The 72,089-nt window shown below is 46.0% G+C and overlaps 12 non-coding genes across 12 annotated transcripts; 5 read left to right on the forward strand and 7 right to left on the reverse strand.

Annotated features, from left to right (window-relative positions):
• Window positions 1-9,260: 9,260 nt before the first annotated feature.
• Window positions 9,261-9,334, reverse strand: trnan-guu. The gene has a single exon. It is a non-coding gene; the product is annotated as a tRNA-Asn (tRNA).
• A 1,090-nt stretch (window positions 9,335-10,424) lies between these two features.
• Window positions 10,425-10,514, forward strand: trnap-ugg. Its single transcript is given in 2 exon segments — window positions 10,425-10,460; window positions 10,479-10,514. It is a non-coding gene; the product is annotated as a tRNA-Pro (tRNA).
• Window positions 10,515-11,422: 908 nt separating this feature from the next.
• On the reverse strand, window positions 11,423-11,495 carry trnav-cac. The gene has a single exon. It is a non-coding gene; the product is annotated as a tRNA-Val (tRNA).
• A 1,238-nt stretch (window positions 11,496-12,733) lies between these two features.
• Window positions 12,734-12,823, forward strand: trnap-ugg. Its single transcript is given in 2 exon segments — window positions 12,734-12,769; window positions 12,788-12,823. It is a non-coding gene; the product is annotated as a tRNA-Pro (tRNA).
• An 8,044-nt stretch (window positions 12,824-20,867) lies between these two features.
• Window positions 20,868-20,941, reverse strand: trnan-guu. The gene has a single exon. It is a non-coding gene; the product is annotated as a tRNA-Asn (tRNA).
• Window positions 20,942-23,169: 2,228 nt separating this feature from the next.
• trnav-uac lies at window positions 23,170-23,242 on the reverse strand. Its single transcript has one exon. It is a non-coding gene; the product is annotated as a tRNA-Val (tRNA).
• A 2,335-nt stretch (window positions 23,243-25,577) lies between these two features.
• On the forward strand, window positions 25,578-25,650 carry trnav-uac. The gene has a single exon. It is a non-coding gene; the product is annotated as a tRNA-Val (tRNA).
• Window positions 25,651-25,744: 94 nt separating this feature from the next.
• On the forward strand, window positions 25,745-25,817 carry trnar-ccg. Its single transcript has one exon. It is a non-coding gene; the product is annotated as a tRNA-Arg (tRNA).
• A 329-nt stretch (window positions 25,818-26,146) lies between these two features.
• On the forward strand, window positions 26,147-26,219 carry trnav-aac. The gene has a single exon. It is a non-coding gene; the product is annotated as a tRNA-Val (tRNA).
• Window positions 26,220-33,009: 6,790 nt separating this feature from the next.
• trnak-uuu lies at window positions 33,010-33,083 on the reverse strand. The gene has a single exon. It is a non-coding gene; the product is annotated as a tRNA-Lys (tRNA).
• A 2,138-nt stretch (window positions 33,084-35,221) lies between these two features.
• Window positions 35,222-35,294, reverse strand: trnav-uac. Its single transcript has one exon. It is a non-coding gene; the product is annotated as a tRNA-Val (tRNA).
• A 714-nt stretch (window positions 35,295-36,008) lies between these two features.
• On the reverse strand, window positions 36,009-36,081 carry trnaa-ugc. The gene has a single exon. It is a non-coding gene; the product is annotated as a tRNA-Ala (tRNA).
• Between the last annotated feature and the right edge of the window lie 36,008 nt (window positions 36,082-72,089).

The following is a 72,089-nucleotide window of genomic DNA, read 5'->3' on the forward strand; positions in this document are numbered from 1 at the left end:
AGTCTATGTTCAAATGGTCACTGTCTGTTTCCAGCGTTCGTTCCCAGGTATTAAATAGATTCTGTAATTTGTTGCAGGAACAAATGGCAAAGATGAAGTGTTCCAGGATCCCCCTGAATTAACAGTTCTGGAAGGACGGGCAATAACACTGGGCTGCAGCTACTCGACAATTGGTGCTCCAACTCTGTTCTGGTACATCCAGTCTCCCGGAGAAGCTCCGAAATATGTATTCAAGATATATAGCTCAGGAGCTACGTCTCAAGATTTGCCAGCCAGGTTCTCGGCTATTTTAAACAAAGAAAACAAAACGGTTCCTTTAAATATCGCCGCGGCGCTTCTCTCCGACACAGCCGTGTATTTCTGTGCCTTGCAGCCCACACTGATGCAGAGAAATAGTGGAGCCTGTACAAAAACCCCAGCGTGAGAGTTCCAGTTATTGTCAGCAGTTGCGCTCGCACTGAAAACATTAACCAAAACTGAACCTGCGAGGGTCATTATTAAGATTTGAGAACAAAAAACAACACCCAACAATAACGTAAGCAGCAGCTGAGGAATGTTATTAGTTAGTTTTTTAACTTGCAGCTATACTGTAAATTAATTTCACAAACCAATTTATGGTGCGTTCACCCACTTTCTGCCTTTTTGTGATCTTGTCCTGTCTTTCGGAATCAATGTGAAATCCATTCTCCATTCACGCTCTCTTTCTGGGTCTCTTCGACCACAGCCGGCACATAGTGCCTATTTGGCTAGAGTATTTTGCTGGTAACAAGCCAAAAGCTCAGAATTACCTCAATGTTTATTTACAAATGTTTATTTGAATGTTTTCTGACACAATTCACAGCCTAATTCTTCCGCCTGACAATAACCAGATGACCGGGGCCATTCCTACCCCGTGCCTAACGGTGAAACCTGTATTCTTATAAAAATACTGACTAGATCTCTGTTATGGTTGTTTAGATTCACTGACAGCCTGTTCCCCAAGTCCAGATGCTAAAGCACCATTGGGCCACGGTGGAACAGCGGTTAGCTCTGCAAAAAGCAGCTGAGACGGACCTACAGTTTGTAACACAGTCGCTGGAAAACGTCCCTTAGTCGCCAGATAAGTGAAATCTGTTTCTGATCTGCGTTTAATAACAAGGATTCTTTTTCTGCTGAAGTCTACATTAGACACCGTGTTCTCTCCAGGGCCGTTTCTGATAATGGCCATGCTGCTTGGTAAGACTATGTTCAAAGGGACATTGTTTATTCCATGTGTTAGTATCCATCCCAGACTCTGACACAGCCTGTGTTCTTTTGCCGCAACAAGTAACACAGACTCACTACTCCTGGGTCGCCTACTACTGTTGGAACATCAATATTCAGGGTAGGCTCCGAAATAATTGCTGTGGTGATATAACTCGGATCATGGAGATAAGTCTCAGGGTTTCCGAGACCGGCTTTCTGTTCAGGTGGACAAGGATAAAGACATCAATGCAAATGTGTCTTACATAAACATGTCAGTTTTGTTCACTGCGAGCACGGAAATAGACTTTCGCAGTTAGAGGCATCAAAAACATTCAGCCGAGAAGAAAGGAGGTCTTTGTACGACGTCTTGTCTTGTATCAGACACTGTGCCTCACTGAACAGTAATAAACCGCTCCGTCTCCACATTCAGGGCGCTTATGTTCAGGTAACCAGACTTTGTAGACTAATCATCAGTCGCCAGATATCGTCCTGAGATTTTATCTTTCTTCAGTACTGCTACAGTACTTTGTAAATTATGCAAATTGGAGGATGTGCCTGTTTCTGCCGATACCACTGCATGGTGTTTATACCCTGATCTGTATACTCGCAAATTAACTGCGCCGAACGCTCTTCTAACACAGTTAATGTCACTGGAGACTGAGTCAATGCACATAATCCGCCTGTGAAAGTCGATGAACAAAAGAGCCCGAGATTAAATAGAGTCAAGCGAAACGTGTGTCTATCGAGACGTAAGTGTGTAAACTCTCATTTGCCAAGCTACACATAACATGTATATATCTTATCGTTAACGATATTAATGTTGAGTGCAAACTCTTTGCAATCAATATGCTAAACTGTCACGATGAACCTAATCGTATACTGACCGTCCCAGAGCGTCGCCAGTATTATTAGAAACATGTCTGATTAAATTTCTCAGTGAATGGGAATGAAATGAGTCAGAGAATGAGAAAGAGAGAGGGATCCCAGGCTCTGTTCAACACTGTTCCAGCCACAGGGGGTCAGGCCTATTGTGACATCACTCAGGATACCATCATGTTTGGACTTTAACCAGGTTGTTGTCAGACTTCTTACTGCTCGCCCAGGGCGACGCCAGCATCTCCACGTCCCTATTGGCTTTGGCATTGATCTGTCGTGACTTTCTAATCAGCATACTGCTGCCTGCCTCCCTCTGCTGACGGATTCTCTTCAATCCAATGTATAACTACTGAGTGGGTTTATTGAAATACACATCAAAACAGAAATGTTAAATATTGTCTCTCAAAAACCTAAATAGATGACGAAACGCAATCTTCATTTTTCTGCACAAAGAATCAGCTGTCCCACCCACTGAGTTAAAGCGCACGCAAAAGCTCTGAATTCATAGCCAGCCAGGAGTGGAACCTGGAATATGTTGTCAGAAGCGATATCCATTGTGCCACTGGGCCACAGCGATGCGCGCCATTGGCTATTCCTCGTTGATTGAGACCAATTACGAGATTGAGGTAATATTCAGCAAAACACAAACTTGGAAGCACGAGGTGTTTCTGCCTGGTTTTGAAAAGGGGACCTTTCGCGTGTGAGGCGAATGTGATAAGCACTACACTACAGAAACAGCTGGCAGGCAATGGACGTGTACAATGTACAACGTCACTGTGTTGCTGCAGATTGTAATAGTGAGGCTGAGAGGCCACGTCACTTATTCCAAGACGACAGCTGTTTCTTTAAAAAAAACAGATGTTTCAACATATAAAACCATGAGGTGTAGAAATTATATCGAAATTAACATAAGTTATATTTTGCTTAATGTCGGTCTTAAATTTGTGCTCTTTGGTCTCGAGGTCTGGTTCTCGTTTAGGGATTTTTAATCAATGCCTATGGGAGTGGTCGTGGGTTTAAATCCCACCTATTGCTAGCCCTCTATCGAGGCCCAATGCAGCACTCCACCACCCCCAACCCCACCCCCACCCCCCACCCACAATCGTCTGAATCTCCAATTCCAGTTCTCCAGCTTTGACAAAGAGTCCACTTGACTGGAAACGACAGCTGCCATTTCGCTGCCCAGAGGCTGTCAGACCTGCCGAGATTATCCAGTATTTTCTGTTTTTGTTTCCGTTTGAAGCATCCGCAGTAAGTTGCATTTGTCATACATTTAGACATGTTTGAGATGGTGATTAAATATGTTCATTTGTAAATCGCTGAAATTCTGTTGTGGATGAACTAGCTGCTAATATCCGAGCTGTGCCAAGATAAGAAAATTCTTCACCTCTCATTGCCTGCCGAAAATTCAGTGCTTGGGCCTTAATGTTCAATTCAGTTTAGTGGCTCATGTGAGACGAAATCTCATAGTCCTGGAACACACGAGGTTCCGGCAACATTCAGGAAACAGAATTATTTTGTGCCCAATAATTGTGCAAACTTTTCTCACACGAAATGCTAAATGTTGGATGTTATTGTCCGGTTTTGAACCGGGGACTTTTCGCGTGTGAGGCGAATGTGATAACCACTACAGAAACCGCTGGCAATTAATGGACGTGCGGAATGTACAACCTCACTGTGTTGCTGCAGATTCTGATGGTCTGTTTGAGAGGCCAGGTCCCTTGTTGCAAGCGACTGCTGTTTCTGAAATTAACAGATGTCTCAACATATAAAGCCGTGAGATGTAGAAATTATATCGAAATTAACATAAGTTATATTTTGCTTAATGTCGGTCTTAAATTTGTGCTCTTTGGTCTCGAGGTCTAGTTCTCGTTGAGGGATTTTCAATCAATGCCTATGGGAGTGGTCGTGGGTTTAAATCCAACACAGGCTCTTTACTCCAGGTCAGAGATTATGAATTGTTTGCGATGCTGACGGCGGGGTTGATTTACATTGGCCCTCTCAGAAAAAGATTTCTCAGGACTCGGAATGTTTACGTCGTTTCTCTCCCCATAGATGATGCTCGAGAGAGAGAGAGAGAGAGACAGTGTCTGAGCTGGAGTGTGTTTGGATAAAATTGATGCTCCAGATCTGTGTTAACCACAGGGACGTGACCCATCTAATCCACAGCCAAAGTGGAGAATTAAACTGACTGGAGAGCTGGGTCTTAACGCTGACCTCCCGGACCTCGGCGTCGTTGAATGTTCCAAAGAAGCTCAACAGACACTCGAGGAACAGCAGCGCATCTTTCCACTGGGCTCAATACAGCTTTCACACTCAGAGTGTGTTCAGCAGTTTCACACTGTAAATGCTGCACCCATTTTGTGTGTCCTTACATCGCAGATTTGGGTTTCAATCTTGTTTCCACTTGTTCTTTGTGTCCCTGCGGTAGTTGTTCATCAATCTGCCATCGATAGCTCCTCCAGACATACCTTTTGTTTCTTTGTTTCTTCCATTCCGCTAACAGAGAGCTGGCACAGACCCGGCGGACGGAATGGCCTCATACTGTGGTGTCATTATTCTCTGGTTTGATGCTAACCTAACTCTGTGGCCAGGTCCCAAGGCCTCTTCTCGTTTAATCTCTCCTGACTTGCCCCCTATTAGAGCCCTTTCCTGTTGTTCTGTTTCCTCCCTCTGAGAGTTCAATTGGTTAAGACGTACTACATTTCTAACCTGTCCCGGTTTTAATGAAAGGTGACGGTGAAAGACGAACATTGTTGTCCTGTCGACAAATGTCGCCTGACTACCTGAGATGGTGCAGTACTTTTGGCGTTCTCCGCAGATGTTAGATTGATTTTGGATGGCAATGACAGTATGCTTTGGCTCTTTTCGCGGGACGCGTTGGTCTAGGGGTATGATTCTTGCTTTGGGTGTCTCGCTGTCGGAATTTGCGAGAGGTTCAGCAGGCCGTATCCTTCAATGGTGCGGCGATCCCAATACTGCAGCCGGCTCACGGTACTTGTTATCACAACATTATCACATCTTGCTTTATTGCAGCAGAGAAATGCATTCCTCTGATTGCCAGTGACACGCCAGTGAAAGACAAGGCCAGTAAAATTGGGCAGCCAATACCTGGACATAAATATGTACGTAGAAATCCTGGAAGTTTGTCACTCGCGGAATTATTATAGTGCCAGGAATGTTAAAGCACTCAGAATCACAGATGCACAGAACCAAGCAATTCAGATGAGGCCTTCCGGTCAATCGAGTCTGCACCAACATGTGAAAAATACAGGACTAACTACAGGACCTCATTTGTCAGCACGTGTTCCATAGCCTTGAATGTGAAGACGTGGAATGTGTTCAGCCAGGTACTATTTAATGGATGTGAAGCACACTGCCTCTCCCACCCTCCCACGTAGGTTACTCCAGACAGTCACCATCCTCTGAATAAATAAGATTTCCCTCAAATCCCCATAACCTCCTGCCCCTCACCTTGAACTTGTGTCCCCCCGTAACTGATCCTTCAACTAAGGGGAACTGCTCTCTATCCACCCTGCCATGCCCCTCATAATCCTGTACACCCAAAACTATGCAACGTCTCTTCATAACATAAATGGCGAAGTATGTCCCTGATCTGCGTGGGAATCGAACAGAAGACATGTCGTGTCAACAGAAATTTCAGGTATTTTCGATCGAAAAATTGATTTCTATTAAAGTCTAAACCTGGCACCATGTGCTTCCCATGTCCCAACTGATAGTAATTCTCATGTTGCTCGGTGGTTATTATACATTAAGCGTACATTGTCGTAATAATAATCTTCACTAGTGTCATAAGTAGGCTTACATTCACACTGCAATGAAGTTACTGTGAAAATTCCCGAGTCACCACACTCCGGCCCCTGTTCAGGTACACAGAGGGAGAATTCAGAATGTCCAATTCACCTAACAGCACGTCTTTTCGGGACTTGAGTGAGGAAACCGGAGCACCCGGATGAAACCCACGTAGACACGGGGAGGACGTGCAGACTCCGCACAGATAGAGAACCAAGCCGGGAATCGAACGCGGGTCCTATGAGCATGAGGCAGCAGAGCAACCCACTGAGCCACAGTGCCGCCCATTAAGTACCTTGTACATTTTGTACCCCAGCACGTATTGATCCATTCTGCTTTGCGTTAAAAGAACAGGTAACGAGGAGTCTTAGTCCATGGACTTTCTGCAAGAGCAGGCCATGATTTTCGTCCATCTCCTCAGTTGAGTGCCACCCTCTGCCGGTAGGTAGATATTCTGGTTTTAAAGTTACAATACAATTTGCGGTATGATAGACCATAATAAGACCATAAGACTATTAGACATAGGAGCAGAATTAGGTCACTTGGCCCATCGAGTCCGCTCTGCCATTCAATCATGGCTGATATTTTCAACCATAGCTCTCAAGATTTCCCAAACTATTCCTCTCTTGATCGACACAAGGACAGAGACATATCCGGTAAATAGACATGATTGCTTGCCTGAGCTTGGGATCAATTCCTTCTCGGAAAGGAGCTCAACAGATCATTCAGTACATGGAAGAAGAGGGAATTAAACAAAATTCAACAAAATACAAGAAAATACATGGGACTACGTAATAGGGCAACACAAGATATACAATGTAACTGCATATGCATTGGCATCGGTTGAAGCACACAGGGTGTAGTGTTAATGAGGTCAGTCAATAAGAGGGTCATTTAGGAGTCTGGTGACAGTCGGGAAGAAGCTGTTTTTGAGTCTGTTCGTGCGTGTTCTCAAACTTCTGTATCTCCTGCCCGATGGAAGTTGGAAAAGTGAGCAAGGCGGGTGGGAGGGATCCTTGATTATGCTGCCCTCTTTCCCCCGCAGCGGGAGGTGTAGATGAAGTCCATGGATGGGAGGCAGGTTCGTGTGATGGACTGGGCGATATTCACAACTCTCTGAAGTTCCTTGCGGTCCTGGGCCGAGCAGTTGCCATACCAGGCTGTGATGCAGCCCGATAGGATGCTTTCTGTAGTGCACGTGTAAAAGTTGGTAAGGGTTAATGTGGACATGCCGAATTTTCTTAGTTTCCTGAGGAAGTGTAGGCGCTGTTGTGCTTTCTTGGTGATAGCGTCGACGTGAGTGGACCAGGACAGAGTTTTGGTGATGTGCACCCCTAGGAATTTGAAACTGCTAACCATCTCCACCTCGTCCACGTTGATGCTGACAGGGGTGTGTACAGTACTTTGCTTCCTGAAGTCGATGACCAGCTCTTTAGTTTTGCTGGCATTGAGGGAGAGATTGTTGTCGTTCCACCACTCCACTAGGTTCTCTATCTCCCTCCTGTATTCGGACTCGTCGTTATTCAAGATCCGGCCCACTCTGGTCGTATAGTCAGCCAACTTGTAGATGGAGTTGCAACCAAGTTTTGCCACGCAGTCGTATGTGTACAGGGAGTAGAGTAGGGGGCTAAGTACCCAGCCTTGCGGGGCACCGGTATTGAGGACTATTGTGGAGGAGGTGTTGGTGTTCATTCTCACTGATTGTGGTCTGTTGGTCAGAAAGTCAGGGATCCAGTTGCAGAGTGGAGAGCCAAGTCCTAGGTTTTGGAGCTTTGATATGAGCTTGGCTGGGATTATGGTGTTGAAGTCGGAGCTGTAGTCAATAAATAAATGAATGAAAAATGAAAATCCCTTATTGTCACGAGTAGGCTTCAATGAAGTTACTGTGAAAAGCCCCGAGTCACGACATTCCGGCACCTGGTACAGGAATCGAACCGTGCTGTTGGCCTGCTTGGTCTGCTTTAAAAGCCAGCGATTTAGCCTGGTGAGTTTCACCAGCCCTTGGAGTCTGATGTAGGAGTCCTTGTTTTCGAGATGCACTAGAGATGAGTGTAGGGCCAGGGAAATGGCGTCTGATGTGGACCGGTTGCGACGGTATGCGAATTGAAGTGGGTCAAGGCGTTCTAGGAGTATGGAGGTGATGCGCTTCATGATCAGCCTCTCGAAGCACTTCATTACAACTGACGTCAGGGCCGCCGGAGGGTAGTCATTGAGGCATGTTGCCTCGTTCTTCTTTGGTATCGGTATGATGGTGGTCTTCTTGAAGCAGGTGGGGACCTCGGTGTGGAGTAGGGATAGGTTAAAGATGTCTGTGAATACCTCTGCCAGCTGGTATGCGCAGGCTCTGAGTGCATGACCAGGGATCCCGTCCGGGCCCATCGCCTTCCGTGGGTTCACTTTCAGGAAGGCCGATCTGACTTCGGAAACTTGATGGTGGGTATAGGTGAATTAAGAGCTGCTGGGATACTCGACAGCGGATTGTTGGTTACCTGCTCAAACCGAGCATAGAATGTATTAAGTTCGTCGGGAAGGGATGCGCTGCTGCCAGAGATACAGCAAGAAGTCTTACAACACCAGGTTAAAGTCCAACAGGTTTGTTTCAAACACGAGCTTTCGGAGCGCAGCTCCTTCCTCAGGTGAATCACAAAACAGAACCATTTAACCTGGTGTTGTAAGACTTCTTACTGTGCTCACCGCAGTCCAACACCGGCATCTCCACACCATGGCCAGAGATACTGCTCGACCCGGTCCGGTTATGTAGATCTTTGGGCTTTTTTTCTGAGGGATTCTTCTCCAGAGACCGCTGAGATAGGCCCATTGAAGATTTTAAGACAGATGTGGTTGGATTCTCAACTGAAAAGGTAATCAAAGGTTATCCGGGTCGGTGAAATGTGAATCTGAGGTCATGTTCGCATCTGTCACGAACTTATTGAATGTTGGAGAAGGCTCAAGGGGATGAATAGCCAACTCCTGCTCAACATTCGTCTGTTGGCAGGTCCGTGAGGAGGTGTCACAATCTCCTGAGTTATCGAGGGAGACACAGCATCGTTGAGCTATTCCCCAGCTCGGCGCCATGAAGGATATTACAGCGATAGAGGCAACTCCATGCCGGAGCCGGTGCACGGTACGTGTTATCAGAACAGGAAAATCTTTTATTGTCACGAGTCCGCTTCAAATGAAATTACTCTGAAAATCCCCTAGTCGTCACATTCCGGCGCCTGTTCGGGGAAGCTGTTACGGGAATCGAACCGTGCTGCTGGCCTACTTGGTCTGCTTTCAAAGCCAGCGAGTTAGCCCTGTCCTAAACAGCCCCTAAAAACATATCATCCAGGAGTGGAACAACAATTCGTCTCTGGGTGGGATCGAACCACCAACCTTTCGGTTAACAGCCGAACGCGCTAACCGATTGCGCCACGGAGACGACAACAGGATCACAACTCTGTGCATTTCAACAGTGACGGCCAATCCTCTGATTGCCAGGGTCCGAATGAGAATGCTGGTAATATTGGTCCCCTGAGGCAGTGCGGAAAATATCTGGAAGGAGCGGACACATGGTCCCGCGGGCATGGACATTTGTGAGACGTGGAATCATCACAGGCCCGTGGATTTTACAGAACTCACTTGGACAGCACCACACTTTCTTTGAAACACGTCCCTTATCTGGGAACCTCCATAACAGAAAGCAGGAAGTGTCAACATAGATTTGATGTATTTTCGATCAGAAAGTCGATGTTCCGCTGAAGACTACTAGGGGCTCAGACTCATTGGCATAAGGTCGACCTAAATTAACGGTCCTGGAAGATTTTATTATCCCCACATCTGAGAACTTTCATTACTGCTGCTCGGAAGTGGATATTCCAAGCTTAAATTTACTGTGCATCGCGACATGCTGATTAATCTCGCGAATCCGAAACGGCTCCTCTATTGACCTATACAAGGACAGAGACGGCAATGCAATTGTGGAGAAATAGACCTGAGTATTTTTCTGAATCCTGATCAAACCATCCTCCGGTACAAGGGCAGGAACGCAAATTTACTGGAATTGAAAATACTCTCTGAGGCTTTCGTACGTGGTGGTAGCTGCTTTGTGACACTGTGCTCATTGCACAGTAATAGACCGCCCCGTCCTCCACACTGAGCGCGTTTATATTGAGGTAACCATTCTTTTTAGACTTGTTGGCAGCCGCCAGATATCGTCCTGAGATCTCCTCTTTCTTCATCGTCAATATGTTAATGATGACCATTCTCGGCGGCTGTGCCGGCTTTTGCTGATACCATAGCATGTGGTACATCGTCCGGTCTGTATATTCGCAATCTACCTGCACTGAACCCCCTTCTGATTTCTAACCTGTCCCGGTTTTAATGAAAGGTGACGGTGAAAGTCGAATTTTGTTGTCATGCCGACAAATGCCGCCTGACTCCCTGAGATGTTGCAGTACTTTTGGCGTTCTCCGCAGATGTTAGATTGATTTTCGATGGCAATGACAGTATACTTTAGTTTTTTTTAGTGCGGCTCGTTGGTCTAGGGGTATGATTCTCGCTTTGGGTGTGTCGCGGTCGGAATTTGCGAGAGGCCCCGGGTTCAAATCCCGGATGAGCCCTTCGATGAGGTTTTCTGTTGGTCAAATTGATTAATTCTGGTGGACTCAGACAGCTCTCTGTCCCTTTCTTTTTATCAGTTCAACAACTTCAGACTGTAAACTCTCACTTCCCCTCCACCACCTGTTTATTTCCTTCAACTTATCATCCCTTCCGTTGATATGTTTTACCCTCAGCATTGCCCCCCTCCCCCCAGCCCATACCATCCTACTTCAGCAATCTGATCCCTGTTTGTAATTGTTCTCTGACGCACTGCTTACCTTTGTTCTGCCATTAACACATTCTGACCGCTTGATGCGCCATCAGCCCCTTTCATAGCCTTGATTAGCCTCATTTACATTCCCTTTTTCTTTCTGTCCGACATTTTCGTCATTTCCCACCTATTGCTAGCCCTCTATCGAGGCCCAATACAGCACTCCACCACCCCCACCCCCACCCACAATCGTCTGAATCTCCAGTTCCAGTTCTCCAGCTTTGACAAAGAGTCCACTTGACTGGAAACGACAGCTGCCATTTCGCTCCCCAGAGGCTTTCAGACCTGCTGAGATTGTCCAGTATTTTCTGTTTTTGTTTCCGTTTGAAGCATCCGCAGTAAGTTGCATTTGTCATACATTTAGACATGTTTGAGATGGTGATTAAATATGTTCATTTGGAAATCGCTGAAACTCTGTTGTGGATGAACTAGCTGCTAATATCCGAGGTGTGCCAAGATATGAAAATTCTTCACCTCTCATTGCCTGCCGAAAATTCATTCCTTCGGCCTTAATGTTCAAATTCAGTGCAGTGGCTCATGTGAGACGAAATTTCATAGTCCTGGAACACACGAGATTCCGGCAACATTCAGGAAATAGAATTGTTTTGTGCCCAATAATTGTGCAAACTTTTCTCACACGAAATGCTAAATGTTCGATGTTTCTGCCCGGTTTCGAACCGGGTACTTTTCGCGTGTGAGGCGAATGTGATAACCACTACACTACAGAAACCGCTGGTAATCAACGGACGTGCGGAATATACAACCTTACTGTGTTGCTGCAGATTCTGATGGTCTGTTTGAGAGGCCAGGTCAGTTGTTGCAAGCGACTGCTGTGTCTGAAATTAACAGATGTCTCAACATATAAAGCCGTGAGATGTAGAAATTATATCGAAATTAACATAAATTATATTTTGCTGAATGTCGGTCTTAAATTTGTGCTCTTTGGTCTCGAGATCTGGTTCTCGTTTAAGGATTTTCAATCAATGCCTATGGGAGTGGTCGTGGGTTTAAATCCAGGACAGGCTCTTTACTCCAGGTCAGAGATTACGAATTGTTTGCGAGGCTGACGGCGGGGTTGATTTACATTGGCCCACTCTGAAAAAGATTTCTCAGGACTCGGAATGTTTACGTCGTTTCTCTCCCCACAGATTATGCGAGAGAGAGAGAGAGAGAGACAGTGTCTGAGCTGGAGTGCGTTTGGATAAAATTGATGCTCCAGATCTGTGTTAACCACAGGAACGTGACCCATCTAATCCACAGAGCCAAAGTGGAGAATTGAACTGACTGGGGAGCTGGATCTTAACGCTGACGTCCCGGACCTCGGCGTCGTGAAATGTTCCAAAGAAGCTCAACAGCCACTCGAGGAACAGCAGCGCATCTTTCCACTGGGCTCAATACAGCTTTCACACTCAGTGTGTGTTCAGTAGTTTCACACTGTAAATGCTGCACCCATTTTGTGTTTCCTTCCATCGCAGATTTGGGATACAATCTTGTTTCCACTTGTTCTTTGTGTCCGGGCGGTAGTTGTTGATCAATATGCCATCTATAGCTCCTCCAGACATATCTTTTGTTTCTTTGTTTCTTCCATTGCGCTAACAGAGAGCTGGCACAGACACGGCGGCCGGAATGGCCTCATACTGTGGTGTCATTATTCTCTGATTCGATGCCAACCTAACTCTGTGGCCAGGGACCCAAGGCCTCTTCTTATTTAATCTCTCCTGACTTGCCCCCCATTAGAGCCCTTTCCTGTTGTTCTGTTTCCTCCCTCCGGTAATTCACTTGGTTAAGACGTACCACATTTCTAACCTGTCCCGGTTTTAATGAAAGGTGATGGTGAAAGACGAACTTTGTTGTCCTGTCGACAAATGCCGCCTGACTCCCTGAGATGTTGCAGTATTTTTGGCGTTCTCCGCAGATGTTAGATTGATTTTCGATGGCAATGACAGTATGCTTTGACTCTTTTTGCGGGGCTCGTTGGTCTAGGGGTATGATTCTCGCTTTGGGTGTGTCGCTGTCGGAATTTGCGAGAGGTCCCGGGTTCAAATCCCGGACGAGCCCTTCGGTGAGTTTTTCCCGTTGGTCAAACAGCATGTTTTCTTCATTTCTTTGCGGCGTCGACGGCGGGATTCATTCACATTGGGTTTGCTTTGAGAAGCTGAGCTCAAACTGCATGGCACCAATACGTTCCCGAGAAGTTTGTCTATGTGTGGGCATTCGCATTTCTATTGACTAATTCTGGTGGACTCAGACAGCTCTTTGTCCCTTTCATTTTATCAGTTCAACAACTTCAGACTGTGAACTCTCACTTCCCCCTTCACCACATGTTTTTTCCATCAACTTATCATCCCTTCCATTGATATGTTTTACCCTCAGCATCGCCCACCTCCCACCAGCCCATACCATCCTACTTCAGCAATCTGATCCCTGTTTGTAATTGTTCTCTGACACACTGCTTACCTTTGTTCTGCCATTAACACATTCTGACCGCTTGATGCGCCATCAGCACCTTTCATAGCCTTGATTAGCCTCATTTACATTCCCTTTTTCTTTCTGCCCGAGACACATTCGTCATTTCCCACCTATTGCTAGCCCTCTATCGAGGCCCAATACAGCACTCCACCACCCCCACCCCCTACCCACAATCGTCTGAATCTCCAATTCCAGTTCTCCAGCTTTGACAAAGAGTCCACTTGACTGGAAACGACAGCTGCCATTTCGCTCCCCGGAGGCTGTCAGACCTGCTGAGATTATCCAGTATCTTCTGTTTTTGTTTCCGTTTGAAGCATCCGCAGTAAGTTGCATTTGTCATACATTTAGACATGTTTGAGATGGTGATTAAATATGTTCATTTGTAAATCGCTGAAACTCTGTTGAAGATGAACTCGCTGCTAATATCCGAGGTGTGCCAAGATATGAAAATTCTTCACCTCTCATTGCCTGCCGAAAATTCAGTGCTTGGGCCTTAATGTTCAATTCAGTGTCGTGGCTCGTGTGAGACGAAATTTCATCGTCCTGGAACACACGAGATTCCGGCAACATTCAGGAAACAGAATTATTTTGTGCCCAATAATTGGGCAAACTTTTCTCACACGAAATGCTCGATGTTACGGCCCGGTTTCGAACCGGGTACCTTTCGCGTGTAGGGCGAATGTGATAACCACTACACTACAGAAACCGCTGGCAATCGATGGACGTGCGGAATATACAACCTCACTGTGTTGCTGCAGATTCTGATGGTCTGTTTGAGAGGCCAAATCCCTTGTTCCAAACGACAGCTGTTTCTTAAATTAACAGATGTCTCAACAGAAAAGCCGTGAGATGTAGAAATTATATCGAAATTAACATAAGATATATTTTGCTGAATGTCGGTCTTAAATTTGTGCTCTTTGGTCTCGAGGTCTGGTTCTCGTTTAAGGATTTTCAATCAATGCCTATGGGAGTGGTCGTGGGTTTAAATCCAGGACAGGCTCTTTACTCCAGGTCAGAGATTACGAATTGTTTGCGATGCTGACGGCGGGGTTGATTTACATTGGCCCACTCTGAAAAAGATTTCTCAGGACTCGGAATGTTTACGTCGTTTCTCTCCCCACAGATGATGCTCGAGAGAGAGAGAGAGAGACAGTGTCTGAGCTGGAGTGCGTTTGGATAAAATTGATGCTCCAGATCTGTGTTAACCACAGGGACGTGACCCATCTAATCCACAGAGCCAAAGTGGAGAATTGAACTGACTGGGGAGCTGGATCTTAACGCTGACCTCCCGGACCTCGGCGTCGTGAAATGTTCCAAAGAAGCTCAACAGCCACTCGAGGAACAGCAGCGCATCTTTCCACTGTGCTCAATACAGCTTTCACACTCAGTGTGTTCAGTAGTTTCACACTGTAAATGGTGCACCCATTTTGTGTGTCCTTCCATCGCAGATTTGGGTTTCAATCTTGTTTCCACTTGTTCTTTGTGTCCGGGCGGTAGTTGTTGATCAATATGCCATCGATAGCTCCTCCAGACATATCTTTTGTTTCTTTGTTTCTTCCATTGCGCTAACAGAGAGCTGGCACAGACACGGCGGCCGGAATGGCCTCATACTGTGGTGTCATTATTCTCTGATTTGATGCCATCCTAACTCTGTGGCCAGGGTCCCAAGGCCTCTTCTCATTTATTCTCTCCTGACTTGCCCCCCATTAGAGCCCTTTCTTGTTGTTCTGTTTCCTCCCTCCGGTAATTCACTTGGTTAAGACGTACCACGTTTCTAACCTGTCCCGGCTTAATGAAAGGTGATGGTGAAAGACGAACATTGCTGTCCTGTCGACAAATGCCGCCTTAGTCCCTGAGATGTTGCAGTACTTTTGGCGTTCTCCGCAGATGTTAGATTGATTTTCGATGGCAATGACAGTATGCTTTGACTCTTTTTGCGTGGCTCGTTGGTCTAGGGGTATGATTCTCGCTTTGGGTGTGTCGCTGTTGGAATTTGCGAGAGGTACCGGGTTCAAATCCCGGACGAGTCCTTCGATGAGGTTTTCCGTTGGTCGAGCCACATGTTTGCTTCATTTCTTAGCGGCGTAGTCGGCGGGATTCATTCACATTGGGTTTTCTTGGAGAAGCTGAGCTCAAACTGCATGGAACCAATACGTTCCCGAGAAGTTTGTCTATGTGTGGGCATTCACATTTCTATTGACTAATTCTGGTGGACTCAGACAGCTCTTTGTCCCTTTCATTTTATCAGTTCAACAACCTCAGACTGTGAACTCTCACTTCCCCCTCCACCACATGTTTTTTCCATCAACTTATCATCCCTTCCATTGATATGTTTTACCCTCAACATTGCCCACCTCCCCCCAGCCCATACCATCCTATGTGTGGGCATTCACATTTCTATTGACTAATTCTGGTGCACTCAGACAGCTCTTTGTCCCTTTCATTTTATCAGTTCAACAACTTCAGACTGTGAACTCTCACTTCCCCCTCCACCACATGTTTTTCCATCAACTTATCATCCCTTCCATTGATATGTTTTACCCTCAGCATTGCCCCCTATCCCCAGCCCATACCATCCTACTTGATCAATCTGATCCCTGTTTGTAATTGTTCTCTGACACACTGCTTACCTTTGTTCTGCCATTAACACATTCTGACCGCTTGATGCGCCATCAGCACCTTTCATAGCCTTGATTAGCCTCATTTACATTCCCTTTTTCTTTCTGCCCGAGACATTTTCGTCATTTCCCACCTATTGCTAGCCCTCTATCGAGGCCCAACGCAGCACTCCACCACCCCCACCCCCCACCCACAATCGTCTGAATCTCCAATTCCAGTTCTCCAGCTTTGACAAAGAGTCCACTTGACTGGAAACGACAGCTGCCATTTCGCTCCCCAGAATCTGTCAGACCTGCTGAGATTATCCAGTATTTTCTTTTTTGTTTCCGTTTGAAGCATTCGCGGTAAATTGCATTTGTCATACATTTAGAAGTGTTTGAGATGGTGATTAAATATGTTCATTTGTAAATCGCTGAAACTCTGTTGTGGATGAACTAGCTGCTAATATCCGAGGTGTGCCAAGATATGAAAATTCTTCACCTCTCATTGCCTGCCGAAAATTCAGTGCTTGGGCCTTAATGTTCAATTCTGTGTCGTGGCTCGTGTGAGACGAAATTTCATAGTCCTGGAACACACGAGATTCCGGCAACATTCAGGAAATAGAATTGTTTTGTGCCCAATAATTGTGCAAACTTTTCTCACACGAAATGCTAAATGTTCGATGTCCTGTCGACTTCAGACTGTGAACTCTCACTTCCCCCTTCACCACATGTTTTTTCCATCAACTTATCATCCCTTCCATTGATATGTTTTACCCTCAGCATCGCCCACCTCCCACCAGCCCATACCATCCTACTTCAGCAATCTGATCCCTGTTTGTAATTGTTCTCTGACGCACTGCTTACCTTTGTTCTTCCCTTAACACATTCTGACCGCTTGATGCGCCATCAGCACCTTTCATAGCCTTGATTAGCCTCATTTACATTCCCTTTTTCTTTCTGTCTGAGACAATTTAGTCATTCTCCACCGATGGCTGGCCCTCTATCGAGGACCAATGTGGCACGCCACCCCCGCCCCAGCCACAATAGTCTGAATCTGACCCTATTTCCAGTTCTCCGGCTTTGACAAAGCGTCATCAAGACTCGGAACGACAGCTGCCATTTCGCTCCCCAGAGGCTGACAGACCTGCTGAGATTGTCCAGTATTTTCTGTTTTTGTTTCCGATTGAAGCATCCGCAGTAAGTTGCATTTGTCGTTCATTTAGACATGTTTGAGATGGCGAATAAATATGTTCATCTGCATTTGTAAATCCCTGAAATTCTGTTGTGGATGAACTAGCTGCTAATATCCGAGCTGTGCGAAAATAAGAAATGTATTTTCTTCTCATTGCCGGTCGAAATGTCAGCGCTTGTGACTTAGTTTTCAATTTATTTTAGTGGCTCATGTGAGGCGAAGTCTCATATTCCTGGAACACACATGTTTCCGGCAATATTCAGAACCAGAATTATTTTGTGCAAACTTTTCTCATACGAAATGTTGGATGTTTCTGTCCGGTTTCGGGCCGGAGACCTGTCGCTTTTGAGGCGATGTGATAACCACTACACTACAGAAACCGCTGGCAATCTTTCATAGAAATTACAGTGCAGAAGGAGGCCATTCGGCCCATCGAGTCTGCACCGGCTCTTGCAAAGAGCACCCTACTCAAGGTTAACACCTCCACCCTGTCCCCATAAGCCTACCATCACTGAGGGAAATTTTGGACACTAAGGGAAATTTTGGACACTAAGGGAAATTTAACATGTCCAATCCACCTAACTTGCACATCTTTGGACTGTGGGAGGAAACCAGAGCACCCGGAGGAAACCCACGCACACACGGGGAGGATGTGCAGATTCCGCACAGACAGTGATCCAAGCCGGAATCGATCCGTGTCCTCAGTGCAGTGAGGCCCAACCATTGCGCCACCGTGCCGCCCTGAGTTTAAACAGAGTTGATACACATTTGCTTGTATCTGCGGCACTTTTTGCGACCTCTGATGCAGGCACCATAGACATTCCATTTTGTTAATTACACGTAGCCTATGGGTATTAATATGCTAATCTTGTTTAATTAACACTATAACTACTTACTGTGCCAAAGCGCCGCCAGTATTATCACAACCATGTCTGACTGAATCTCTCCCAGTGAACTGGACTGGACTGAGTCAGGGATTGTGTAGGAGAGAGAGAACTTAGTGCAGTGCAGGGAGAGGGTCTATTGTGACATCACTCGCCTCCCATCCTATCGGCTTGGCCGACACCATCAGGTGAGTTTCTGACGCCCGCGCTTGAATTTGGCGCCCTCTGCTGCCGGATTCGGTTTACTCCGTGTTAGAATTCGGCTGTTGAGTGGATTCAGTGTTGGCTGCAATGCATATCAGGGCGAGACACCTAGACAGAAATCTAAATTTCAGCTGTTTATACACTATCTTTGTCACTATAGGTGTTTCTAATCAAAAAATGATGCTTAATCTGTGCAAATCATCCCTGGAGTTCTCGGTTCACACCATGGATGCGACGAAGTCGAAAGAATGCCAAGACTTTGGTGGACATGCGGAGGTTAGAACTCAGAATAATAGCAGGGCTCAACAGACTAGTTTTCTTTATTTTGGTTCTGACGAAGAAGGTACAAAAGGGGAACATCGCTTTTTTCAGAGACCAGATTGTCTAGAATTATTTTCATTAGCTGATGGGTAAATGCCCTATGAAGAGGATAGGTGAATGATATTTCATGCAGCAAGTGTTTGCGAGACAATGAAACGTCATAGAGAACTTAAAATGGATCAGCACCGAGGCACGGGCGGGATTCCAACACGCGATATTTGGTTTACAAGACCAACGCCTTTCCTCTTGGCCACCGCACCTTACGAAAGCAAATGATGTTGATTGCACTGTGAGTTGTTATCATTTGGAGTCTGGCGCAACAATTGATGAGAGAAGAAGAATCAATAGAACATTTCAAAAGGTATTGTCAGAACTTGAGAATGGAAAACCCCGCGGGATTTATATGCAGGGTGAAAAGAGCAATAGAAAAAATTCTTTCAAATAGGCGCAGGTAGCGTCAGTTCAATCTGCCCCCACCCCTCCGACACGATATTGTTCTCAGTGAGTTGAGCAGGTGCAGGATGGTCACGGGATGCTGGGTGCTCAACTGTGGCTATTTCCGCTCCATCACTTGTGACTGCAGCTGATAACCGCCGCACAATTTTTCAGCTTTGAGTCTGCGGTGTCCCGGTCACAGCTTCCGTTTGATGGCCTCGCTCCAACACCATTGGGATATTCTAGACATTGCTGCCGCTGCTCGATTCCTGTCATTGGTTGGATCAGCAATGCAGTGGGACCTGAATCTGGATTGCTGCTCTGACAGATAACTCTATCTCCCTCCTGTATTCGGACTCGTCGTTATTCAAGATCCGGCCCACTCTGGTCGTATAGTCAGCCAACTTGTAGATGGAGTTGCAACCAAGTTTTGCCACACAGTCGTATGTGTACAGGGAGTAGAGTAGGGGGCTAAGTACCCAGCCTTGCGGGGCACCTGTATTGAGAACTATTGTGGAGGAGGTGCTGGTGTTCATTCTTACTGATTGTGGTCTGTTGGTCAGAAAGTCAAGGATCCAGTTGCAGAGTGGAGAGCCAAGTCCTAGGTTTTGGAGCTTTGATATGAGCTTGGCTGGGATTATGGTGTTGAAGGCGGAGCTGTAGTCAATACATAGGAGTCTGATGTAGGAGTCCTTGTTTTCGAGATGCTCTAGGGACGAGTGCAGGGCCAGGGAAATGCCATCTGATGTGGACCGGTTGCGACGGTATGCGAATTGAAGTGGGTCAAGGTGTTCCAGGAGTATGGAGGTGATGCGCTTCATGATCAGCCTCTCGAAGCACTTCATTACAATTGACGTCAGGGCCGCCGGAGGTTAGTCATTGAGGCATGTTGCCTCGTTCTTCTTTGGTACCGGTATGATGGTGGTCTTCTTGAAGTAGGTGGGCACCTCGGAGTTGAATAGGGATAGGTTAAAGATGTCTGTGAATACCTCTGCCAGCTGGTCCGCGCAGGCTCTGAGTGCACGACCAGGGATCCCGCCCGGGCCCGTCGCCTTCCGTGGGTTCACTTTCAGGAAGGCCGATCTGACTTTGGAAACTGTGATGGTGGGTATGGGTGAATTAAGGGCTGCTGGGGCACTCGACAGCGGATTGTTGGTTACCTGCTCAAACCGAGCATAGAATGCATTAAGTTCATCGGGAAGGGGTGCGGTGCTGCCAGAGATACAGCAAGACGTCTTACAACACCAGTTTAAAGTCCAACAGGTTTGTTTCAAACATGAGCTTTCGGAGCGCAGCTCCTTCCTCAGGTGAATCACAAAACAGAATCATTTAACCTGGTGTTGTAAGACTTCTTACTGTGTTCACTCCAGTGCAACGCCGGCCTCTCCACATCATGGCCAGAGATACTGCTCGACCCGGCCCGGTTACGTAGATCTTTGGGCTTTTTTTCTGAGGGATTTTTCTCCGCTGAGATAGGCCCAAAGAAGATTTTAAGACAGATGTGGTTGGATTCTCAACTGAACAGGTAATCAAAGGTTATCCGGGGTAAGTGAAATGTGATTCTGAGGTCATGTTCGCACCTGTCACAAACTTATTGAATGTTGGAGAAGGCTCAAGGGGATGAATAGCCAACTCCTGCTCAACATTCGTCTGTTAGCAGGTCCGTGAGGAGGTGTCACAATCTCCTGAGTTATCGAGGGAGACACAGCATCGTTGAGCTATTCCCCAGCTCGGCGCCATGAAGGATATTACAGCGATAGAGGCAACTCCATGCCGCAGCCAGTGCACGGTACGTGTTATCAGAACAGGAAAATCGCTTATTGTCACGAGTCGGCTTCAAATGAAGTTCCTGTGAAAATCCCATAGTCGTCACATTCCGTTCGGGGAGGCTGTTACGGGAATCGAGCTGGCCTGCTTGGTCTGCTTTCAAAGCCAGCGATTTAGCCCTGTCCTAAACAGCCCCTAAAAACATATCATCCAGGAGTGGAACAACAACTCGTCTCTGGGTGGGATCGAACCACCAACCTTTCGATTAACAGCCGAACGCGCTAACCGATTGCGCCACGGAGACGCCAACAGGATCACAACTCTGTGCATTTCAACAGTGACGGCCAATCCTCTGATTGCCAGGGTCCGAATGAGAATGCTGGTAATATTGGTCCCCTGAGGCAGTGCGGAAAATATCTGGAAGGAGCGTACACATGGTCCCGCGGGCATGGACATTTGTGAGACGTGGAATCATCACAGGCCCGTGGATTTTACAGAACTCACTTGGACAGCACCACACTTTCGTTGAAATACGTCCCTTATCTGGGAACCTCCATAACAGAAAGCAGGAAGTGTCAACATAGATTTGATGTATTTTCGATCAGAAAGTCGATGTTCCGCTGAAGACTACTAGGGGCTCAGACTCATTGGCATAAGGTCGACCTAAGTTAACGGTCTCGGAAGATTTTATTATCCCCACATCTGAGAACTTTTGTTACTGCTGCTCGGAAGTGGATATTCCAAGCTTAAATTTACTGTGCATCGCGACATGCTGATAAATCTCACGAATCCGAAACGGCTCCTCTATTGGCCTATACAAGGACAGAGACGGCAATGCAATTGTGGAGAAATAGACCTGAGTATTTTTCTGAATCCAGATCAAACCATCCTCCGGTACAAGGGCAGGAACGCAAATTTGCTGGAATTTAAAATACTCTCTGAGGCTTTCGTCCGTGGTTGTAGCTGCTTTGTGACACTGTGCTCATTGCACAGTAATAGACCGCTCCATCCTCCACACTGAGCGCGTTTATATTGAGGTAACCATTCTTTTTAGACTTGTTGGCAGCCGCCAGATATCGTCCTGAGATCTCCTCTTTCTTCATCGTCAATATGTTCATGATGACCAATCTCGGCGGCTGTGCCGGATTTTGCTGATACCATAGCATGTGGTACACCGTCCGGTCTGTATATTCGCAATCTGACTGCACTGAACCCCCTTCTGATTTCTAACCTGTCCCGGTTTTAATGAAAGGTGATGGTGAAAGACGAACTTTGTTGTCCTGTCGACAAATGCCGCCTGACTACCTGAGATGTTACAGTACTTTTGGCGTTCTCCGCAGATGTTAGATTGATTTTCGATGGCAATGACAGTATGCTTTGGCTCTTTTCGTGGGGCTCGTTGGTCTAGGGGTATGATTCTCGCTTTGGGTGTATCGCTATCGGAATTTGCGAGAGGTCCCGGGTTCGAATCCCACACAAGCCCTTCGATGAAGTTTTCCGTTGGTCAAACCGCATGTTTTCTTCATGTCTTTGCGGCGGAGACAGCGGGATTCATTCACATTGTGTTTGCTTTGAGAAGCTCAGCTCAAACTGCATGGAACCAATCCGTTCCCGAGAAGCTTGTCTATGTGTGGGCATTCACATTTCTATTGACTAATTCTGGTGGACTCAGACAGCTCTTTGTCCCTTTCATTTTATCAGTTCAACAACTTCAGACTGTGAACTCTCACTTCCCCCTCCAGCACATGTTTTTTCCATCAACTTATCATTCCTTACATTGATATGTTTTACCCTCAGCATTGCCCACCTCCCCCCAGCCCATACCATCCTACTTCAGCAATCTGATCCCTGTTTGTAATTGTTCTCTGACACACTGCTTACTTTTGTTCTGCCATTAACACATTCTGACCGCTTGATGCGCCATCAGCACCTTTCATAGCCTTGATTAGCCTCATTTACATTCCCTTTTTCTTTCTGCCCGAGACATTTTCGTCATTCCCACCTATTGCTGCCCTCTATCGAGGCCCAATACAGCACTCCACCACCCCCACCCCCCCACCCACAATCGTCTGAATCTCCAGTTCCAGTTCTCCAGCTTTGACAAAGAGTCCAGTTGACTAGAAACGACAGCTGCCATTTCGCTCCCCAGAGGCTGTCAGACCTGCTGAGATTATCCAGTATTTTCTGTTTTTGTTTCCGTTTGAAGCATCCGCAGTAAGTTGCATTTGTCACACATTTAGTCATGTTTGAGATGGTGATTAAATATGTTCATTTGTAAATCGCTGAAATTCTGTTGTGGATGAACTCGCTGCTAATATCCGAGCTGTGCGAAGATATGAAAATTCTTCACCTCTCATTGCCTGCCGAAAATTCATTCCTTAGGCCTTAATGTTCAATTCAGTGTCGTGGCTCATGTGAGACGAAACTTCATAGTCCTGGAACACACGAGATTCCGGCAACATTCAGGAAACAGAATTATTTTGTGCCCAATAATTGTGCAAACTTTTCTCACACGAAATGCTAAATGTCCGATGTTTCTGCCCGGTTTCGAACAGGGGACTTTTCGCGTGTAAGGCGAATGTGATAACCACTACACTACAGAAACCGCTGGCAAACAATGGACGTGCGGAATGTACAACCTCACTGTGTTGCTGCAGATTCTGATGGTCTGTTTGAGAGGCCAGGTCCCTTGTTGCAAGCGACTGCTGTTTCTGAAATTAACAGATGTCTCAACATATAAAGCCGTGAGATGTAGAAAGTATATCGAAATTAACATAAGTTATATTTTGCTGAATGTCGGTCTCAAATTTGTGCTCTTTGGTCTCGAGATCTGGTTCTCGTGTAAGGATTTTCAAGCAATGCCTATGGGAGTGGTCGTGGGTTTAAATCCAGGACAGGCTCTTTACTCCAGGTCAGGGATTACGAATTGTTTGCGATGCTGACGGCAGGGTTGATTTACATTGGCCCACTCTGAAAAAGATTTCTCAGGACTCGGAATGCTAACGTCGTTTCTCTCCCCACAGATGATGCTCGAGAGAGAGAGACAGTGTCTGAGCTGGAGTGCGTTTGGATAAAATTGATGCTCCAGATCTGTGTTAACCACAGGGACGTGACCCATCTAATCCACAGAGACAAAGTGGAGAATTGAACTGATTGGGGAGCTGGATCTTAACGCTGACCTCCCGGACCTCGGCGTCGTGAAATGTTCCAAAGAAGCTCAACAGCCACTCGAGGAACAGCAGCGGGATTCGTTCACATTGTGTTTTCTTTGAGAAGCTGAGCTCAAACTGGATTCCACCACAGAATCTATTTGGTTTACAGATGCAGATGAACATATTTAATCACCATTTCAAACATGTCTAAATGTACGATAAAAGCAACTTACTGCGGATGCGTCAATAGGAAACAAAAACAGAAAACACAGGACAGTCTCATCAGGTCTGACAGCCTCTGTGGAGAGAGATGGCAAGTGTCGTTTCGCGTCTGGGTGACTCTTTGTCGAAGCTGGACAACTGGATCTTTGGTCAGGTGTAGACTGGCGGAGTGTGTGGGGGAAGCGGAGGGGGGGGTGGGGGTGGTGGTGGGGAGGGGGGGTGGGGGTGGTGGTGGGGGGGTGGGGAGGGGGGGGTGGTGGGGGGGTGGGTAGGGGGGGTGGGGAGGGGGGGATGGGGGGGGGGGTGGGGGGGGGGGGGTGGGGGGGGGGTGGGGGGGGTGGGGGGGGAGGGGTGCGGGGGGGGGGTAGGGGGTAGGGGAGCGTGAAGCATTGGGCCTCGACAGACGGCCAGCGATGGGTGGAGAATAACAAAATGTGTTGGGTCGAAAGAAAAAGGGAATGTAAATGTTTCTAATCAAAGTTAAGAACTGTGCTGCCAGAGGCGATTAGAAGATTAGAATGTGTTAATGGCAGATGACAATGAGGAACAAGGGGCGGATTTCCCAAGAGGGATGCGATTGGCTAGGGGAATGGGGAGGGGGAGACAATGGGAGAGGAAGACGTATCAATGGAAGCAATGAAAATAAGTTGATGGAAATAAACGTGGTGAAGTGGGAAGAGTGATTTCACGGTGCGAAATTGTTGAGCGTACTGTAAAATCCGCAAGGCTGTACCGTGCCTATTCGGAGGTTGGGGTGCTGTTCCTCGGCGTTGTGCTGAGCTACATGGGAACATTGCAGCAGGCCAAGATCGGACATGTGGACATGAGAGCAGGACAGTGAGTTCAAATACCAAGCGACAGCAGAGTCTGCCACCAGCTTGTCGATGGAGCGAAGTTGTTTTGCAAAGTGGTCACCCAGTCGGCATTTAGTCTCTCCAATGGAGAGTAGATGGCATTGGGATCAGCAAATGCAACAGGCCAGATTGAAGGATGTCTGAAAGTAATGTGTACTCAAAAGGACAGACACAATCGATACTGTAACTGACTTAGAGGAGATGCCAGAGACGTAACTGAAGCAGCTTTGGGGAAGAAAAAACGGTCTTCCTGATGGAGAAACAGGAAAAGCCAGTGTGGGAATCCAGACTCAATGTTGATTTGCAATTACCCCTCCTTTCTTATACATGAACGGTATTTAGGCTGCAGCATTTTACACACCAAAACACAATGAGGTCAAATATAAGAAACACATAATTGTCAAATCTTAAACTCAACTCAAGCATTGAATAACGAAACAAATATTGTGTAAATTCGGTTGCTTTTTTCTGTTGGATTTCAGAATGCTGCATTAATAATAGAAGAGAGCATTTCGCCGTTAGAGATTTGCTGAACAAATTCTTCAGTTCAATATAGGTTCTTCTACTGGCTTGTAAGTTTAGACATCTGTTTTAAAGAAATAGACGTGTTCTTGTAAGAAGTGACATGGCCTCTCAGCCGAACCATGCGAAGCTGCAACAAGGCAGTTGAGTTGAAGGTGACACAGGTCCGTTGGAATCTGCGCTGCCAGCTGTTTCTGTAGTGTAGTGGTTATCACATTCGCTTTACACGCGAATGGTCCCCGGTTCAAAACCGGGCAGAAACATCTGGTGTTTCCAGTTTAGTCTGTTGCTAAATATAACCTCAATCCCGTAACTGGTCTTCATCATCGAGGAATAGCAAAAGCCTATAATTGCTGTGGGCCAGTGGCGCAATGGATAACGCGTCTGACTCCGAATCAGGAGATTCCAGGTTCGACCCCTGGCTGGCTCGCAGTTCCTAGTTTTGGCGTCCCCTTTAGTTCAGTGGGTTGGACAGCTGTTTCCCGATGCAGAGCAAATTGAGCAGGGTATCATCAATTCTCGTTTCAGCTGTGGTTACTTATGAAAGCCCTGCCCTCTCAAATTAACTTCAAGCAAAACATAACTTACCTCCAGTTCAGCAAAGTTCAATATCTGATCCTTTGATAAGTTGAGACATCAGTTTTAAAGAAACGGCTTCTTCCAATAAGTTACGTGGCCTCTCAGAGGAACCGTTAGAAGCTGCAACTGTACATTGAGGTTCAACATTGCACAGGGCCACTGATTGCGATGCTCCCAGCAGTTTCTGTAGTGTAGAGGTTATCATATTCGCCTAACACGCGAAAGGTCCCCGTTTCGAAACCGGGCAGAAACATTGCGTGCTTCTCATTTTGTGTGAGGAATGTTTGCACAAAATACCTTTCTTCCTCAATCTCGCACGTTCGAGGAACATGAGATTTGGTCTCTCATGAGATATTAAAATTCCTGCAACAAAGTCAGAAATACGGAATATTGAAGATGCCAGGGGAAGAAAAGCCTTCCCTATTTTGCCACGATTCGGATATTAGCAGTTTGTTCATCCACCACAGAATCTTTTGGGTTTACAGATGCAGATGAACATATTTAATCACCATTTCAAACATGTCTAAATGTACGATAAAAGCAACTTACTGCGGATGCGTCAATGGGAAAGAAAAACAGAAAACACAGTACAGTCTCGTCAGGTCTGACAGGCTCTGTGGAGAGAGATGGCAAGTGTCGTTTCGAGTCTGGGTGACTCTTTGTCGAAGCTGGACAACTGGATATTTGGTCAGGTGTAGACTGGCGGAGTGTGTGGGGGGGGGTGGGGGGGAGCGTGAAGCATTGGGCCTCGACAGACGGCCAGCCATGGGTGGAGAATAACAAAACTGTGTTGGGTCGAAAGAAAAAGGGAATATAAATGTTTCTAATCAGTGTTAAGAACTGTGCTGACAGAGGCGATTAGAAGATTAGAATGTGTTAATGGCAGATGAAAATGAGGAACAAGGGGCGGATTTCCCAAGAGGGATGCGATTGGCTAGGGGAATGGGGAGGGGGAGACAATGGGAGAGGAAGACATATCAATGGAAGCAATGAAAATAAGTTGATGGAAATAAACATGTGGTAAAGTGGGAAGAGTGATTTCACCGTGCGAAGTTGTTGAGCCTACTGTAAAATCCGCAAGGCTGTACCGTGCCTATTCGGAGGATGGGGTGCTCTTCCTCGGCGTTGTACTGAGTTACATGGGAACATTGCAGCAGGCCAAGATCGGACATGTGGACATGAGAGCAGGACAGTGAGTTCAAATAGCAAGCGACAGGAGAGTTTGCCACCAGTTTGTCGATGGAGCGAAGGTGTTTTGCAAAGTGGTCACCCAGTCAGCATTTAGTCTCTCCAATGCAGAGAAGATGGCATTGGGATCAGCATTGGGATCTCGTAACTGGTCTTCATCATCGAGGCATTGCAAAAGGCTGGAACTACTGTGGGCCAGTGGCGCAATGGATAACGCATCTGACTATGAATCAGGAGATTCCATGTTCGATTCCTGGCTAGCTCGCAAATAAACATGTGGTGAAGTGGGAAGAGTGATTTTACGGTGCGAAGTCGTAGTCAATAAATAGAAGTCTGATGTAGGAGTCCTTGTTTTCGAGATGCTCTCGCGATGAGTGTGGGGCCAGGGAAATGCCGTCTGATGTGGACCGGTTGCGACGGCATGCGAATTGAAGAGGGTCAAGGCCTTCCCGGAGTATGGAGGTGATGCGCTTCATGGTCAGCCTCTCGAAGCACTTCATTACAACTGACGTCAGGGCCACCGGGTGGTCGTCATTGAGGCATGTTGCCTGGTTCTTCTTTGGTACCGGTATGATGGTGGTCTTCTTGAAGCAAGTGCGGACCTCGGAGTGGAGTAGGGATAGGTTATAGATGTCTGTGAATACATCTGCCAGCTGGTATGCGCAGGCTCTGAGTGCACGACCAGGGATCCTGTCCCAGCCCATCGCCTTCCTTGGGTTCACTTTCAGGAAGGCCGATCTGGCTTCGGAAACTTGATGGTGGGTATGGGTGAATTATGGGCTGCTGGGGCACTCGACCGCGGATTGTTGGTTACCTGCTCAAACCGAGCATAGAATGCATTTAGTTCATCGGGGAGGGGTGCGCTGCTGCCAGAGATACTGCTCGGCTTCGCTTTGTAGCCCGTTATGTTGTTTAGTCCTTTCCACAACCGCCGAGAGTCTGTCTGTGACTCTAGCATCTGCGGAGAAAGCGGAAAATACTGGAACAACTCAGGGAGTCAGGCGGCATTTGTCCAAAGGACAATAAAGCTCGGCTTTCACCATCACCTTTCATTAAAACTGGGACAGGTTAGAAATGTAGGGCGTCTTAACCAAGTGAAATCCCGGAGGGAGCAAACAGAACAACAGGAAAGGGCTCTAATAGGGGGCAAGTCAAGAGAGATTAAATGAGAAGAGGCCTTGGGTTCCTTCCCACAATGGGAGGTTCGCATCAAATCAGAGAATGATTACACCACAGATTGAGGCCATTCCGCCCGCCGTGTCTGTGCCAGCTCTCTGTCAGATCAATGGAAGCAACAAATGTCTGTTGAGCTTCTTTGGAACAATTCAAAGTCCGAGGTCCGGGAGGTCAGCGTTGAGATCCAGTTCTCCAGTCAGTTCAATTCTCCACTTGGGCTCTGTGGATTAGAAGGGCATTGGTCTAGGGGTATGATTCTCGCTTTGGGTGTCTCGCTGTCGGAATTTGCGAAAGGTCCAGCAGGCCGTATCCTTCAATGGTGCGGCGATCCCAATGCCGCAGCCGGCTCACGGTACTTGTTATCACAACATTATCACATCTTGCTTTATTGAAGCAGAGAAATGCATTCCTCTGATTGCCAGCGACACGCCAGTGAAAGACAAGGCCAGTAAAATTGGGCAGCCAATACCTGGACATAAATATGTACGTAGAAATCCTGGAAGTTTGTCACTCGCGGAATTATTATAGCGCCAGGAATGTTATAGCACTCAGAATCACAGATGCACAGAACCAAGCAATTCAGATGAGGCCTTCCGATCAATCGAGTCTGCACCAACATGTGAAAAATACAGGACTAACTACAGGACCTCATTTGTCAGCACGTGTTCCATAGCCTTGAATGTGAAGACGTGCCGTGTGTTCAGCCAGGTACTATTTAATGGATGTGAAGCACACTGCCTCTACCACCCTCCCATGTAGTTTACTCCAGATAGTCACCATCCTCTGGCTAAATAAGATTTTCCTCAAATTCACCATCACCTCCTGCCCCTCACCTTGAACTTGCGTGTCCCCGTAACTGACCCTTCAACTAAGGGGAACAACTGCTCCCTATCCACCCTGCCATGCCCCTCATAATCTTGTACACCCAAAACTATGCAACGTCTCTTCATAACATAAATGGGCGAAGTCTGACCCTGATCTGCGTGGGAATCGAACAGAAGACATGTCGTGTCAACAGAAAGTCCAGGTATTTTCGATCGAAAAATTGATTTCTATTAAAGTCTAAACCTGGCACCATGTGCTTCCCATGTCCCAACTGATAGTAAATCTCATGTTGCTCGGCGGTTATTCTACATTAAGCGTACATTGTCGTAATAATAATCTTCACTCGTGTCATAAGTAGGCTTACATTAACACTGCAATGAAGTTACTGTGAAAATTCCCGAGTCACCACACTCCGATCCCTGTTCAGGTACACAGAGGGAGAATTCAGAATGTCCAATTCACCTAACAGCACGTCTTTTCGGGACTTGTTGGAGGAAACCGGAGCACCCGGAGGAAACCCACGTAGACACGGTGAGGGCGTGCAGACTCCGCACAGATAGAGAACCATGCTGGGAATCGAACGCGGATCCTAGGAGCATGAGGCAGCAGTGCAACCCACTGAGCCACAGTGCCGCCCATTAAGTACCTTGTACATTTTGTACCGCAGCACGTATTGATCCATTCTGCTTTGCGTTAAAAGAACAGGTAACGAGGAGTCTTTGTCCTTGGACTTTCTGCAAGAGCAGGCCATGATTTTCGTCCATCTCCTCAGTTGAGTGCCACCCTCTGCCGGTAGGTAGATATTCTGGTTTTCAAGTTACAATACAATTTGCGGTATGATAGACCATAATAAGACCATAAGACTATTAGACATAGGAGCAGAATTAGGTCACTTGGACCATCGAGTCCGCTCTGCCATTCAATCATGGCTGATATTTTCAACCATAGCTCTCAAGATTTCCCAAACTATTCCTCTCTTGATCTACACAAGGACAGAGACATGTCCGGTAAATAGACATGATTGCTTGCCTGAGCCTGGGATCAATTCCTTCTCGGAAAGAAACCTCAGTGATGCTGTAAACACTCACTCAGCGTTGTGTACGGGGCTTTAGGTTTTCTCGAACGCTGTTTCTCAGTGCGCAGTAATAAACCTCCCCATCCTCCACATCGAATGCGCTTATACTGAGGTAACCGTTCTGTTTAGATTTGTCAGCAAACGCCAGATATCGTCCTGAACCCACATCTTTCTTCATTGCTGAGTTGTTTGTGATAATCCATCTCGGTGGCTGTGCCGGTTTCTCCTGATATCATTGCATTTTGTACATGTTGGGGCCTTTATATTGGCAATTTAACTTCACCGAAGCCCCTTCTGAGACTGTTATTGTCACTGGTGACTGAGCTACTGGATTGAACATTGCCGGCCTGCGAAAGTGAAGGACTGAAATGAACAGATTGTTGTTCCTTTATAAAGTTAGAGTTTGTTCAATTAAGAGGTGCTTTTTAGCGTGGCTAGTCACTGAGTCTGTACATCTAGGTTGTGGGAGTGAGAATGTTCAAACACCACACGGGCAGTGATCTGGGACCGGAATCGAACCCGTGTCCTCAGTGCAATGAGGCAGCAGTGCCAACCATTGCGCCACCCTGAGTTTAAACAGAGTTGATACAAATTTGCTTGTATCTGCGGCATTTTCTGGGACCTCTGATGCAGGCACTCCATAGACATTCCCGATCGTTAATTATACTCTAGCCTATGTGTATTAATATGCTAATCTGGTTTAATTAGCACTATAACTACTTACTGTGCCAAAGCGCTGTCAGTATTATCACAACCATGTCTGACTGAATCTCTCCCAGTGAACTGGACTGGACTGAGTCAGGGATTGTGTAGGAGAGAGGGAACCAGGGCTCTGTTCAGCTTCCTGCAGTGCAGGGAGAGGGTCGATTGTGACATCGCTCGCCTCCCATCCTATCAGGTGAGTTTCTGACGCCCGCGCTTGAATTTGGCGCCCTCTGCTGCCGGATTCGGTTTACTCCGTGTTAGAATTCGGCTGTTGAGTGGATTCAGTGTTGACTGCAATGCATATCAGGGCGGGAAACCTAGACAGAAATCTAAATTTCAGCTGTTTATACACTATCTTTGTCACTATAGGTGTTTCTAATCAAAAAACGATGCTTAATCTGTGCAAATTATCCCTGGAGTTCTCGGTTCACACCATGGATGCGACGAAGTCGAAAGAATGCCAAGACTTTGGTGGACATGCGGAGGTTTGAACTCAGAATAATAGCAGGGCTCAACAGACTAGTTTTCTTTATTTTGGTTCTGACGAAGAAGGTACAAAAGGGGAACTGCTCTGAACCTCGCTTTTTTCAGAGACCAAATTGTCTGGAATTATTTTCATTAGCTGAAGGTGAAATGTCCAATGAAGAAAATAGGTGAATGATATTTCATGCTGCAAGTGTTTGCGAGACAATGAAACGTTACAGAGGACTTTGAATGGATCAGCACCGAGGCACGGGCGGGATTCGAACCCGCGATTTTTGGGATTATGGTGTTGAAGGCGGAGCTGTAGTCAATAAATAGGAGTCTGATGTAGGAGTCCTTGTTTTCTAGATGCTCTAGGGATGAGTGTAGGGCCAGGGAAATGCCGTCTGATGTTGACCGGTTGTGACAGTATGCGAATTGAAGTGGGTCAAGGCGTTCTAGAAGTATGGAGCTTCATGATCAGCCTCTCGAAACACTTCATTACAACTGACGTCAGGGCCGCCGGAGAATAGTCATTGAGGCATGTTGCCTCATTCTTCTTTGGTACCGGTATGATGGTGGACTTCTTGAAGCAGGTATGCGCAGGCTCTGAGTGCACGACCAGGGATCCCATCCGGGCCCGTCGCCTTCCGTGGGTTCACTTTCCGGAAGGCCGATCTGACTTCAGAAACTGTGATGGTGGGTATGGGTGAATTAAGGGCTGCAGGGGCACTCGACAGCGGCTTGTTGGTTACCTGCTCAAACCGAGCATAGAATGCATTAAGTTCATCGGGAAGGGATGCGCTGCTGCCAGAGATACAGTAAGACGTCTTGCAACACCAGGTTAAAGCCCAACAGGTTTCTTTCAAACACGAGCTTTCGGAGCGCAGCTCCTTCCTCAGGTGAATCACCAAACAGAATCATTTAACCTGGTGTTGTAAGACTTCTTACTGTGCTCACCCCAGTCCAACGCCGGCATCTCCACATCATGGCCAGAGATACTGCTCGACCCGGCCCGGTTATGTAGATCTTTGGGCTTTTTTTCTGAGGGATTCTTCTCCACAGACCGCTGAGATCGGCCCAAAGAAGATTTTAAGACAGATGTGGTTGGATTCTCAACTGAACAGGTAATCAAAGGTTATCCGGGGTAGGTGAAATGTGAATCTGAGGTCATGTTCGCATCTGTCACGAACTTATTGAATGTTGGAGAAGGATCAAGGGGATGAATAGCCAACTCCTGCTCAACATTCGTCTGTTACCAGGTCCGCGAGGAGGTGTCACAATCTCCTGAGTTATCGGGGGAGACAGTATCGTTGAGCTATTCCCCAGCTCAGCGCCATGAAGGCTATTGCAGCGATAGAGGCAACTCCATGCCGCAGCCGGTGCACGGTACGTGCTATCAGAACAGGAAAATCGCTTATTGTCACGAGTCAGCTTCAAATGAAGTTCCTCTGAAAATCCCCGAGTCGTCACATTCCGGCGCCTGTTCGGGGAGGCTGTGACGGGAATCGAACCGTGCTGCTGGCCTGCTTGGTCTGCTTTCAAAGCCAGCGATTTAGCCCTGTCCTAAACAGCCCCTAAAAACATATCATCCAGGAGTGGAACAACAATTCGTCTCTGGGTGGGATCGAACCACCAACCTTTCAGTTAAAAGCCGAACGCGCTAACCGATTGCGCCACGGAAACGACAACAGGATTACAACTCTGTGCATTTCAACAGTGACGGCCAATTCTCTGATTGCCAGGGACCGAATGAGAATGCTGGCAATATTGGTCCCCGAAGGCCACTTGTTCTTTGTGTCCGGGCGGTAGTTGTTGATCAATATGCCATGTGATAGCTCCTCCAGACATATATTTTGTTTCTTTGTTTCTTCCATTAAGCTAACAGAGAGCTGGCACAGACACGGCGGCCGGAATGGGCTCACACTGTGGTGTCATTATTCTCTGATTTTATGCCATCCTAACTCTGTGGCCAGGGTCCCAAGGCCTCTTCTCATTTAATCTCTCCTGACTTTCCCCCCATTAGAGCCCTTTCCTGTTGTTCTGTTTCCTCCCTCCGGTAATTCATTTGGTTAAGACGTACCACATTTCTAACCTGTCCCGGTTTTAATGAAAGGTGATGGTGAAAGACGAACTTTGTTGTCCTGTCGACAAATGCCGCCTGACTACCTGAGATGGTGCAGTACTTTTGGCGTTCTCCGCAGATGTTAGATTGATTTTCGATGGCAATGACAGTATGCTTTGTCTCTTTTTGCGGGGCTCGTTGGTCTAGGGGTATGATTCTCGCTTTGGGTGTGTCGCTGTCGGAATTTGCGAGAGGTCCCGGGTTTAAATCCCGGCCCAGCCCTTCGATGAGGGTTTCCGTTGGTCAAACCGCATGTTTTCTTCATTTCTTTGCGGCGCAGACGGCGGGATTCATTCACATTGTGTTTGCTTTGAGAAGCTGAGCTCAAACTGCATGGAACCAACACGTTCCCGAGAAGTTTGTCTATGTGTGGGCATTCACATTTCTATTGACTAATTCTGGTGGACTCAGACAGCTCTTTGTCCCTTTCATTTTATCAGTTCAACAACTTCAGACTGTGAACTCTCACTTCCCCCTCCACCACATGTTTTTTCCATCAACTTATCATCCCTTCCATTGATATGTTTTACCCTCAGCATTGCCCCCCTCCCCCCAGCCCATAACATCCTACTTCAGCAATCTGATCCCTGTTTGTAATTGTTCTCTGACGCACTGCTTACCTTTGTTCTGCCATTAACACATTCTGACCGCTTGATGCACCATCAGCACCTTTCATAGTCTTGATTAGCCTCATTTACATTCCCTTTTTCTTTCTGCCCGAGACACTTTCGTCATTTCCCACCTATTGCTAGCCCTCTTTCGAGGCCCAATACAGCACTCCACCACCCCCACCCTCCACCCACAATCGTCTGAATCTCCAGTTCCAGTTCTCCAGCTTTGACAAAGAGTCCACTTGACTGGAAACGGCAGCTGCCATTTTGCTCCCCAGAGGCTGTCAGACCTGCTGAGATTATCCAGTATTTTCTGTTTTTGTTTCCGTTTGAAGCATCCGCAGTAAGTTGAATTTGTCGCACATTTAGACATGTTTGAAATGGTGATTAAATATGTTCATTTGTAAATCGCTGAAATTCTGTTGTGGATGAACTCGCTGCTAATATCCGAGGTGTGCCAAGATATGAAAATTCTTCACCTCTCATTGCCTGCCGAAAATTCAGTGCTTGGGCCTTAATGTTCAATTCAGTGCCGTGGCTCATGTGAGACGAAATCTCATTGTCCTGGAACACATGAGATTCCGGCAACATTCAGGAAACAGAATTATTCTGTGCCCAATAATTGTGCACACTTTTCTTTCACGAAATCCTAAATGTTCGATGTTTCTGCCCGATTTCGAAAGGGGACATTTCCCGTGTGAGGCTAATGTGATAACCACTCAATTTATCGAAGCATCAGATATTGAACTTTGCTGAACTGAAGATAAGTTCTGTTTTGCTTGGAGTTAAATTGAGAGGGCAGGGCTTTCATAAGTAACCACAGCTGATACGAGAATTGATGATGCCCTGCTCACTTTGCTCTGCATCGGGAACCAGCTGTCCAACCCACTGAACTAAAGGGGACGCCAAAACTAGAAACTGCGAGCCAGTCAGGAGTCGAACCGAGAATCTCCTAATTCGCAGTCAGACGCGTTATCCATTGCGCCACTGTCCCAAAGCAATTAAACGATTTTGCTATTCCTCCACGATGAAGACCAGTTACGAGATTGAGGTAATATTTAGCAACAGACTAAGCTGGAAGCACCAGATGTTTCTGCCTGGTTTCGAACCGGGGACCATTCGCGTGTAAAGCGAATGTGATAACCACTACACCACAGAAACAGCTGGCAACGCAGACGCCAACGGACCTGTGGCACCTGCAAGTCAGCTGCCTTGTTGCAGCTTCGGAAAGTTCGGCTGAGAGGACATGTCGCTTCTTCTAAGAATACGTCTGTTCCTTGAAACCAGATGTCTAAACTTACAAGCCAGAAGAAGAACCTATATGGAACTGAAGCATTTGTTCAGCAAATCTCTAACGGCGAAATGCTGACGGCAGGGTTGATTTACATTGGCCCACTCTGAAAAATATTTCTCAGGACTCGGGTGTTAGGCGAATGTGATAACCACTACACCACAGGAACCGCTGGGAGCCTCGCCATGAGTGGACGCGTGTAATGTTCAACCTCAATGTGTTGCTGCGGCTTCTCATGGTTCCGCGGAGTGGTGTCTCAACTTATGAAAGCATCAGATATTGAACTTTGCTGAACTGAAGATAAGTTATGTTTTGCTTTAAGTAACCACAGCTGATACGAGAATTGATGATGTCCAGCTGAATTTGCTCTGCATCAAGAACTCGCTGAACTGAAGGGGACGCCAAAACTCGGAACTGCGAGCCAGCCCGGAGTCGAACCTGGAATCTCCTGATTCGTAGTCAGACGCGTTATCCATTGCGCCATTGGCCCACAGCAGTTCCAAGCTTTGGCTATTCCTCGATGATGAAGACCAGTTACGAGATTGAGGTAATATTTAGCAACAGACTAAACTGGCAGCACCAGATGTTTCTGCCCGGTTTCGAACCGGGGACCATTCGCGTGCAAAGCGAATGTGATAACCACTACACCACAGAAACAGCTGGCAACGGAGACGTCTGTTTCTTTAAAACAGATGTCTAAACTTACAAGCCAGAAGAAGAACCTATATTGAACTGAAGCATTTGTTCAGCAAATCTCTAACGGCGAAATGCTCTCTTCTATTATTAATGCAGCATTCTGAAATCCTACAGAAAAAAGCAACCGACTTTACACAATATTTGTTTCGTTAGAGGTCTACACAATTATGATTGGCATATACAGAGTGGATAGTCAGAAGCTTTTCCCCAGGGTAGAGGGGTCAATTACTAGGGGCATAGTTTTAAGGTGCGATGAGCAAGGTTTAGAGTAGATGTACGAGGCAAGTTTTTTTACACAGAGGGTAGTGGGTGACTGGAACTCGGTGCTGGAGTTGGTGGTGGAAGCAGGGACGATAGTGACATTTAAGGGGCATCTTGATAAATACATGAACAGGATGGGAATAGAGGAATACAGACCCAGGAAGTGTAGAAGATTGCAGTTTTGTCGGGCAGCATGGTCGGCATGGGCTTGGAGGGCCGAATGGCCTGTTCCTGTGCTGTACTTTCCTTTGTTCTTTGTTATTATCTAGGCATTGGTATTTAGAATAATGAGAGGTAACCTTATTGAAATACATAATGTATTGAGGGTACATGTTGCGGTTAATACACGGGGAGTGTTTCCTTGCGCGAGAAGACTCAAATAGGGGCACAGTTTAAGAATAAGTATTCTACATTTTAAATAGGAATTAGGCCATTTTGTTCTCTCAGGCGGTCATTAGTCTGCGGAATTCTCCTAATTCACCCCAAGAAAGTAATGAAATGAAATGAAAATCGCTTATTGTCACGAGTAGGCTTCAATTAAGTGAATGTGAAAAGCCCCTAGTCGCCACATTCCCGCGCCTGTTCGAGGAGGCTGGTACGGGAATTGAACCGTGCTGCTGGCCTGCCTTGGTCTGCTTTAAAAGCCAGCGATTTAGCCCAGTGAGCTAAACCAGACAATGGAAGCTGCGTCTTTAAATTTATTCAAGGCTGAGTTGGATAGATTGTTGATAGTTAAGGGAACCACGGGTGCTGGCTGGGGTGGGGGCGGGATTACAGACAGGAAGATGGAATTGAGACCACAATCAGATATACGAAGATTAGATTGAATGGCGGAGTAGGCTAAAGGGCCAGATAGCCCACACTTGCTTGCAAACCATTTGATTATATGCCAGAATTAATTGCATTCTTGGTGGCCTGTCCCTCAAAGGGATGTTATTTAGAGAAAGGTGTATCTCAATTTCTCTGCCTCGGGGTAATATCCGTCTGTTGACTGAAATATGCCAGCCTCTGACCTGCATGGATGTGCTGCCGCAGACACGATGGCACAATGATTAGTCCAGCTCCTTGACAGTGTCAGGGTCCCGGGTTCAATTCTGACCTTGGATGACTGTTTGTATGGAGTTTCCACTTTACCCCTGTTTCTGTCTGGCCTTTCTGCGGCTGCTCCCACAGTCCAAAGTTGTGCAGGTTCGGTGTACTGTCCGCCTTGTGTAAGGTTATGGGGATGGGGTGGGACAGTGGACCTGGGCGGAGCTCTCTTTCAGATGGTCGGTGGAGATTCACATGTTCTGGTGGAATTTGTTTTAATTCCCGATCCATTATCTGCCTTTTATTCTTCATTTTTTCTTTTCTTCATACTCACCTTGATACTTCCACTCTTTCTGTTCCCACTGCTTGATAATATTTGAGAATCTAAATGCTCCACAACTGCTCACTGCATCAGCTCTGGAGGAAACACAAATATATTGGAAAAACCGCTGGTCATGCAGGATCTTTCACTGTCCATAGTATTTCAATAGCTCCCATGTGTTTCCCTTGCTATCTCTTTCCCCTTTGTTCTCTCCTTCCCTCACTTGCCTTGTTTTAATCGCGCCATCTCACATTCTGTGTTTCCCTGTCTCTACCAATGGTCTGCACCCTCTATGTTATTCTATCTGCTTGTTCGTTCTATGTATCTCTTTAATATTTCTCTTAAGTTGCCTGTGCATCCCTTTTCATTGCTCTGTCATTCTTTCCCTGCATCACGCTGTCTTTATTCATTGCTTGTTAATTTATAACATCTTGCCCGACTTTCGAGGGCCAGGATTCCAGCTGTTACCTTATATGGCAACAGGTTACGTGCGAGCAACGCCATCGATGGCTAGCGGTGTCACGTCAGCGGTCACCTTCCGATCCAGTGGGTTTGGAACCCCCCTCCCGCTGCCTCATTGGCCGAAAGCCAGAGATGTTTCTGCAAAAGCGCGATCAATATAGACACCCAAGACCCGTGCCAGTGCAGACTCGGCGTGGTGGTGATCTTGACCATTCTGAAGACGCACCAGAGGGTCAGAGAATCCCGTGAGTGCAGAGGAGGCCATTTCGCGTATCGATCCTCACCAAACATTTGAAATAACACCTTACTGGGACCGCAGATCCCTTCAACCCACCTAATCATTGGAGAGAAAGGGACAATTTAGCATGGCCAGTCCACCTAATCTGCAAACATTTTGACTGTGGCGGGAACCGGAAAATCCGGAGAAAACCCACTCAAACTTGGGGAAAGTGCGCAAACTCCACACAGACAGGCACCGAATGGAATTGAACCCGGGTCCCTCATACTCTGAAGCAGCAGTTGCTATCCACTGTACCAGCGCGCCGTCCCTGTCCCACTGTGCCAAAGGACGGAAGGTCGTCCACCTTTGTGACAACAGCCCTGAGGAACATGAAACTCAGAGAATCGGAGTCGCAGCTTGATCAGGTTTATCAGCACGAGTAGTATCACGAATCTGCGGAATCTTTATAGTGATTGTTATTGGAATATTTTAAGGGTTAATATATTGAATAAAGATACATCGAAACATTCATAGAAAGCAGAAGCAGGAGAAGACCATTTGACCTTCGAGCATACTCCACCATTGATTATGATCATTGCCGATCATCACGTTCAGTACCGTTATCCCGCCTCCCGCCCATATCCCGTGACCCATTAAGCCCCAAGAGTTACAGCTAATTGCTTCTTGAAATTACAAAACGTTTTGGCCTCAACTACTTTCTGTGGCAGTAAATTCCACAGATTCACCACTCTCCGGATGAGAAAACATCGCCTCACCTCAGACCCACAAGATTTATTCCTTATCCTCAGTCTATGCCCGCTAGTCCTGGACTCCCCCACCATCGGGAACAATCTTTTTGAATCTACCCTGTCTATTCATGTTTGAATTTTGTACGGTTCTGTGAGATTCCCTCTTACTCTTCAAACTTGGTTTGATTTTATAGTTGTCCTGTGCTTTTTTCGCCTCATCAAGAAAGACATCTGGGTAAAACGTTTCATGAATACACTGGTCAGAGTGTCTGAGATTTTACAGATACAGCAGCCCCTTGCTTATCAATGCCCGCTCTCCGCTCAGCCACGTCTGCAATATTCGCACCAATCCGCACTTTCTGTCCACCCATCTTCCTTCCCTGCTTATTCACCTCCACTTTCTATTACCCCACACAGACGCTCTGCTGAAGAAATTCTCACTCATTCCGCTCTTGAAGCATGATCCACCTCTTTTCTCTTCCATTGGTCGTCACATTCTCTACACCTGCACAGCACCTGAAAGAACGCCCACCTTCCACTTCTTCTCGATTGCTTTCTTCTGCACGAATGTTATGATTTGCCTGACGCATAGACTGCGCATTGACGGGGAATGTCAGAGCAAATTTACAGATGGACTTGATTCTGGTGTGGACTATCGGCACTAATACAAGCACGAAATTCGAAATTTCAGGCTGTCTGCCACTCAACTGCAAAAATGTGCAAACAGCTGATGGGTTCGGGACATTTTATAGCTACAGTTGGTACAATGACTCAGCGAATCCATCACATGAGAACCTCAGGTTCCTCCCATCTTGGATCTGGTTGCTGATGTCAGACTAAAATTAATTATTCGTCGGAAAGTTGTCCACTCACCCGGGAACCCACGTTCAAATCCGGATGAAGAAAAAGCGGGTTGAGTTCCAATACCTCTCCCGCTTGACTGGTAACAATAATAATCTTTATTATTGTTACAAATCGGCTTACATTAACACTGAAATTATGTTTCGATGAAAATGCCTTAGTCGCCACACTCCGGCTCCTTTCCGGGTACACAGATGGAGAATTCAAAATGTCAAATTCACGGAACAGCATGGCTTTGGATATGTGGGAGGAAACTGGAGTAACCCCACGCAGACACGGGGAGAATGTGCAGACTCCACACCAACAGTGACCCAAGTGGGGGATCGAACCTGGGACCAAGAGCTGTGAAGCATCAGTACTAACCACTATGCTACCATGTTTTGGTAGCCAGATTGCACCCTGTGGGCTCTGAGGTCACTAAGATTCTGGTCATCACTCACCTTCGACATTTTAACGTTTTACAGTGTAGCCATCTAAGATGGACAATGGGCTACAAAATGGAGAACTGCTAAGGCTGCAGGGAAAAACAGTCTTAGTGAGGACAAGCAGCTTACAGAAGACTAATTTGCATTCTGCACGTACAGAAACCAGTTTTTGGCCAGGTGCAGAGTTTCAGCCAACGGTGCAAATGGAAACAGATCTGCATAGCAATGAGGTGATCCAGATCCAGACCCCGCACAATAGAAACATTTAAGTGTCAATGGATACTTTTGAGTAGAGGCCCAGACAGAATGGCGCCACAGCAACCAACACAAAGAGCCGTAGGGACCGCCCCACCCATCGAGGAACGACCCTCAGATTGGGGGGTTTGGAAGATATCGATTGGGAAAGGCCCAATCGATACCTGGCAGGTAAAAGAACCGCCCCAAGGGGGCACGGACTTCTAGGACCTATAAGAGTAGACCCCGCACATGGTTCGGTCTGCTTTGCTCCGGCTCAGGACTGCTTTTGCTCCGGCTCAGGACTGCTTGCTTACTCCGACCCGAGTTTGTTGTTTGTTACATCGCATCCTGACTCCAGTTTCATCACCAGCCGTTGAGCCATCAGCCATCGAACTGTAAGTGCCAATACAACGATCGCTACGTGATCCAGACCTTGCTAGATCTTGACAACTTTGCGATTCAGAGAGTTGCAGACCAAGAACGGGAGTATTTAGTTGTTTAGTATTAGAAGTAAGTTAGTCTCTTTAGCGTATGCATGTGTATTTATTATATTTGTTATAATAAACACCAATCGTTTGGACTTACTAATCGGTGTACAGATTTATTACTTTGAACCTGACCTTGATATACTTGTGACGGTGTCTCAATACGCCACCTGGCAACTCCAGCATAATTACATATACAGAGCCATAGTAGTGTTAAGCACACGGCCTTTAAACGGAGGCGTGTCAATCACACTCCAGTAAAACGAGCAACAACAGGTAATTCAGTAAATCAGCGGCCATTAAAAGCTGTTTCCAATATGGACGCAGCAGCTAATCCGTTTGCACGATTCAAAACTCACCGTGCATAAATCAGGTTTTAGTCCACACTGAACGTTCCATGCACGATGATGATGCTCAGAGTTTTCCTAGTTCTCCATATAAACTCCACACAGAGGCATGTTTCTATTCAACATCAGACATTTCATGGGTGGCGTTGAGCTTCGTCAGACTTGTTGGAAGTGCAATCGTCCAGACAAACACGGAATATTCCATTACATTCCTGTCTTGTGCCTTGTAATTGGAGACAGGCTTTGCAAGGCCAGTTGGTAAGTTACTCACCGCAGAATTCCCAGCCTCTAGCTGACCAAGCCGCCACATTACTAGCATAAATGGGTCATTTCAATTACGAGGAATTTGTACATTGTCTGTTTATCTGTTCTCCAACATACCCAGCTTTATAAGCAAAGTATTTTAACTTTACTTAAGAAGAGATACCCACCCGAGGCCCATCAAAGACATGGGGCACGTGCCCGAGTCACTATATCTATAGCACAACGATTCGGGATAGTTCCTGTAGTCTGTACTTAAATTAATGTGATCAAGGCTTTAAAAAAGTGACAAGCAGACCTGGAAAACTAACCACTCGTTAGCTTCAGTCTGTAATGCAGAAACTGTTGAGTAAATTATAGAATTTACTGCGCAGAAGGAGGCCATTCGGCCCATCATGTATGCACCGGGCCTGGGAAAGTGCACCCTACTGAAACGCACCCCTCCCCCCACCTAACCGTTTGGGCATTAAGGGACAATTTAGCATGGCCGATTCACCCAACCTGCGGGAGGAAACTGGAGAACGCAGAGGAAACACATTCAGACACGGGGAGAACGTGTAGACTCCGCACAGACGGTGACCCAAGCCAGGAATCGGACCTGGGTCCCTGGCACTGTGAAGCAACAGTGCTAAACACTGTGCTACCGTTCCGCCCACATTAAAGATTTCTTGGATATCGGAATACATTAAAGATTTCTTGGATATCGGAATACATAAATGGCACCAACATGACTTCATGAAAAAAGATAATCTTTACAAATATTGGCATACAGACTTCACAGCTTTGATAAAAATGTGAATAGTTGTGGAAACGAAGAGACGTGCATTAGTCATTATCGATTTAGACTTAAAAATGCATATAGCCATAGAATAAAAGCCATTTTTAAGGCTTGAAAAAATTGATCTGGATTTAGAAACGCTGGTAGAAGATAGATAAAAAGACAGTTAGGTGTATATCTGGATCGGTTTATCAATTCCCAACTCAGAGAAATGTTTGGATTATCTTCCTTCTGATGCGGGCTGCCGAGGAGGTGGATCACAGCTTGCAATTACAGAGTGGCTAATTTATAAGATCAGTTGACAGCATACACTTTATTTCCATGTCGTGACCTTCGACGTGAAACTATCATCAACCTGGCTGCGCACTTGCAGCGTGCAATAGATCAGCTGTCAGTACAGCGCTGAGATTTCCATACTTAAAGGTGACACTGAGCATTTTCCACATACTCAACACGAACTACAAATAGTGCTTGGCCTCTATTCAAATTTAATCATTTGTCTTTATTTCGGATTCAACAAGATATTTGCATTTCTGCCTATCTTTCTAGTTAAGCTAAGAATAGACATCAGTGTATTGCCTCTCTGTCTGTTTACCTGTATGTTTATTCAGCTGCGAATCTATCCGCGAATGGGACTGGTTCAGCACACTGGGCTAAATCGCTGGCTTTTAAAGCAGACCAAGGCAGGCCAGCAGCACGGTTCAATTCCCGTACCAGACTCCCCGAACAGGCGCGGGAATGTGGCGACTAGGGGCTTTTCACATTCACTTAATTGAAGCCTACAGTCAGCGATTTTCAGTTTTTTTTTCATTTTCCTCCAGAGATCTTGTGGCCCACTGAGCAGCGCCTCTAGCTCTCCCAGAACTTCCGGGAAGGTGCCGCAATTCAAGACTTGATGAAAATGACAGGTTTACTCATAACCTGGCCAAACTGGTTGATTATCAGTCGGAAATCCTTCCAGTGGCGGATAGAAACAGCGAATGAAACATAGAAATATAGAAAATAGGTGCAGGAGTACGCCATGTGGCACTTCGAGCCTTTATCATCATTCAATATGATCATGGCCTTGCTAAAGTCTATGTAGACAAAGTCGACTGCACTGCCATCATCTATCTTCTTGGTTACCCCTGTCAAATACTCAATAAAATTCGCGAGACATTAGGGGGGGAGATTCTCTGAGTCTGTGCCGGGCCAGAGAATCACCGCAACCGCACCACAACACCCCAATACCGGTGCGTGATTCTCCGAGGTGCGGAGAATCGACACCATTTGCGCCAACGCGTTTGGTGCAGCGCCGGCCGCGGGCCAGTGCAATCAGCGGGGCCACCGATTCTCTGTCCCGGATGGGCCGAGCAGTCACACAGTCACACTGATAGGACTGAGTCGCCCCGGCGCCATTCACCCCTGGTCGCCACCGGCGGGAACTCTGCGTGAACGGTCAGGGGCAGCCTGTGTCTGTGTGTGTGTGTGGAGGGGGGGGGGGCTCCTTCAATGGGGGGGGGGGGGGCTCCGATGGGGTCTGGCCTGCAATTGGCCAACATCTTCTCCCCCGGGCCTACTTTCTGGCGCGGCTGTATCCTGAACACCTACGCCATGTTGGTCGGGACCGCGTGCTAAAGAAGTCCCCCAGACATGCACAGGTTGGCGTGGCCCAACTGCGCATGTGCGGCTTGGCTCGGCGCACATTTGGCACCACGAACGGAGGCTGGAGCAGCGTGACCCACTCCAGCCCTGTGCTGGCCCCCTGTGGGGGGCAGAATCGTTCGTACCCGGGCCCGGTTCATGGCGTCATGAAATACGACGCCATTCACGATGGCGCAAACACTTGCGCTCCATATTGGAGAATCGCCCCCATGATTTTCCACTCACAAAGCTATGTTGACTGTCCCAAATCAGCCCTTGCCTCGAAATGCCTGTAGATCCTGTCTCTCAGAATACCTTCTATAAACTTACCACCACAGATGTTAGGCTCCCCGGTCTGTATTTCCCAGTATTTTCCCAGCGGCCCTTCTTAAACAAAGGCACAACATTTGTTACTCTCCAATCTTCAGGCACATCACCTGTGGCTGTCGATTTAGTTTCATGCAGGACTGAGAAGAGAAATCCAAGCGGCCAATCAACCCCATAACGTCGGCCTCTTTTTCACAAGACTTTAAAATAAAGATGGAGCCAGTGGGTTTGTATAACGAACTGTTCATTTATTCACTCAAATACTAAAATGTGTATACTGATTGCCAAGTAAATAATTATAATCAAAGATCAGGAAACATCCAGTCGAAATTGCACACTTTTTTTCTTGACGATCGAAAGGTTTCTATCCTGTCTTATGATATTAAACAGCTTTATTCAGTACACTCCAGCACGTATTTGGTAAATACCCGATATTAGCTCTTCTAACTGGTGCCAGACTTGAGGAAGAATTATAATTGTTATTTCTCCCTGAAGCCTCCAACCATTCAAGGATCAATACACCGTCTATATATGAAGGCAGCCTTCTTGCACATCATTCTTTGCAACATAGAAACACAGCACTTAGGAATAGAAGTTGACCAATGGGCACTTTTAGCTTCCCCGTAATCCAATAAGATAATGGCAGATGTGTTAGTTGTTTCAAATTCACTATCCTATCTGCTCGCTGTAATCCTCAATTAATCTTGTCTATAAACAATTTATCCAACTGAGCCTTGAACACAAGGCCTCTATTGCTTTCTGAGGAAGAGAATTTCACAGGCGGGTGAGCCTGTGAGGGAGACAACAATGTTCTCCTCATCTCCTTCTTGAACGAGACACCTCTTATATTAATCAATGTGCCCCTGCACCTGTGTAGTTTTCGTCACCTGGCAAAGGATTAACTAAAGGGTATGTTTGATATAAAATCGTTTTATTAACATTGAGCTCTAACACCCATCTTTCTACACATAGGTTGTTACCTTCAACTCTAAGTTTTGTGACACATTATGTTAGTTTAAGTAATTCTCCATTCGGCGTCAGGAGATTCTATCCTTCATCAAGACTGAACACGTAATCTCGGCCGAAATTCAGTTTTTGACACTGCAGGAGTGCTGCATCGTTGGTGGTGCTGCCTGCCTGCATATATATGTATCTGAAGACTCAATTTGCCTATTCAGGTAGATATGAAAGAGTCCACGCGAGGAGATGGTGGGGTAGTCACTGGGCCAGTAATCCAGAGATAATGCTCTGGAGTCCCGGGTTCCAATCGCACCGCGGCAGATTGTAAAATTTTAGTTCAATAAAAATCTAGAATTAAACGTCTAATGATGACCATTGCCTATTGTAAAAGCGAAAATCCCATCTGGTTCACTAATGTCCTTCAGGGAAGGAAATTTGTGCTCATTACCCGGTCTGGCCTACACGTGACCTCCGACCCACACAGCAAGAGATGCACTTATCTACACCGCCCCCCCCCCCCCCCCCCCCCACACACACACACACAACTGAAATGGCCATCACGCCTGTCAGTTCAAAGGCAACTTGGGATGGGCGAAGCCGTTGACAACATCTGAGAAAATGAAAATCTTTCATTCAGTTTAGTAATAATACTCTGCCTCAAACAAGGTTTGGAAATCCACATTTCTTGTGACAATTTGTTTGTTTCTCTTTGCAACCGAAACGTTGTCCTGCAGTTGCCCTTACAGAGGTTTGATAATAAAAGTGGCACAACCATAATCGTCATCTCGTAAGAGGCACAATCTCAAGAATTCTTGCACATTTCCTGCCATTTTAACCCAAGTACAATTTCTCTATACATGCATACATGCATATGGGGCAGCAGGGTAGCATGGTGGTTAGCATAAATGCTTCACAGCTCCAGGGTCCTAGGTTCGATTCCCGGCTGGGTCACTGTCTGTGTGGAGTCTGCACGTCCTCCCCGTGTGTGCGTGGGTTTCCTCCGGGTGCTCCGGTTTCCTCCCACAGTCCAAATATGTGCGGGTTAGGTGGATTGGCCATGCTAAATTGCCCGTAGTGTGCTAATAAAAAGTAAGGTTAAGGAGGGCGGTTGTTGGGTTACGTGGGTTTGAGTGGGGTGATCATGGCTCGGCACAACATTGAGGGCCGAAGGGCCTGTTCTGTGCTGTACTGTTCTATGTTCTATAGTGGAATTTGCCTTTGGATTTTAATTACAATCTATCGCCACCGCTTTTCGCTTCCTTTTCGCTTTTTTGTTCCACCTGCATGTGGTTTCCGGTGTTGGATCTAACTCAACGTCTCTACTTCCCAAATGCCCCGTCTATTGTTATCTGTCTACAAATAAGAACGATAAATCGATATATAATGTAGACAGGCAGACAGAATGAACGAGCTCGAAGTGGGTCTGAATTATTTCCGTCTCCACTGGTCTAATTCTTCCCTGAGTATTCCATCCATTGCACCGGAAGAACACTACACACAATCTCCATGCGATTCACTCTGACTTCGTTGTTTCCCACATCGATCCACCTCGTGCTCTTTAGCCTTAAATGCTAACGTGAAAAACAAACACTTCTATTGAAATCATCACGGAACGTATGTGGATTATTATTTGAATGGGTGTAAATTGAGAGAGGTGGATATTCAGCGTGATCTTGGTGCCCTCGTACATCAGTCGTTGAAGGTCACCGTGCAGGTGCAGCAGACAGTAAATAAGGCAAATAGTATGTTGATCTTCATAGCGAGAGAATTTGAGGACAAGAATAAGGATGTTTGACTGCAATTGTGTAAGGGATTGGTGAGACCATATCTGGAGTACTCTGTGCAGCTCTGGTGTCCTTATCTGATAAACGATGTTCTTACTATGGAGGGAGTGCACTCAAGGATTATTAGGCTAATTCCTGGGGTGGCGTGACTGTCATTATTTGGAGAGAATAAATCGGTTAGGATTATAGTCACTGGAGTTTAGAAGAATGAGAGCGGATCACATAGAAACTGCTAAAATTCCAGCAGTATTAGGCAGGGTAGGTTCAGAAAGAATGTTCCCGATCTTGGGGGAGTCCAGACCTAGGAGTGATATTTTAAGGATAAGGGGTAAACCTCTTAGGACTGAGGTGAGGATAAATTTATTCACTGAGGATTGGTGAATCTGTGGAATTTACTCACAGAAAGCAGTTGAGGCCAAAACGCTGTGATTTTAAGAATCCTGGGAGTCCTGGCTGATAAACTCCACTGTCTTTCTTCCTCACCCAATTTCCGCTATTGCCACAGCAACCGCTTATCCTGAATGCAACAATTTATGACCTTCTTGAATTACATTTATTCTGATCGTCCATTATTATCTCTTGGATTTTGATCAATTTCCTAGTGAATATCAAATGCAAAATGGAATTATTAATATCTATAACAGCAACGTGTATCTATATATCTCTTTGAATGGAATTAATAAAACCCAGTCCTTCACAGGAGGATAAAAAATATATGAAGCGAAGCACTGAAGGAGTTACTAAGGAAGAGCATCAAAGGCTTGCTCAAAGTTAGAGGTTTTAGCTTTTAATGAGTACCTAAAATGAGAATACGTATTGGTCTGGTATGAGTAGAGAAGACTGGCAGCAATAGAGTGAATATGCATGCATGCCAATGCGCTTAATTAAAACCACTTATAGAGCTAAGAGTTGTAAAGAGTATTGTAGCGAAAATACTTGTGCAGTTTATTCCATTCTGTGCCGTTCGCTTTACTGAGCTGTCGTATTTATCATGCTATTGATGGAACGACACTTGAATCCCTGATGTTTTAGTCAGAAAAGTCATCATCATTAGCATTGGAAAGGTTCCAGAGGATATTGACCGTATTGTCGGATGGGTATGATGATGGTAGCTGCGGAAAAGATAAAGTTGCAGTTGAAGAGACAGATAACCATATTGAATGATTTGAAGATGCAGTGATAAAGCATCATGAGAGACCACGATCAGTGAAGCAATTCATATCGCCACAGAGCCAAAGAAGACAGACAACGTGCAGAGTTAGATATAACTACGTGAATATATAACGTTACAAAGCGATAGATACAGATTGGGATGTCGAAGGAGAGGTGGGTTCCATCACACGACCTACTAGAAATTACGATCGACACGCAGCTCACAATACATTTGTACAATGTCTATTCTCTTGATTAATGTTGGCTGATGGTTATGGAGGACAATACTTGAGAGGCAGGACTTGCCTCAATACCGCACGTGAAGCAAGCCTATGACGTTTCAGGGTGTTGTCTTTGGTATTGGCGACTGTTGCCAAAATACAATCGCTCTTGCCCTTGGTAGAGCACTTCAGCTCAAAGGAGGTGGCGCCATTTCCTCCTTTCGCCAACTATTTACGTCCAGATGTGATGGTCTGTGTGCAGGTCCTTCACACCAGGCTTGTTAACCTGCTTGAAGCAGAATATTTGGCACTCAGCTGCTCGCCTGGCTCCGGCCACCTCCGGATTCAGAAGGTCCTGGTAATGCGACCATCTTCCAGCCTAAGGGTTTGCCTGATCCACAGAGATTCCTCTCTTTGTTTAGTGCCAGCACGCATGGGAACTCCGCCTTTAAGAACACTGTTGCATCTGCGTTTCTATCCGGCCACTCCCGCACCGGTAATGCATCAAAGACAACGAATATATACACAATTGAGCTTCTTTAGCGGATAGCTGTAAATATCCCACACGTCGCAGCCATAAATAAAGGTGCGGAGGACAAAGATTTTGTAATAATCAGTTTATTCTCAAGGGTTAGTTTGGTCCTATCATACGTACATTTCGTGAGTCTGCCAAAGATGGCAGTGTATTTCCCTATGCTGACCTCGAACTGTGCATCAAAGGAATGCAGCCGTGAACTCCAGGCAGCAGAATTAGAGAATCAATTGAAGTGAGCTGTTATTTAGTGTGATTTGGTGCGAAGATGCAACAAGTTTTCCCATGGCCATAGTTTTCATGGCGTTTGTACTTAGGGTGACAAAGAAAGAGGCATTGGCAGAGACAGTCCACTTAGGTGAATAACACAGCCTCTTTAGTGTCGAGGGTTTCCGTGATCAGGAGATATGTCTGACCGGGGAAATAAATAGAAAGCATGATGGAGACAGATATTGATATATCTAGCGGTATATTGAGACATACAGGTAGAGAGTTAAAAATAAATAGAATGATAGATACGTATCTGGAGAGACCGAGGCTTGCAGACATGATGGAATGGTGATGAGATACAGTGATAATTGAAAACTTAATGATGCATGGAAAGATGAAAAATGTCTGAAATATACGCATTGAAAGACATCGGCAGACACAAATACATACATAGACAGAAGAATTAACAAATTAACAGACAGCGAATAAAGGACCAAACAGCATTTACAATACACGTATAATATATCAATGTATCCACATGGCTACGTTTGGAGAGATTGCATTCAAGTTTAGTTTGTTTTCATTGGTATGTCATCTCCTCCGTTGGAAGAAAGAATATGATTCTGTTTGCACTTTACTTCAGAAAATTCTCTCCGCGTACATTGTGAACAAGGCAAAAGTGATATTTATCTCTAACTCAGACGCTGTCAATATCCTGACCATAGTCGCATCCGTGTGTTACACGGCGCAGCAATGTGCTCTCCATTGAAAGTTCTGGGACCTGAAAATGTACAGCATGGGATTAAGGAAAGCAGATAATGAAGTGAGGGCCCAGGTGTAAATCTTAACATGGCACATATAAAAAACTGATATTCTATTGAATGGACCTATCAGACCCTCACTCGAAAAATACAGTTGTGGGATGTGAAAAGGGGCAAAGCAGAAAAGTAGAACAGCCAGAATTCCTGAAATGGTCCTTAGCACTTGCGTCTTCATCAGCTTCATTGATTCCTTTCCAGCTCCTACTTCTCTCAGCTTCTTTGCAGTCAGAGCATAGCAGATCAACAGGGCCAGAACTGGAATGACAAATGATACCATTTCACAAACTAGCATGAAGATTTGCAAAGGCTTCCTCATTAATATCTTATCCTTACATGAGATGCTTTCATCTACGATGTTTCTTTTGAAGTGAAAGGCAGCCACACTCAAGCTTAACACTAACAACCATATTACAATGGACAGGGCGACGTAGTATCGGGGTCTTCGCCAGTTATGACACCTGATTGGATGGACAACCGCGATGTACTGATCAATAGCAATGCAGGCCATGAATGGTGGGTTGCCAAAAATGTTGACTGTACCGATGAGCAGATGGGCTTCAAGGAGACGCTTCGTGAACTTAATTTGTTGGATCAAATGAATGAGATAAAATATAGAAGCCAGGATCACCAAGACGTTGGTGATGGTTAAATCAAGCAGGAGAACAGCAGTTGCTGATGAAACTTTCTTTCGTCTTGTGATGTACCACAATGAAATTGAGTTCCCAGCCACGCCCAACACTACAGTGAAGCTGAGAAGACAAGGGAGGACGAGCGTTTCAATCCGTTCCATGGCTTCGAAGTGCCCGAGACTTGCATTTCCAGTATGGCTGGCTGCGGTGACCTCCGTCCAAGGACGGCTGCCTGTTGCATTCCAGGTCATAAACGTAGCCATTTGATGTTTTGATCAGATAATATTTTTAAAAACAGCCGATGAGTAATGCGAGGAAAATGAGCAGATAGATTGTCGAATATCAGTTGGGAAATATCCTATCAATTATTCAATGTTGAATGACGCAGTTCAGCACCTTAATGCTATCTCAGTGGTTCAGACTGCCTGTAGTTCTCCTCTGAAATGGGTGGGATACAAATGTACGTGAGGAATCTCTATGATGCCAGGATGCCGAATTGGTGAAGTTGAATAGGTGAAATTGGAGATTGAATTCTGCAACAAGCAGATATGATCAAATGTATTAATTGCCTGAAAGTAATTACATTTTAGAAGTTATAGAGCTAGGTATATGGACGCAGACTTGTCTCTTAATCGCACTCACCACAGTAAATGCATACATACATATTGTAGCTTCCCTACTGTGACTATGACACGGAATCATCGAATCCCCACAGTACATAAGGAGCCTATTCGCCCATCGCGGAAGTATTGGCCCTCCGAAAGTGCACCTACCGAGGCTCACTGCCCCGTCCTATTCCCGTAGCCCCATAACCCCACCTAACCTGCACACCTTTGAACTGTGGGTGGGGGGGGGGGGGGGGGGGGGTCACCGCAGCCAGCCATACTGGAAATGCAAGTCTCGGGCACTTCGAAGCCATGGAACGGATTGAAACGCTCGTCCTCCCTTGTCTTCTCAGCTTCACTGTAGTGTTGGGCGTGGCCGGGAACTCAATTTCATTGTGGTACATCACAGGACCGTAGTACCCGGAGGAAATACACGCAGACATTGGGAGAAAGTACAAACTTCACACAGAAAGTAGCCCAAGGCCAGAACTCAAACCTCGGTCCCTGGCTCTGAAGCAGCAGCGCTGCCAATATGCTCCTGTGCTGCCCTGTACACTATCTGTGTATCTCAGTCCAGCTCCCGCCAGCACAAACTTGCACCCTGGCTGGAATCTCTGCGTTAGTCTCTACTTATTGTGTACGGGGAGAATATTGTTGTTCTCCCTGGTGTCTATCAGCCATTTTTCTCAGAGGGAGATACGTGCACCATCGTATTTATCGTTCCATTCGGCCGGATATATTCTTGCAGCATCCGGCCTCTTACAGTCGTCCTCCTGCAGTAAGTTACAAGCACAACTCGCGTCTCGTCTCACACGTCCCTCCCTCTCCATTGCTTCGTCAACACCATCTGCTCCCTCACCCGTTTCATTGTTCTCCTAACCCTACTCTCTAACCCTCCACCCTTGGTCTCTAATCTCTTATTTCCGCTCCTGATCCTTCATCCTCATGGTCTATTTTCTGATTCCCACACCATAAGCTCCAAACCACGTTCTTTATTCCAGCATTCCAGATTTCTACTGACCCATTCTCGCCCCTTATCCGTCATTTCTGAAATTTACTGCAGCTAATCCGGCTTGGCCCACTCAACTGCTGAAAGTGTAATTCGCTTTCTGTGTTTTGGACTGAAATAATTGTACCATTACCTGTAAACTGATCCAGAATCAATGAATATCGATGTAGACTCAGGAAGGACTGTGTTAATGTTGTTGAGAATGGGTTGTGTTCCAGAGCAAGCGGGGAATGAGGATATCTCAGGCAGCCCTTCATGCAACTTCCAACAAGTACAAACAGCTGTGAGGTCTGGCGGCTTTTTATAGTTCCCGATTTGCATTTGGTGTCATTACTGTGCTCGTCCAAATCATTGCCAACTCATGGTTCTCACACTCTGCTTATTAGTTTGATTCGTAATGCCTACCTGGATAAAATTCCATTCTTGGCGAGAGTAGTGTTTTATTACCCACTCACTCGAGCAATTGGCGTTAAGTTCAGACCAAAACAAGATGCAGTTTTCTGACCGAATGGACATATTTCGGCATTCGATTAATTATTGACTTTGCAGTGTTAAACACAGCCCCATTCGATTGGGATATAGGCTCCATTCTCGCCTGGGGAACGTCTTGTGCCAGAGGGACAGATGTAGAGGTTATCCCAGAACCCCACACCAATTCCGGAATAGGATTATGTCCTCTCTACAATTGTTAAATTGATGGTTTCACGCGCGGAAACTTATATGCTCGCTCTCAGTGAAACATCCACATTTCTCACACCGAGCCCCCAGAATATTATGAGAGACGTTTCTCCCCAGTCAAACGCTGTAATAGATTAGCTGTAAGTGCACACGGATTTCCTGCCTCATGTTCCCTCCATACCATTACATTGTTCTGGACCCTAATTGTCAGTCTCTGTCTACAGTAGATTGGATTTAACTACGCAGTAGAATTTCCATATTTGGTTGCATTTCCATGTTCTCAACACGAACTATCAACAGAGATCTATTTCTACTCAAGGTCATTCAATAGTCTGAGCCCTATCTCGATTCTTTTTGTTGCAGCCAACATCCCATTTCTCCATCCAAAATTTTGTTTCAGATACATCAAAGAATTTTTGAATGGGTGGATCATGTATTCACTCAAGGATCCTAAGGGAGACGGGACACGTGCTGTGGGAACCGAGTCAGCATTTTAAACACCTTAGTGGACTCTACGATAGTTTCTGTAAACTGGATGTTGGCTAATATAGTCCACATTATTTAGCAACAATGTGACTAGCCAAACCCGGGAAATTTAGGCTAATTAATTGAGCAGCAGTAATAGGATCGATATCTGGGACCATACCTTCCGGCAGAGAACTATACTTTCCTGCCTCGCTGTCAATTTAAAAAACGTATCCAACATGACTATAGCCACTACATTTCAAAATTATTTCCTTTGCTGCGAGGCGGTTGAGGAGAACTTAAGATCCTAGCGAAACTCTCGGTGAACAGCAATACTTTGTTTCATATGAATACATTTTCTGCCATTTGGGATTTCGTCATCGGAGTTAAAAGTGTGCCTGTGACTTCCCTGGAGGCCATGACGTCAGCTGCCGCGCACATGACGGCTCCGTCTCGGGAATGAAGATATTGGCAATTTCAACCCCGATAATGGGTTGTTTTTGATGTTAAGAAAAGGCACACAAATTGTAGAACAGGCCATTCCCCGGGACTGTTATGCAGGTAACTTATTGGTCCCGGCAGAAAGCACTTCAAATCCCATCCCAGAGAAGTTTTCAATTAGTTTCCCCTTATCCGGAGACTATGATCTATCGAACTCGAGGACGCATCCGTTGCACGTCTACTTTATCCATTTATTTTATCATCTTATATACCTCAATTTGATATCCCCGCATTCTTCTAAACGCTGGAGAGTATAGGTCTAAACTGCTCAACCTTTCTGCATAAGACAGCCCTCTCATCTCTGAACCTCGTCTGAACTTCGGGGCCTCACGGTAGCATGGTGGTTAGCATCAATGCTTCACAGCTCCAGGGTCCCAGGTTCGATTCCCGGCTGGGTCACTGTCTGTGTGGAGTCTGCACGTCCTCCCCGTGTGTGCGTGGGTTTCCTCCGGGTGCTCCGGTTTCCTCCCACAGTCCAAAGATGTGCGGGTTAGGTGGATTGGCCATGCTAAATTGCCCGTAGTGTAAGGTTAATGGGGGGATTGTTGGGTTACGGGTATACGGGTTACGTGGGTTTAAGTAGGGTGATCATTGCTCGGCACAACATCGAGGGCCGAGGGGTCTGTGCTGTACTGTTTAAAAAAAAAAAAACTGCTTCCAATGCACCGGCATCGTGGGTTTGAGTAGGGTGATCATGGCTCGGCACAACATCGAGGGCCGAAGGGCCTGTTCTGTGCTGTACTGTTCTATGTTCTATCTTCCCTCCAATAAGCGGACCGAAACCGAACCCAGTACTCGCGGTACGATCTCAACAATGCGTTGCACAGTTGCGACACTTCCTTGTCTTTTTACTCTATTTCATCAGCATGGTGACACAGTCGTTAGCACTGCTGCCTCACAGCTCCAGGGACCGGGGTTCAATTCCGGCCTTGCGTGACTACACTTTCTCCCAGTGCGTGCTTGGGTTTCCTCCGGTTTGCTCCCAAAGTCCAATGATGTGCAGGTTAGATGGATTGACCATGATAAATTGCCCCTTAATATTCAAAATAGTTTGGTGGGATTACTGAGTTACTGGGATAGGGTGGAGACCTCGGCTTAAGTAGTGTGCTCTTTCCAAGGGCCGTTGAAGACTCTCTGGGCCAAACGGCCACTTTCTGCACTGCAGGGAAACTATTATATGATCATTGCAATCGCTTTCTTCATTTTCTGCTGCACCTGCATGCTAACATTCTGTGACTGATGTGCGAGGACACCCAGATCACTCTGAAGCGGACCTTGGTCTCTCCCAAGTTAGATAATAAGTTACCTTCCCGTTTCCACGAGAAAAATGGATGGCTTCACAAGTATCCACGTTATACACCATCTGGCACATTTTGGCCCACTCCCCTAACTTATCGATATGCACTTTTAAGTTCCTATTTTCTGAATTGCATATGTTTTAATGCAAGAAGTATAACATGTAAGGCAAATTAACTTAGAGCTTGGATTAGTACTTGGAACGATGATGTTGTTGACATTACAGAGACCTGGTTAGTGGAAGGGCGGGATTGGCAGCTAAATGTTCCAGCAGTTAGATATTTCAGGCAGGATAGAGGGGGATGTAAAAGGGGTGGCGGAGTTGCGCTACTGGTTAGCGAGAATATCACAACTGGAGCGCGGGAGGACACCTCAGAAGGCAGCGTGGCTAAATGGGGAGAGCTCAGGAATAAGAAGAGTGCCGTCACAATGTTGGGGGTTTACTACAGGCCACCCAACAGCCAGCAGGAGATAGAGGAGGAGATAGGTCGACAGATTTTGGAAAGGAGTAAAGCAACAGGGTTGTTGTGATGGGAGACTTTAAGTTCCCCAATATTGACTGGGACTTAATTAGTGCTAGGGGCTTGGACGGGGCAGAGTTGTAAGGAGCATCCAGGAGGGCTTCTGAAAACAATATGTCGATGGTCCAACTAGGGAAGGGGCTATACTGGACCTGGTATTGGGGAGTGAGTCCTGCCAGGTGGTAGAAGTTTCAGTAGGGGAGCATTTCGGGAACAGCGACCGCAATTTAATAAGTTTTAAAGTGCTGGTGAACACTAAGAGTGTTCCTAGGGTGAATGTGCTAAATTGGGGGAAGGCTAGTTATAAAAATATTCGGCAGGAACTGAAGAACCTAGATTGGAGGCGGATGTTTGAAGGTATATCAACATCTGACACGTGGGAGGCTTTCAAATGTCAGTTGAAACGACATCAGTACCGGCATGTCATTGCGTGGAGGAAGGATAAATACGGCAAATTTCGGGAACCTTGGATAACGAGAGATACAAGAGGCCTAGTCAAAATTAAAAGGAGGCATTTGTCAGGCATAGAAGGCTGGGAACAGACGACGACTGTGTGGAATATAAAAAAAGTAGGAAGGAACTTAAGCAAGGAGTCAGGAGAGCTAAAAGGGGTCACAAAAAGTCATTGATAAATAGGGTTAAGGAAAATCCCAAGGCTTTTTACACGTACATAAAAAGCAAGAGGGTAGACAGGGAAAGGGTTGGGCCACTGAAGGGAAGGCGAGGGAATCTATGTGTGGAGCCAGAGGAAATGGGCGAGGTTATAAATGCATGCTTTGCTTCAGTATTCATCGAAGATAAGCAATTGGTGGATGTTGAGTCTGGAGGAGGGTGTGTAGATGGCCTGGGTCACATTGAGATCCAAAAAGACGAGGTGTTGGGCGTCTTGAAAAATGTTAAGGTAGATAAGTTCCCAGGACCTGATGGGATCTACCCCAGAATACTGAAGGAGGCTAGAGAGGAAATTGCTGAGGCCTTGACAGAAATTCTTGGATCCTCACTGTCTTGAAGTGATGTTCCAGAGGACTGGAGCATAGCCAATGTTGTTCCTTTGTTTCAGAAGGGTAGCAAGGATTATGCAGGGAAACTACAGGGCAGTGAGCCTTACCTCAGTGGTAGGGAAATTACTGGAAAGAATTCTTCGAAACAGGATCGACTCCCATTTGGAAGCAAATGGACGTATTAGCGAGAGGTAGAATGGTTTTGTGAAAGGGAGGTCGTGTCTCACTAACTTGACAGAGTTTTTCGAGGAGGTCACAAAGATGATTGATGGAGATAGGTCAGTGGATGTAGTCTATATGGACTTCATTAAGACCTTTGACGAGGTCCCTCTGGCAGACAGGTACAAAAGGTGAAGTCACACGGGATCAGGGGTGAGCTGCCAAGATGGATACCGAACTGGCTAGGTCAAAGAAGGCAGAGAGTAGCAATGGAAGGGTGCTTTTCTGATTGGAGGGCTGTGACTAGTGGTGTTCTGCAGGGATTCCGCTTTGAGGGGGGGGGGGGGGGGGATTGGTGAGATTATGGGGATCCACGGGGAATTCGGCCAGTTTTCGGGGTCTTTATAGTTCAAGCAAGGGGACAAGAGAGGAGATTGGGGAGGATGCCGTTCAAGGAAGTGGGAGGGAGTTTTCGATATTTGGGAATGCAGGTAACGCCGGAATGAAAGCAGCTGCATAAGCTGAATTTGGCTCGGTTGGTGAAGCACATGAAGTGGAACTTCAGAAAGTGGGATATGCTCCATCTGTCACTATTGGGGAGGGTGCAGGCGGAAAGATGACAGTTCTCCTGAGGTTTCTGTTTGTATTTCAGACGCTGCCTATTTTTGTCATCAAAATGTTCTTTCATAGCGTGAATGCGGCGATCATCCGGTTTGTGTGGACGGGTAAAACCCCGCGTGTAAAGAAGATGCTGCTGGAGCGGGGCCGAGATGAGGGGTGTCTGGCCCTACCGAAGTTTACTCCTGGACGGCGAACATAGCAATAGTCAGTGTCTGGGTATTGGGGGAGGGGTCTGTGTGGGAGCGGGTGGCGGCGGCTTCATGTAGAAGAACAAGTTTAGAGGCACTGGTAATGGCACCTCTGCCGTTTTCGTTGGCTCGGTACTCCACAGGCTCGGTGGTAGTGGTGGCCTTGAGTGTGTGGGGACTGTGGCGGAAGCCTATGGGAGTGGAGGGGGCGTCGGTATGGGCACTAGTTTGTGGAAACCACTGGTTTGCACAGGTGGGGCTGGATGGGGGTTTCGGAGGTTGCAGCGAGCCGGGATCTAGTGGTTTATTGACGGCAGCTTTTCGTGCTTGGAGGGTTTGGATGAGGAGTTTGAACAGCCCGGTGGAAATGGGTTCCACATTCTGCAGTGACGGACTTTGTGCGGAAGTCGTTTCGACCTTTCTGCATCTGCCACGCCAGGGAATACAGCACAAGGTAGAATCGAAAACCGGAGTGGGGGAGGGGAAGGTCTCGGAAATGTATAAAAAGCTCACAGAACGGGAGGGACCCCCGATAGGGGAGGTGAAGCGTAAGTGGGAAGAAGAATTGGACAGGGAAGTCGAGGCGAGGTTGTGGAAGGATGCCCTGAGTAGAGTCAACGCGTCTTCGTTGTGTGCCAGGCTTAGCCAGATACAATTTAAGGTGGTCCCCAGGGTGCATATGACTGTGGGCAGGCTGAGCAGGCTGAACGGGTGGAGGATATGTATGGGCGGTGTGCAGGTGGGCCCGCTAATCATTTCCGAGGCTCAGGGGATTTTGGCGAGGATTTGCCGATGTCATGTCATTAAGGGTGATTTCGAGTCCAGAGGTGGCAGAGAGAGGCTGATGTTTCTGCCTTTGCCTCCCTGGCAGCCTGGTGACGGATTTGTTGGCATGGAGGGACTCAGGGGTATGGGTTGTGACATGGCTGAGATTTTCAGGCTTGAGAAGATCAAGTTCACAGGAAGAGAATCTGTGCGTGGGTTCGCCCGGAGGTGGCATCCATTTATCGACTGCTTTGGGGAAAATCAAGCTGTTAGCAGAAAGGTGGGGTGGGGGTGTGGGGGGTGGGGGGGGGGGGGGCTGGTTGAGGTTGGAAACAGTTAGTGGAAAGGGGGACTAGTGAATTGTTTATGTAAGTCACATTGGCTGGATTTGGTTGTTGTTTGCATTGTTGTTTATCCCTCTTGAAAACTGTTAAAATTTTATATATGCCTCAATAAAACATTTTTTAAAATGTTTTTTATCCTAAGCCACCAGGCCAAACACACTAGCATTTTGTTTATCAACAACAATACTTTATTTTAAAAAGTAAGATTCCATGGGTTTGGTGCAATGACACGATATTTATTGGAAGTGCTAAAGTTGGCTTTCTAATGGACAGATCGTTAAATAAACAGTTCCACGTTGGAATGACGCGACACGACGTCCCCTTGAAACTACATTATTTTATTGATGTTAAAACTTGTACACATTTTCCCGTTGTTGTTTTCCTGCCATTAATTTATTTCACTATATATAGAAACCAACTGAGCAGTTGGAATGTCCGTGCCTCTATTAACCTGTTCTGGGACTGTAGCGGACGCTAGAAGTGGAGAGAGATTGATGAATAATCGTCAATAGCAGTGTGAGAGCAACGTGAGAAATTTAATGTCAAGCATAATGTAGTGTCGACAGTCACCCGTTTCCGAGTGGATGAACTCAACTGTTAAAATATGAAAGTCATTATCATCCATGTATCCCAACTTATCTACAGATCAATAAAATGATAGCAAGCGCATGAATGTATCAGCTGGATAGTTATTTACTAACACGAGATCGGAATGAGTACCCAGCACCTTCAGTTGTTTTCCTTTGTGTGATGTTCCCTCGAATAAAACATCGAGGCGAATTAAGGTTACTCGGGATCCCACTGTATTCCTTATATAGTCTTCAAACTTAGTTGGAAAAACATAAATATTGAATTCAGCTAAAGATAAAATATCCATATGATTTGTTTTATTTTTGGGAATCAGGGCAATTTTGAAAGTGTTAATTACACGAAGCAGCAGCGTGGTCTCCAGTTAAAGTTCTGGGACCTGAAAATGTACAACAAGGGATTAAGAAACGCAGAGAAAGACGTGACAACCCATGTGTAAAATTGAACATTACATCGGTAAAATACTGTGACTGGAGAGGATGGATCCAGCAGAACCTTTGCTCTAAAGTATAATTCAGGCACATGATAAGGGGCAAAGCAGAAAAGGAGAACAGTCAAAATCCCCCCAATTGTCATCAACACTTTTTTTTTCATCAACCTCATTGATTCCTTCCCTTTCCCGATTTCTAGCAGTTTCTTAGATGTCAGGAAATAGCAGATCAACAGGATTAGAACAGGGATCGCAAACACCATAACTTCAGAAACAAACAGGAGGATTTCCCACAGTCTCCACACTATGACCATTTCCATGCATGGGACACTATTTGGTGATACCGTTCCCTTTATAAAAAACTCCATTAGACTCAGAGTAAATACTGCCAGCCAAGTTGCAATAGACAGCGCAACATAATATCTGCGCTTTCTCCAAGCCTGAGACCTAATGGGGTGGACGACAGCTATGTATTGGTCAACGGCAATGCAGGCCATGAATGGTGGGTTGGCACAAAGGTTGATTGTATACAGGAGAAGAATAAAATTATAATATAAATGTACTGAGACAACATGTATGGTGAACACCATAATGTTAAGCGTGGAAGCAACAATGACCGAAAGGTTTGTGATGGTCAAATCAAGCAGGAGCACATCAGTTGCTGACGAGAGTTTTTTTGATTTTATGATGTGCCACAGTGCAATTGCGTTCCCACTGATACCTAATAGAAGCACTAAGCTAAAGAAGCAGATAAATACGGTTATTTTAGCCTGATCCAATGGGTGGGAGTTACTGTTAATTGAGGGCACGAAACTTGTATTTCTACTTTGATTGGGGGAGTGAAGCTCTGACCAGGTTGTGGTGACTGTTACATTCCATGTCATAAAACTTGCCATTTGATGTTATGTAGAATAATGAAAAGCAGTGGAAAAAATAATAAAGATTCACTGTCCAATAAGAGTTGAGACCACACGTAAGATTATCGTTTGTTGAGTTGGATGTGTTTTCCTCCAGCACATCAATGATATTTCATGGATACAGCCTTCGTCATTTACTTCTCAGAAAACTATGGCTATGAAAAGTGCAGTGGCGGCAGCACGTAGGTATCAGAATCCTGTAAATTGGTAGATATGAATAAAGTTATTACAGTACTCAAAATAATATCAAGAGATATGATGTATTGAGTGCTATCAAGACATTGAGTAGAGTCCTTAATTCACTCTTTGGAAGATGTCTACCCACTGATTGTTGTCTTAATGACCCTGTCTGTGCTTGGACCTTTATCTACCCTCCTCTCTGTTTCAGGCAGACATGTGCACACTGCCCCTGCCACAACTAACCCCATTTACTTACCTTCCGGAAGATAATTTTACACCGTCTTTCACTCCATTCACTCAGGATGGTGAGAATCTGGCATGTCCTGACTTGGAAGGTAGTGGAGGCTTGAAACCTCACAATCTTTAAAAAGCATTTGAATCACCGTCACATTCACTGATATGAGACAATTGCTGGGAAGTGGGAATCGTTTGAGATTAGTGGTAGTTCCTTTTGGTGCAGACTCGATGGGCCGAAGGGCCTTTTTGCGCTGTGCGTATCTATGACTCTATAATGGGGTTGTCACTAGATTAGTAATTACGATTAATACTCTGAAGACGTGGGTTCCTGGCCCACCACGGCAGACAATAAAACTCTGAAATTAATGGTCTAATGATGACCACGACACCTTTTCCGAACATTTAAAACCCATCTGGTTCACCAATGCATTTTAGTGAAGGAAATGTGCCATCAGTACTGGCTTCCATGTGAACCCAGGCCCAAAGCAATGCAGTTGACTGTGAAAGTGCCGAACAAGCCACTTCGTTCGAAAAAAACACTCGAATGTCTACAAGAAATTACTCCAGAGAGATATAGACCATGTGACATCGGTCATGGCAATGGAAAGAACAACAGGAAACTCAGCCCTTTTGACCCTGTAATGTACTCATTACGAACACCTCGGACATTAAGTTAATATTGGAATTAGTGCCTCAAATAATAGTAAAAGAACAACTTAATTATTCGCTGGAATCTTACATGACAGCCAGTGGCATGGACACCACCGTCACCATACCCGACTGTCTGACTCATGGTCAGGACAGACCCAGCAGAGTTGGCGGCACCGGAGCATACAGTTAGGAGGGAATTACCCTGGTAGTCATCACCAGCGACTGTGGACACATTACGTGTGATGGTATCAAGTGAAGCATGGTCAAAGAAGCCTCTTGCTGATTACCACGTACCACATCCACCTCCCCACTCCTCAGGGCCCCGCTTCTGAATCAGAGCTCCTCCATGTTGTACACGAGTTGGGGGAAGCACAAAGGGTAAAAATAAAGCCGAAAGTTCACTCTTTGACGAACTGCAATTTCCAGTATCGAGACACATAGAACCTGCTGGCCAAGTCCAAATAGACATAAATGCAAGACTGGATCTGCGGCATTCAGTCATTCAGAAATGTACTTGACCAAACACTCACCAGCCTACCTGCCGTTGATGCATCTGTGCATGAGAGCAGGGGTGAGAATGACCAATGGACAATTCGTGTGTAGTGGTAGACCCGTATTCACTTTCAGAATACCCTCCATCTTGTTATGTTGTTCATCATTCTAAAAGGATAGATTTCAAAAAGATCGAGCAACCCTTGAGGAGTTGTGCGCCAGCAGCAACCAAATCGCGCTCAACGAACATTTTCCAACTGGTGGCCTGGCGTATCACCCAATGTAATATTACAAACTCGATTGGGGATCAAACAATGAGTGACAGAGTGCATGCCAGGCGCAACAGCAATTAAGGGTTAAACCTGCTGAAGTAACAGGTCAGGACTAATTGTGAATCCAAGAATTAAATCAGCAAGCAATATACAGGACTATACAACACTACAACCAATCGATCTGATGAAAATGAAAATTTGAAATGAAAATCGCTTATTGTGGCAAGTAAGTTACTGTGAAAAGCCCCTAGTCGCCGCATGCCGGCGCCTATTCGGGGAGGCTGGTACGGGAAAGTTGTACAGTCGTGTCACATTCATCCCTGAATTGTGTTGGACAAATAAACAACTCATTGAAGGGGGGAGAGTCCACAGATATTCCCATCCGCAATGAGTTTGGAATCGGGTGTATCAGTGCAAAAGATAAGGCTGAAGTATTTGCAACAATGGTTTTTCATATTATTTACAGTGCAGAAGGAGGCCATTCCGCCCATCGAGTCTGCACCAGCTCTTGGAAACAGCACCCTACCCAAGCCCATACCTCCACCCTATCCCCATAACCCAGTAGCCCCACCCAACACTAAGGGCAATTTTGGGCACTAAGGGCAATTTACCATGGCCAATCCACCTAACCTGCACATCTTTGGACTGTGGGAGGAAACCGGAGCACGCGGAGGAAACCCACGCAGACACGGGGAGAATCTGCAGCCACTGCACAGACAGTAGCCCAAGCTGGGAATCGAACCTGGGACCCTGGAGCTGTGAAGCAACAGTGCTAACTGTGCCACCGTGCTGCCCTGAGCAGCCCATCCTCAAATTTAGCAACGCTTGGACGATATCGAGACTTGAGCCGACAAATGGAAAATAACATTCCTTTCACACAGGTGCCAGTCAATGATCACCTCCAACAAAAGAGGAAAAAAACAATCGACCTTTGACATTCAATGATATTAACATCGCCCAAGCCCCCACTATCAACAACATGGGCGTTACCACTGACCAGAAACTGAACTAGCGCAGCCACATTAAGACTGTGGCTACAAGAGCAGGTCAGTGGACATAAAGACTGTGGCTACAAGCGCAGGTCAGTGGACATAAAGACTGTGGCTGCAAGTGCAGGTCTGGGAACAGGAAACCTGCGGCAAGCAACACGCTTCTGCCTCACCAATCGCTGCACGCAGTCTGCAAGATACAACGAGGAGTTTGATGAAATACTCCCCACTTTCCCGGATAAGTGAAGCTACTGCGATAGCCAAGAAGCTCGGTACTATCCAGGATAAGCAAAGTCCTTGATTTCTACCCCTTCCCCAAACATTCACTCCCTCCATCTGGGACGCACAGTGACAGCAGTGTGCACCATCTAGAAGATGCAATGCAGGAACTCGGCAGGGCTCCTTAGATAGGGCACTCCGAACCCACGATCGACCCCATCATGAAGAAGAAGGACAGCAGACAAATCGATGAACCAACACCTGGAAATTCCCCTTCGGACTACTCACATTCCTGACTTTGACATATATCATATTCCCTTCACTGTTTTTAGGTTATTATCAAGGAACTCCATCCTCTAAAGCACTGTGCGTACACCTAGACAAGCTCAATGCAGCGAAAATAAATCCAGGCTCGGCCAGCCAAGCCCATAATCCCATAAGTGAGTAACTATTAGAAGGTATACATCATAATACTGATTGATTTCTCTCAGCCCCGTCCTCGTTTGCACCTCTGCACACACTGACAGTTACACTTCAGCCTTTCAGTTTAAGCACAATATCTGTGTACTGACTGTTCATTCTCACAACACTCTCTCAGAGTGATATCTGTACAGTGACTAGTGCCTCAGCCCCTCTCCCCCAGAGAATAATCCCCAAGGGGTATCTGTACAGGGACTAGTGCCTCACAGCCCCTCTCCCCCAGAGAGTATTCCCCAAGGGGTATCTGTACAGTGACTAGTGCCTCACAGCCCCTCTCCCCGGGGAGATATCTGTGCAGTGGCTTGTGTTTCACAGTTGTCTCCCACAACTTGGGGCCTCACGGTAGCATGGTGGTTAGCATCAATCCTTCACAGCTCCAGGGTCCCAGGTTCGATTCCCGGCTGGGTCACTGTCTGTGTGGAGTCTGCACGTCCTCCCCGTGTGTGCGTGGGTTTCCTCCGGGTGCTCCGGTTTCCTCCCACAGTCCAAAGATGTGCGGGTTAGGTGGATTGGCCATGCTAAATTGCCCGTAGTGTAAGGTTAATTGTTGGGTTACGGGTATACGGGTTACGTGGGTTTGAGTAGGGTGATCATTGCTCGGCACAACATCGAGGGCCGAAGGGCCTGTTCTGTGCTGTACTGTTCTATGTTCTAATAAAGTATCTATACAGCGCTCGTGTCTCACGTCCACCTTCTCCAGGGAGGTGTCTGCACAGTGACTAGTGTCTCACAGTTCCTCTACCGTACGGATATATCTGTGCAGTGACTAGTGTTTCTCATCTCTCTCCCGCACGGGGGTATTTGTACAGCAATTAAGAACAAATAACAAAGAAGAAGAAAAAAGTACAGCATAGGAACAGGTCTTTCGGCCCTCCAAGCCTGTGCCGATCATGATGCCCTAATTAAAAACAAACATTCTGCCCTCACCCATTCCGTATCTATTTCCTCCCTACTAGTGTATCTATCCAGATCCCTCTTAAATGTTGCTAATGTGCCTGCTTCCACCAAAAGAAAATGTCTCACAGTTCCTCTTCATTTGAACAGCGGCTGGTGTCTCACAATCACTCTCCCAAGTGTGAGATTTGAACAGTGACTGTGCCTCACAGTCCCTCTCCCCAGTGGGGTGTAGGAACATTTTCAGGGACTGAGTATTGAGCTGGCTTTTACGTGGGGATCCTCCCTCTATGTTAGGCTATCTTTTCCAAGCTTAGTCAACGGACGGGGGAGAGTGACTTGGATAATTGACAATACCACTCTGTATTGCATTGTTTCAGATGCAACAGGTGTACTATTTCCAAAAATCAGTCGCCCACCCCAGTTGGACTCAATCCAATCCTTGCAGCTGTCTATTTTACCTTAAACAATTAATTTTACTTTAGACAGCATGGTGACTGCGTGATCAGCTGATGATTTGACCCCATCACGTTTCTTGGCCATCAATTATTTTCAAGGATTCTTGTATCCGCTCTGTCTTGTTCACTCCTACTCCCATTTTCCCTTACCTCTGTGGTTTCTGTCTGTATCATTGTTTGTCTGGACGCAGGATGTTCAAGCTGGTTCATCTTTGTACCAGGCTTGTCTCAGCACACAATGTTGGAGCTATTGAAAAGAACTGCTTATTGAGCTGACTATGTTATTGCTGACCGCATTATATCTGTCCGCTTCGGCCTGTCTTAAGAACATGGTCAAGTTAGGTTAAATCCCATCATTCATTACAGCCACTACTCTTATCAAGAGTTTAAATGCTATGTTCTACGACTCATGTTTAAGATTAATAATGATTACTGGGTATATATTCTATGATTAGTCTCAATCCTCAACAAACTAACTTATCCTACCTTCAGTGGCCATCTGCATAGTGATTCGTGTCTCACAGTCCCTTTCCCCAGACCGGTATCTGTATAGCGATTATTGTTTGCCATTACATCTCCTGAAGGGTGAGATATGTATAGTGACGAGTGTCTCAGAATCCCTCTTCCCCTGGACATGTCTGCACAGATATTCCTGTCTCACAGTCGTTCTCATCAGGGAGGTATCCATAGAGCTATGAGGGTGATGCGGTAGCACAGTGGTTAGTACTGCCGCCTTCGACCACTGTCTGTCCGGAGTGTGCACGTTCTCCCCGTGTCTGTATGGGTTTCCTCCGGGTGCTCCGGTTTCCTCCCGCAAGTCCCGAAAATTGTGCTTGATGGGTGAATTTGACATTCTGAATTCTCCCTCAGTATACCCCAATAGGCGCCGGAATGTGGCGACTAGGGGAATGTCATAGTAACTTCATTGCACTATTAATGCAAGGCTACTCGTACCACCAATAAAGGTTATTATTATAGTGTCTCACAGTCCCTCTCCTCCAGCGTGATATCTGTAAAGTGGCCAGTGTCTCACAATCCCAATCCACCGTGAAGTATCTGTACATTTACTGGTGACTTTGTCCCCTCTACCTCAAAAGTATGTTTGCTCACTGACTGCTTGATCTCTGTTCAATTTCCTCTAGAAGATAAATGTGTACAGACTTCTGCACTATCCAGGACAAGCAAAGTATTTCCGAACTCGCTCAAGCAGATGCTGCCTATTGCCGGGAGCCATTTTATTCACGCAACTCTGAAATTATATTTCTCTGCCGTGTCCAATCATATCCACCTTATCACGGGGGTCAAAAGATGCATTTATGTGAAGGGTTGACAACTGACCTCCGCTCTGCACTTCCCAATATATTACTCTATTCAACCATATCTGCTACCGTATCCTTGCTCTCTACTCAGACATCCTCTCTGCCTCTCATGATAGTGGTATTTACCTACATTCAAACCGCCCATGCCTCCTTCACGGTTCAACGTTCCACTCACCTTTCTCTTCATGCTATTGTGCTGAGGACATTTAATCTGAAGTTTGATCTGGGACTCTGCTGAATGGATGCTGCTGTGGTTTCACAGATGAGTCTGTTTAATTTGCCAGAGTCAGCTCGAGGTTGTACAAGAGTACAAGTGAAAAGGGGGAACGCCCAGAGCGTCATTTGCCCGCCTGCCAACAGCAAATTGGGATTAGCGACTGTTTATAGTTCCAGGGCTGCAGTTTATCCAATAGCTCTCCTTGGTCAAGTCATGCGCCACGTAAGCGCCTCCCAACAATGCATGTGGATGCTGTTGTTGGTCTGCATCAGGAATACTTTATAACATTTGCGTGGGGCCCAATCTAGCTCAGACAAAAGGGACACATTCACTGCAGGTCTTAAACTGAACAATAGTTCAGGTACCGAACTTCCTTTCACATACTTGGAAGGCAGCGGTCGAATCCATTTCAAAACACCGAGATTGAAAGAATCACCTCGCCAATGAGAACGGCGTGGTATATTTGGTCAGTTCCTATACTCAGAATCGTTGGTGGCCGAGTCATTGACAGCCCCAGACAAGACGTTATAAAGTACAGACCTTCATTCCTTATATTCTATAATTTATCAGGTATCGGTGTGCGTGTGGAGTTTAATTTCCTCTCCTTCACCGATTTATTCATTTATATCTTGGTTTTCAATTGAAATAAGTCAGTTCTCAGAACACACTCAGATTTTCACCTCCAGCACAGTTCAACACGACTGTGTTGTTTTAGACCCTGATGCCTGTGTGAGATGTGAAGGAGATCGGATGTCAGTAACATTAGAATGTCATATCCGGAGTTTGACATTCAACATTTTCCATATTGTCAACATGAACTGTAAATAAATATGGATTGACCTTCGAAACGCATCCAAGGTCCTTAAATAAATAATTCACTCTGGCAGGATGTTTCTTTTATCTAGATTATTTGTCACACCCCCCCCCCCTAATAAAATCAGTCACTCTTTAATCCAACCTTCGCTCTCTTCTCTCTCTTTGTCCCTCTTTTAATCCCACAATCGTTCTCTTCTCTCTCTGTGCCCCCCTTTTGCTCTTTCTTCCTCCACACTTCTATTCCCCCTCTTCTTTCGCCAATGTTTCTATCTCCACCCTTTTTTAATTGATCTATCAAACTAATTCAATTATATATGTATATATATATATATATGCAGACGCCTACAGAAATAAACACACACATATATAATATAACATAGTATCTATTATTTCGTATATACATATATGTGCACACAATTTTTACCTGCTCCTGCATCTGTCTCCTCTATCTTTGAGTCGACAGTGCAGCCTGTGTGGATCAGATATTAACCCGGGCTCGTTTTGCTTATTCAGGTGAATGCGAAATATCCCATTGACAAGCAGGAAAAAACAAAATAGGAGTTCCCCACGGTGAACTGATCTAAACCATTTCCCCTTACCATGTGCATAGCTCTTAGCAGTTTTTAAGTAAATAGATGTATTAGCTTCTCATATCTGGTAATTACATTATTACATTCAGCATACAATTCGGATTGTCTCCAATAACGTTTAGAAAACCAAATTGCCAACATCTAAATGACATTTCATCACTTGCCCGGATGAGTGCAGCTTCCAAAAGACTCAAAAGCTTGACAACTGCCATGGCAAAGCAACCCACTAGAATGGCACCACCATCCACCATGGCACCACTCAGAGGGGTTACTACAGGCCTCCCAACAAACAGCCGACGGTATAGGAGCCGATATGTAGGCAGATTTTGGAAAAATGTAATAGCAACAGGATTGTTGGGGTGGACTATTTTAACTTCCTATAATTACTGGGACTCAATTATTGCTTGGAGCTTTGATGGGCCAGAGTTTGTAAGAAGCTTCCAGAAGGGTTCGTGAAACAACATATATACATGCCAACTAGGGAAGGAGCCGTGCGGCACGTGATATTGGGGAATGGGCCGGGACATGTGGTCGGTATTCATGATTGAGTCGGGGAGGTTTTCGGGATCAGCTACCATAATTCTGTTAGTTTTAAGTTATTGTTGGATAAAGATAAGAGTAGCAATCGGGGCGTGAAGGTGCTAAATTATGGAACGGCTAACATTAACAATGTTAGGCAGAAACTGAAGAATCCAGGTTGGGTGGATGTTTGAGGGTAAATCGACATCTGGCATGTGGGAGGTTTTCAAATGTCAGTTAATAGGAATTCAGGATCGGCGTGCTCCTGTCCAGAAGAAGGTAAGTATGGCAAGTTTAGGGAACCGTGGATAACGAGGGAAACTGTGAACTGAAGTTCCTTGCAGAGAGTCGTGAATACCGCCCAGCCCATCACACAAACCTGCCTCCCACCCATGGACTCCATCTACACCTCCCACTGCCTGGGGAAAGCGGGCAGCATAATCAAGGATCCCTCCCACCCGGCTTACTCACTTTTCCAACTACTTCCATCGGGCAGGAGATATCGAAGTCTGAGAACACGCACGAACAGACTCAAAAACAGCTTCTTCCCCACTGTCACCAGACTCCTAAATGGCCCTCTTATTGACTAACCTCATTAACACTACACCCTGTATGCTTCGTCCGATGCCAATGCTTATGTAGTTACATTATATATCTTGTGTTGCCCTATTATGTGTTTTCTTGTATTTTCTTGAATTTTGTTTAATTCCCTTTTCTTCCATGTACTGAATGATCTGTTGAGCTGCTTGCAGAAAAACACTTTTCACTGTACCTCGGTACACGTGACAATAAACAAATCCAATCCAATCAAATCTACCTTTGCACGGACTGTCACATCCTCGATCCTGACCTGGCAGGATCTACCATAATACACCATGGATATTGAAGGTGAAAATTATTGACTGATTTTCCTGGTGACTGTAAGTTACCGATATTGTACCTCTATGCAGCAAGACGTTGAGAACACAGGCCACATAAGCTATGAGTTTGGTTCCAAGAGTCAGGTTTGCATGATACTTTTCACCTCTCCTGAGTCGGCCAATGATATTGGTTGCTTTCTCTATGTGCAGATCCAACTTTGCAGCAAGAGTTGGATGCCGTGGATACAGGTAACAGAATGTTAAAACTACTCCTAGTCGGGTCTTGATAAACGTGAGTAGGCGGGGGATGTCCGATGTGACGTTGCTCCATGACCATTCTTTTCTTGATGTTTATATCCGTGGTGAAAAATGTACAGCATGGGAGAGACATTTAATGTGTCTCTGAAACTGATGTTCTATGGGGATGGCTAGCATAACATCATCAGAGAAGATACATTTCCTGAACTTGGCGCGGTGTTTTTTTTTGTGTTCACTTTCAATCCTGAAAGATTGAAGAGCTTGCTGTCTGACCTAGGCTGCAGGTAGACTCGTGCCAAAGTGTATGACGGAGATAGATAAAAGAATGTCAGCTGGAGACGGATAGAAATGAAGTGGCAAAAATTGACACAAAGGGCAGATCATATACGATGGATAGATATCTGGAGGACAGGTGTATGTTGATATGGAGAGAACAATTATTAGATGCTGTGACAGATGGACAATAAATGCTACATAGATAGAAAGAGTAACAATAGCCGACAGTTAGATATAAATACACAGTAAAAATAATGAGTGATCTATATATATATATATATATCATTCGCAGATGTGAAAAGGGACAAATCAGAAGTGGAGGCGGAAAAAGATTCTTGCAATGGTCTTCATCATCTTATTTTTCATCAGCTCCACCGATTCCTTCCCAGCTGGATTGGTTTGGATTTATGTATTGTTGCGTGTATCGAGGTACAGTGAAAAGTATTGTTCTGCTTACAGTACAGACAGATCATTCCATACATGAAAAAAACATAGAACAAAACACAGTACAGCACAGGGACAGGCCCTCTAACCTGTACCGGTCACAATACCAACCGTTGACAAAACCCTCAGCACTTCCTTGTGCCGTATCCCTCTGTACACATGCTATCCATGTGTTTGTCAAGATGCCTTTTCAACGCCGTTAATGTATCTGCTTCCAAAATCTCCCCTGGCAATGCGTTCCAGACACTCAACACCCTCTACATAAAAAACCTGCCTCGCACATCTCCACTAACCTTTGCCCCACGGACCTTAAACGTATGCCACCTAGTGACTGACCCCTCCACCCTGGGAAAGAGTGCCTGCTCATCCACTCTATCCATGCCCCTCATAATCTTGTAGACCTCTATCAGCCGATGGGACATACATGAATGCACAATGTAAATACAAAGATACAGGATCGGATGAGCATACTACTCACAAGAGAAGATGCGTGAGGAGGTCAGTTCAGTCCCCAAGTGGGTCAATCAGGATTCTGGTAACAGCGGGGAAGAAGCTGTCTTTGACCCTGTTAGTGCGTGTTCTCAGAATTTTGTACCGCGTGCCCGATGAAAGAAGTTGGAAGATAGAATAAACCAAGTGGGAGGAGTCTTTGGTAATGCTGCCCGCTGTTCCAAGGCAGCAGGAGCTGTAGACAGGGTGAATGAATTGGAGGCAGTTTCGTGTGATGGACTGGGATGTGTTCAGGACTCTTACGGTCCTGGCCGTAAGTTGCCATACAAGTTTGCGATGCATCCAGATAGGATGCTTTCTATGGACGCATCTGTAAAAATTGGTATGAGTCAATGTGGACATGCTCAATTCCTTATTTTCCTGAGAAAGTCTAGCGCTGTTGTGCGATCTTGGTCGTCGCGTCGACGTGGGTGGGCCAGGACAGATTGTTGGTGATGTGCACACCTAGGAATTTGAAGGCGTCAACCATCTCCATCTCGGCACCATTGTTGCTGACAGGGGTGT

The sequence above is a fragment of the Scyliorhinus canicula genome, unplaced genomic scaffold, assembly GCF_902713615.1.
Source record: "Scyliorhinus canicula unplaced genomic scaffold, sScyCan1.1, whole genome shotgun sequence".
Taxonomy (NCBI): Eukaryota; Metazoa; Chordata; class Chondrichthyes; order Carcharhiniformes; family Scyliorhinidae; genus Scyliorhinus; species Scyliorhinus canicula.